Source organism: Chanodichthys erythropterus, chromosome 16, assembly GCF_024489055.1.
Source record: "Chanodichthys erythropterus isolate Z2021 chromosome 16, ASM2448905v1, whole genome shotgun sequence".
Lineage (NCBI taxonomy): Eukaryota > Metazoa > Chordata > Actinopteri > Cypriniformes > Xenocyprididae > Chanodichthys > Chanodichthys erythropterus.
The window spans coordinates 12370169-12434490 of NC_090236.1; the positions used below are offsets into that span (position 1 = coordinate 12370169).

The window sequence follows — 64322 nt, forward strand, 5'->3', positions numbered from 1 at the left end:
AGATAGATAGATAGATAGATAGATAGATAGATAGATAGATAGATAGATAGATAGATAGATAGATAGATAGATAGATAGACTTTTAATCTTTAATAAACATGAAGATATTCAGAGTAAAGAGAGTAGACACGTGACACATTCAAAGAGACTCGCGCACCATTTGGTCTGATGTGGAATAAACACAAAGCCTCTCTCACTCTCTCTCTCTTTCTCTCTCTCTTTCTCTCTACAGGGGGCAGGGGCCCGTTTACGTGCTTTGAGCCCGTTTTGTTTTAAGTGGAGGTGCTAAACACCTTCCCCCTGAGATAAAAGATGATTAATACCTTTGAATGAGGGCCGCTTAGTGGCTCAAAGTCCCTTAAGTACTTAATTAGTGAAAGGATGGGCCTGACAGCACACACGAGCAGTGCGTTCTCACAGTCAGAGACACTCGGGTGAGGAGGTGATGCTCTTTGATCTGCTTTACTCCTAACAGCAGGCATTAGAGTGATGGAAATTTGATTAGTTCTCTCCCGTTCACCTAACACCGCTCACGGGCATTTAACCAGGGACGCTCGTGGATGCCGGTATAAATATCCCAGAGGAACAGGACTGAAGGAACAGACCTGACGTGGTGTGTGTGAAGAACATGACGATGGATTTACTGCCGCTGTCTGTGTTTCTTCTGCTCTGCGCCGTCCATCAGACCTGTGAGTATTGATCAGTGTTATTGTTATTATGCAAGATCATCCTTAGATTACAATCTAATCTGTTTAACCCTGCAGGGATATTATGACATGTGAATGTAATCTGTCATTTGATATGAAATATAAAGTTAAAATGACACTTTTGATCATTTGAGCAGGTACTGTGTTTTACAGTATGCATGGTGTGGAAAGACCAAGTGGTTGCATTTTATTTTACAGTATGTGCACTTACAGTATAATTACATAGGAAAGAACTGGGTAATATAAGGGTTAAGGTTAGGTTAAGTGGTAGGATCAGGGTTAGTACCTAGTTATTAATAAAGTACACAGAATGTATATGCGGAACATGTTATTAGACATTTTTGTATGATTCATACTATCACGATATCATGGTACTACCACAGTAATTCATGACAGATAAGGTACCATGTTTTGTATGGACTTCATTTTATTCATGAGATACTGTGTCTCATTAAGTACCATACTATGTTTTATTAATATTTTAAATTTCATTGTAATTTTACTTATATTTTTAGTAATTTTGTGTTTTTGTCATATTTTTTCAAAATATGTCTATATAGTTTTTATTCAGTTTTATATCAGTTTTAGTACTTAAACTAAATAAAAATATTTTTAATGTTTTTATTTTTAATACAACAATTAATAAAAGTAATAAAAATAATAAAATAAAATGTATTTTTTTTAAGTTTGACCTTCGCTCACTACTCATTTTGAATTATTTTTATATTTTTAATTGTCATTTTACTTAAAGTTTTAATAATTTTGCTGTGCTTTTGTCATTTTTATTAGCGTTTTTAATATATAATTTTTATTTCAGTTATTTTTGTACTTCAAATTAAACTAAATGAAAATGAAAAATAGTGCCATGACAAAAAGCTGATATATATATATAATATATTTATTTATTTATTTATTTATTTATTTATTTATATATATCTATATATATATATATATATATATATATATATATATATATATATATATTTTATTTCTATATTTTTATGTTTTAACTATGGTCACATGCAGTCTTGGCATCGACTTATATTAGGGCAATTTCATTCTTTGCAAATGTTTGCTTTTTCTCATCTATCAGTGTTGGGTGTAATAAATTACTAAATAATTAATTACTTTTCCCTTGCGAGGGATTACTCGTAATTTTTCTGTAATTGAATTAGTTACTTCTGATGTAATTGCATTAAATGCTGTATAGATAATAGAACAATTCTATATGAAATGTAACATCTAATGTTAAAATGTATGTTTTTAATGTAACCTTCTTCCTTTAAATACTTTGTTCATTTCAAGTATAATTTATGCAATTTTATATTTTTTATTTGAAAGAATTAAAATAGCAGTTTCAAGTCTATCTTTGTTTTGTTCAACTCTAAGTTGATATGGGATTTAGAAAGTAATTTGTAATAAATAATACTTTTTAGAGAGAGTAATTAGTACAGCAATCTAATGACACTGTTGAAGATGTAGTAGCTAGTACTGAAATACATTTGGAGTAACATATCACTGGTTACCATGAGGATTAATGTGAACTAATATAACTTATTTGTGTAATTTAGTCACAGCTGCTTTAGGTAAAAGCACAGATTCCAGAAACCTGTTCACAGAGAGAGCCTGCTGCAGACGCCAGAGTCATGTCATCTACATCGGCAAAGGTGAGACAGGAGCCTGCTGGGTGAAATGCAATAGAAATAGTCTGCAGTTTTAATTATGCCAAAAATCTATCTTGCTGTCCTGAGTAGCGTGCATCATTTGAAAAACATTTTGTATGACACAGAAACCTTTATTTTTATGTTACAGATATTTCTGGCAGTCCAGTGAATGTTGATGTGGGCGTGTGCAGAACGCATTGTGGCCAATCAGCGCGGGCTACGTCATTGGAGGCGGGGCTAAGGGCTTCCAAATATTCCTCAATGCTCGATTTCCTGAGACACAAAAAGGTAAAGCGATTCTACTGATGACCACAAGATGGCGACATTTTAAAAATTGAAACAAGTATGCAATATGTGTATTAGATTCAAATAATTAAAACTAAAAGGTACATTTTTTATAACATTGACCTTCCCTCCCTCAGTACACACACACATATATATATAAATGAATGCCAACTAAGTCCCAATTTAGTTTCTCAAATTCTCTTTTGATTTTAATTCAAGTTTCTAAAACAATTAGTTGCTTACATATCTTAGAAGCCCAACTTAATATTTTTCCCATAACCATTATAGATGAGACGTCTGGATCCATCATCATCATCATCCTCAGATCCCATGAGCGGTTCCCCGTCCTGCGGACTGAGCTCCAGCTGTGAGCCAGCCGGGGTCCGTGTGGACCGTGTGATGCTGTATGAAGGTCTGCGGGAGGTGGAGATCATTGAGGACTGTCACTGCGAAGCCAAAATGAGCCAGTGTGTCCGAGCACCATCGCTGAAAACATACTACTCCGGGACCCCCTACGAGACCGTTATAGACGCAGGCAAATGTGTCGGATCCAAAGGGGCACCGGGTAAGAATGAGGGGGAAAAAAAGAGCAAAAGTTCTTCTACAAGCCCTGTGCATTAGAATAAATCCATAATAATTAATACTACTGGTTCAAGGAACAATTATGTAGCAATATCCTCCTGTTTTACCTTACAGAGGGATTTTCATGCGTTCCCACTAAGTTTGATTCCACCCTCATTGAAACTCCGAACAAAGTGGAGCTGATCCAAACAGTGGCTCAATGCAAACTGATGGAGGGATGTTACCGTATCCCGTATGTCGAGTATCATTACGAGATCACGTACAACGATGATGGAGTCCAAGTAGAAAGTCTGAGGGTGAGTAAAACAACAATTAAAGGAGTTGAATAAACTGAGTTTCCACATGTGTGAATGTAAATAAACAGGTTGTGTTTTTTGCAAAGCATTAGGTTTTATGCAGTCGTAGAATTGTTTCTAATTGTGGTTCATTTGTTCATATTTAATCTCTGTCTGATTTGGTTGCTTCCCAGCTAACGTTCTCAGAATGTTTTGGAAAGGTTCTTTCAAAGTTATGAACAAACGTTCTTCCAGTAACATTAATAGAACGTTCTGTGAGAGTTATCTGGGCTTTAATAATGTCCTAAAAATTTTTTCTTTAATGTTTCAGAACCCATAATGTTTGCAAATCAATAAAATATAATGTTCCCCTAATGTTTGCATAACAAAACTGGACATTTTGAACATCCAGAGAACTTTCAGAAACATTTTCATAATGTAATTGTAACACTAGTCAAATGTTCTTAGAACTTCCATTTGTTAGCTGGGTTCAACCATCAAATGATAAATAAACTTGGCTGTATACATCATTTCAACTTAATTATATTAAACTGACTTTAAAAAAATGAGTTGAATCTTGTATAACAAAGATCATTTTGATGAGTTAAAGTAACAACTCAAAGTAAAAAACGCATGTTGTCATGACTTATTGATCATATCATTTTTTACAGTCTTTACTGACCTGAAATTCACTCATCTAATGCTGAAGGATCTCACACCACTAAATGCTTTCAGTCAAAGAGGAAATTAGTCATTTCCAAGTGATCCGTGCTTGTTTTTCCATTTGTTAGACTAAAAGATCAAGATCCTGATCCATTTCCCCCCCTCCGAACATTTCCAATTCACATTTCCCTGATTGGACAACACTGAACTCAAGTGTCGATATGCATGAAGTCGTTACACACTAAATAACTACTTAGTGCTAGAAAATCCCATAGCACACCTTACAAAGTAGCCATGCTAAAATTTCATAAGAAATGCCTTGATTAATGCAAAAGCATGAGTCCAGCATGAGGCAGAGTGCCATGAAAAGTGACAAAATGTCCCAAATATTTAACATGCACATAAAAAAAATGCTTCTGAATTCTTCATATTTTATGTTTTTCAGCATATTCTGTATACACCTATCAAGTTTTTGACATTTGTTATGCTTATGTAAGTTTTAGGTAAATATAGATACGTAAAAACGCTCCAAATATAGTATTAAGTAAAATTTACTTTCTAAAACGCCATTTAATAATGTTAAGTCTTCAGATTCTGAACTTTAATGCGATCTGCATCAAACTCGAGCGTGTGCTTATTGAACACATCTGTGTCAGACGTTCTCTGTCTGTCGCCGCACTCGCAAAAGGTGCGAGGAGGCCCCAAATGGTCCCTGCAGGTGCCAAATCAAAGCACTTAGCATGTTAACAGGCCGTCCCGCATTAACAGCAGGTGGTGAACTGATTGCTTCTTTCTCTTGTGTTGCTAATTTTCTTACAGGAAATAGATGTTGGCAGATGTTTGGGAAGCTGCACCTCAGGGAGCCGCTGTCTTCTCAGGTACACGCCGAAATATCCGACCTTACACACAGCTAAGCAAACACACACACACTTTACAGTGCACACTAAAACACAACACTGTTTGCTTTGACACTTCAGTCAGTCTGTAATCCAAAGCAGAAACAGTTTCTTTTTTAGTTAGTTTATAGGATAGTTTTTGGTGACATGATGAAACTACACTACCAGTCAAAAGTTTGGAAATATTAATATTTTTAATGTTTTTGAACAAAGTCTCTTATGCTCATTAAGGCTGCATTTATTTAATAATGAATACATAAAAAGTGAAATATTATTACAATTTGAAATTATGGTTTTCTATTTTAATATATTTTAAAATGTAATTTATTCCTCTGATAAAAGCTGAATTTTCAGCATCATTACTCCAGTCTTCAGTGTCACATGATCCTTCAAAAATCATTGTAATATGATTTATTATCAATGTTGGAAACAGTTGTGCTGCTTAATATTATTTTATAACCTGTTATACTTTTTCAGGATTCTTTGATGAATAAAAAGTTAAAAATTATCAGCATTTATTTAAAATAGAATTCTTTTGTAAAAGTTAAAAATTAATACTTTTTTTTTCAGCACAGATGTGTTGAATTGATAAAAAGTGATAGTAAAGATTTATATTGTTAGAAAAAAATTATATTTTGAATAAATGCTGCTCTTTTAACCTTTTATTCATCAAAGAATCCTGAAAAAAGTATCACAGGTTCCAAAAAAATATTAAGCAGCACAACTGTTTTCAACTTTGATAATAACTATGTATCAAATCAGCATATTAGAATGATTTCTGAAGGATCATGTGACACTGAAGACTGGAGTAATGATGCTGAAAATTCAGCTTTAATCACAGAAATAAATTATATTTTAAAGTATATTAAAATAGAAAACCATAGTTTTAAATTGTAATATTATTTCACAATATTCTTGTTTTTTTCTGTATTTATTATGCAGCCTTAATGAGCATAAGAGACTTCATTCAAAAACATTAAAAATAGTAATGTTTCCAAATAGAATAGAATAATATAATATTCAAACATAGCTGACAACAAAGATTAGACTATTAATGTACTATTAATATATAATATGATGAAATATAGTATAAAAATAATTAGAAAGAAAGTTGTTATACTGTAAATGAAATAGAATAAATGAAAATATGTAAAGTGTAAATGTATACACTAGTTGAAAGTTTGCAATAATTAATATTTTTTTAATGTTTTAAAACAAATATCTTATGCTCAGTAAGCTACATTTATTTGAGTGAGAATAAAGTAAAAACAGTAATATTGTGAAATATTATTACAATTTAAAACAGTTGTTTTCTATGTGAATATATGTTCAAATGTAATTTATTCCTGTGATCAAAGCTGAATTTTCAGCATCATTACTCCAGTCTTCAGTGTCACATGATCTCAGAGATGCATAATATAATTTGTAGAATCTTTCTGTTGTAGTTTAACTTTAAACAGTTAATGTAAATGTTAATGAACAAATGTAAAAATAGGTTGACTGACAGAGAAATAATGCTTTTGGTCATTATAATGTGTGCTTTTGTTCAAAACTTGGATGGAGAAATGTAGTGGAACATTCTGACAATACAAGAGAAAGTTTCAACAGATAAGTGAAGGTTTCATTAAGAGCACGGTGAGATATCAAAAACTGTCAGAAAAATGATTATCATTTGGCGAGCTATATTACATCTTGATCATGTTGGCCTTTTATGACTAATTGTCTGGGACTTCATACTGACTATATCAGTGTGAAAGCACTGACACACTTTTAGGGGTGAAACACAGTGGAAAGGCTATTTGGTGCACGTTTAACCCTGTGGCGCTGATGATTCGAGTGTTTTGCAGATGTTCACTAACACTCTCTCCTGTCGATTCATGTGTTTCTGCAGGAGTGCGTCAGATCTCGGGGAATGTCTGCTGTGGGCTGAAGGACAGGGCAACGCTTGTGTTCCTCAAGACTACGAGAGCCACACTTTCCTCAGTCAACACGGCCAAATCCGCACCGTTCTGGCCATCACTTCCTGTCTGTGCCAGTCTTAATCACAGCGCCGCCTACTGGAAGACTTCAGCGACTGCAGTGGAAACATGAATTGGATCATTTGCACAGCCCTAATGTCAGGTTTAGGGTTGTGCATTAATGAACGGCAGTTGCAATGAAATATTTCTGTAATATATGTAAATTATGTAAAAAGTATTTTGTAAATAAAATCTATGTGAGAAAGTGGAAAGGTCTGCTATCTTTGGACTACATGACAAGATGCACACAAGAGTGTTACACATGCAAATCACGTCTCAGCTTTAAATCACGTTACAAATCAACCAATAATTAAGGCATTAGCAAGACATGCAAATGACAAAGAGGCGTCGCATATGCAAAACAGCCCACAAAATACTGTAATCCCACATAAATTATTATAGAGAGGCCATTTAAAGTTATTACAGATTTGAATAATTAAAAAACAACCCAATCTGGCAAATGTAGGTAAGACAATTTCTCGTATTCTTGGAAATTTTTATCTATGAACTGTACAATTCACAACACATACATAAAAAGTATACAAGAAACAACCTATAAAATGCTGTAATCCAAACAGATCATTCTTAGATTATAGATTTAGTTAATGCAAACTTTAACAACCTACACTCTAAAAGATGCTGGGTTAAAAACAACCCAAGTTGGGTTAAATGTTTGATCAACATGCTGGACAGTTTTCTTTAACCCAACTATTGTTTAAAATGACTTTATGTCTGGCTTAAAACAAACCCAGAATAGGTTGGAAATTTGGAAATTAAAAATCAGACATAATTACTAGAGGTAACAATAATAATCAAAAGGTGAACATTTATAAGCAATTTAATAAATGTTTGTTGTTTAATTATTATTCATTAAACTTATTAATAAATGTTCATTTATTAAACATATTAATAAATGTTCATTTCCAACATACTTTGGGTTCATTTTAAGCAAGAAATACAGTAATGTTTAAACAATAGTTGGGTTGAATAAAACTACCCAGCAAGGTTGGGCAAACATTTAACCCAACCACTGGGGTTGTCCATTTTCAACCCAATTTGGTAGATAGATAGAATGACATATAGATAGATAGATAGATAGATAGATAGATAGATAGATAGATAGATAGATAGATAGATAGATAGATAGATAGATAGATAGATAGATAGATAGATAGATAGATAGATAGATAGATAGATAGATAGATAGATAGATGGATGGATAGATGTATAAGCTGATAGATAGATAGATAGATAGATAGATAGATAGATAGATAGATAGATAGATAGATAGATAGATAGATAGATAGATAGATAGATAGATAGATAGATTTTGAACTTTTGAAGCTTGAAAGATAATGTGAATCAAATGAGTCACAGCAACTCAGAAACTAAAATAACTGATTGCAAAAGTGAATTAACCTTCAAGCCAGTGTTAATTTTGACAGCAAATTTTGATTTAGTTTTAGTCATAGTCTTTTGACTAAAATGCCATTTAGTTTTAGTCATATTTTAGTCATTGGAAATTGTTTTAGTTTTAGTCTAGTTTTAGTCGACTAAATATCATAAGATTTTAGTCGACTAAATCTACAGTAGAATTAGTCGACTAAAATCTAATTTAGTTAAATTGTAAGCATTAAGCATTTCCAATAAAAATGCTTCCACAGATCCAATACACTGATATAGGTACATCTGATATTCCCCAAACTGTTTATGTTCACCCAACTGTACTTTGCTCACCAAAGCGGACGGTTTTTGACCGTTCAAGTGCAAAAACACGTGAAAGAGCAAAATTCAGTACTTTTCAGGGATTGACACACTTATCATTGAGGTAGGCTACTATTATAGATTTCATTTTAAAAAAAAAATTAGATTTGATTTTTAGTTTTTCCTGCTTTCATTGTAATTTTAGTTAAAAGTTTTAGTAATTTTTTGTTTATGTCTTTTAGATTTTGCTTTTAAATGTCTATAACTTTTTATTTTTTGTTTATTTTAATACCTCAGGTTAAGCTAAAGCTTAGAAACTATTAAGTTTACATTTTTATAAGTTTACATTTTTATATATTTATCTTTTATTTCAGTTAATGTTTATTTAAAGTAATGAAGATTTCTTTGGTTTTAGGTTTAGTTAACTATAATAACTACTTTAATAGCTATAATACTTGTAAAATATATTGAATAATGTGTCAAATAATGTTCTTAGTCTTTCCTTCCTGTGACAGAAGATACAGTAGTTTACTATGAATTAAACAGAAAATAAATTAAATACAGTTTATTGTTTAAACAAAATAACAATAATGACCAGGAAAAAAATAATAATTATAAACCATCCCGAAATACACCGTGACTCTTATTCTGAAATGTCTGCAGTCTGCACTGTAGCAGGCTGCTCATGAGGGAGATAAATATGCATTCTTTCAACCGTCTAAAACATGCTACCATATAAACATCGTGTAGTAAACATTGTCATAATTCATCAACATTAGCTTATAAGCAATCGGATGGCATAAATGTGCGCTATTCATTAATTGCGCAGCAGTCAGATGTGCTGCTGCACGAGCCTGTAGAGCGCGCAACAGCGCCGCGTTTCCCGCGGTTAGATCAGCACATTACAGTTCAAATGTGCGCATCTTCCACACAGGAAAGCAGTCCTGACTGGATATCTTCCCAAATCGTCCCTCTCTTTCATTTTCGTCTCGTTTTTATTCGTTGACGAAAATTAGAGTAGATTTTAGTCATAGTTTTAGTCATTCAAAACGCATTTTTATTTAGTCATCGTCTCGTTTTCGTCCGTGAAAAAATGTCGTTGACGAAAATTATGACGAAAATTATTCGTCAACGAAATTAACACTGCTTCAAGCAACATCAAGCTTCAATAATATAGAATATATAAGAGCTCGTGTCATTCATTAAGCTTATCCAATCCATTAGTATTAAGAAATCTCCACAGTGCCAGACGGATCAGGGGATTCAAACCCACTATAATGAGCCCTAATGAAAACAAACAATTACACCATCACATATACATCAGATGAGAAATTAAACTAGTCTGAACCACCCAGCAAAGTCTCTCACACTTGCATTAACTATCTATTGATTCAAACCTCACGAGCTCATTGAGCTCATTTATGCAAATGTTCATTAATGTTCTCATTAACATATGAGCCATGCGAGATTGTAAATCCAGTCCTGCGTGTTAAAATGAGGCGATTTTTAATTTGTCGCTCAGACTCAAATCTCTGTTTGAGCAGGTGTGTTTGCCATTAACATGAAAACACAGGGCGCATGCTGGAACCTTCTCACTGCATTTGTCGAAATAATTGTTTTCCCGTAACACATTATCCTCGTTTTTGTCTCAATTAATGGATCCATTCTGAAGGAAGTTAACCACCCGCGGCGCGCAAACACCCTACAAAAGACTCTTCAAACCCTCAAAGACGAGCAAAATGTAGTGTAATAAAACATTTTACCTGTAGATTGTTCTTTAATCTAAATATATAGGGCTTATTTACAGCAATGCACATTTGATAAACACTAATTTCCTCTCGGGATCTCCCCAGAGGACCACCAGTCCTGTTCGCACCTCGTTAACACCGCCATTAGATTTGCTTTCATTCACTGATTGTTGATTTACATTTGCGACTAAATAGCAGCTCTTTATGGCTGTTGACCGAAGACTTTGCCAACATCATATAAAACGCTGCCAATCTTGTGCAGCTCCAGTCAGTCCAGCTCCAGCTACCAAAGAACATCTCTGAGGATTTCTCATCATGTTGCCCGCAGTGATCTGGATCTCCCTAATGGGACTCGCCATCAGCAGACCGTCGCTGAATTACCTGGAAAACCACTTCACGGTGCAAAACGAGTCGGAAGAAGTGCGTTCCGAGGCGATCAAGAGGCTTTTGGAGGTGTTTGGGATGGAGGATCCTCCTGCTGCACTGGTTCGGGGACACAAACAGCCTCCTCAGTACATGCTGGACCTGTACAACACCATCGCGGATGTGGACGGAGTCACCAAAGACCCGACGCTCCTGGAGGGGAACACCGTGCGCAGTTTCTTCGATAAATGTAAGATACTGACTTCTTTATTCGTGTGAAGTGGGACAGCGGAAATAAAAAGAGCATTTGGGATGGAAAAGTGTTGTCTTAGATGAGATTTACTCAATGCGCACAAACACAAAAGTACAGTTGTACAAAACAATACAGACGCCATTTAGTCATGTCTGCTTTTTAATCTGTATTGAAGTGGTTCACGTTGTATAATCAAAATAATCAAAATATCTAAATATATGCAGTGCCTGGTAGTAACTGATGTAATCTCGATTATGTAATCCGATTCCAAAAAAAATGGCTACTTGTAATTCGATTACATTTTAAAATACTTGTAATCAGATTACAGTTACTTTTTTATTGATTGCATGTTATTCTCAAAATGGCAGGGAATTATTCATAATTCATTGATTGTCCCTACTACAAGCAGGTAAACAAATAAAATATAGGGCTATCTTTTTAGTAAGTGTTGTTTTATTTTAAAATTATTTTATTATTTTTATGATTTAATTACTTAAATTGCTTTTCATTAAACTCACTGAGCCTGATGTGTCTGGGAAACCATGATGTTATGTAATATTTAATGCACTTAAAGTTGATAACGAGTATTTGAATGTATTTTCTTTCTCTTTGTATTTTTATATGAAGATTTTCCAATTCAAATCAATGCGATAAAAGAATGAAGCAATCGAAAAGTTACACTACAATGTTTGTCATGAAATTTGGGATCAGTAACCGATTACAATTTGTAATTGCACTGAATATTTGTCTACAAAAGTAAACTTTGAAGCAAATACCTGAAGTTATTTAAATCGTGAGTAACATTCAGTCATTTAAACCAGGTAATAAAATACTCAGTGTTTTGATAATACTTTTTTATTTTAATTATGAAATGTGGATGCATTTTTAAAAGTATAAGTTAGTTTAACTTTAGGCAAGCACATGCATCCAAATATTTAAATGTGAAGTTTTGAGAATGGCTCATTAAGGGCCTATATTGATCATCTGCTAATCTGAATATTGAGGTGGGGGGTGGGGTGGTGATGGTTACAGCCCCCCTGAGTTTAGGCATAAAAATGTACAAAGTATGTGTCATTTCACATCATGATTTCTTTTGTCATTTTTCTTTAGTGCATAGTGAGCATGTTGAGTTTCTCTTCAACATGTCCACGGTGGCCAAGAGTGAAAAGATCCTGACGGCTGAGCTGCATCTGTTCAAGCTCAGGCCACAAGCATCACTCACCTTCAACAGACATCACTTCTGTCAGGTACGCTGCCTATTTACCGACCCAAAGAAAAGAATGTGATGCGCTTTAAAAGCAAGTTCTTCTGGTTAATCATTGAAGTGGTGTTTTTATACAGGTCAGTGTCTATCAGGTTCTCGATAGCAGCAAAAAGAACGTCTCACAAGGGAAGAAGCTGCTCTCGTCCCGGCTGGTGCCCATCCATTCCTCCGGCTGGGAGGTTTTTACCATCACTCAAGCTGTAAGTATGAATGAAAGTCACACTTTGAGAGATTTTCTCATAGAGTGTTATTTGAGAAAAAATGCTGCCTTAGAAGGTTGCTGCCTATGCAGACAGTTGCTTGTGCAAATACGTTTGCTAACTATGTTTCTTTTTATCTCAAAGGTGCGCTCTTGGATGTCAGATGAGGGCAGTAATCTGGGTCTCCTGGTCACGGTGAGGACTCTAGCAGGTCTTCAGATGGACCTGAAAAGCGTGCGTTTCGCATCAGGCCGTCACCACCATCACAGCAAACAGCCCATGCTGGTCCTCTTCACCGACGACGGCAGACGGGCCGCTTCTCTGGAGATCACTGCTAAAGGTATGACACATGCATCTCTTTAATATCTTTAATATCTTTTAGACTGAGGAGTCTCTCCTGCTTCACATATAACCTCAAAAGAGCAACTGAATGGATTCAAATAAATGCATTTCAGATATCTTGCTCTAAACCACTTTGAGTTTGACTTCAGGGGTCTGTGGAAAAGTTTGAAGAAAAACTGCAAAAACGTAAATACTAAAATATATAGTGGTATAGTAAATAAAATACAGTATATATTAAATTATAAAATACTTTACTAAATAATAAAAAAATAAACTTTATTAAAATAAAAATAATAATAATAAAGTGACTTAAATACAATAATACAGTACAGAACAATAGAGTATAAAAACATGTAATGTAATAGATTCAGCATTATTATACTTAACTAAAACTAAAAAATATTTTTATTACTTGCAATACAAAAAACATTAGCTGAAATAAAGTATAAAACTTTAAACTTATATTATTTAAACATTTTTTAAAGAAAATATGTCTAAAATTAAAACGAAAAAAAAAATAAAAAAACTTTAAAAATTACAAAAACACCCCAAAAACTGGTAAAATTTTAAATTAAAATGTAAAATATAAAAATAAAAACATTAAAAAAAAAAACTATTACAAAAACACCCAACAAAATTGGTAGAACTTTAACTAAAATTAAAATGTAAAAAATAAAAATAAAAACTTAAAAAAACAAATAAAAATAAAAAAACACCCAACAAAATTGGTAAAATTTAAAATTAAATTATAAAAATAAAAACATTAAAAACTAATAAAAAATGACAAAAACTCCCAACAAAATTGCTAAAACTTTAACTAAAATTAAAATATAAAATATAAAAATAATAATTAATTCAATATATTAATAACAACTATATTAGTATTTCAATGAAATACACTGAATAAAAATCTTTTACAGTGTGAAATGGGTACATTTAATATAGAAAATAAAAAAAAAATATTAAAAATATAATTATATATAATTACATAAATATAATTATAACTATTATACATAAAATATAATTATAACTAATTAACTAAAAAAATAAATACATGAAAAATTTTAAGTATGATCATATTTGGGGTCCGTGGCACCCAAAGGCTTGTTCTAACCTCCTCTTTCTCTTCAGGTTCAGATGATTTTCCCGTTGGACCCAGTCTCCCGTTTCCCAGCCTCCCTCTCCCCCCAGCAGCCCGTCGCAGCGCTCGCTCAGCAGACTACGATGACAGTGGAGAGAAGATGCCATGTCAGCGTCTGCCTCTCTACGTCGACTTTGAGGAGATCGGCTGGTCGGGGTGGATCGTTTCTCCACGCGGCTACAACGCCTACCACTGTAAAGGCTCCTGTCCATTTCCCCTGGGCCAGAACATGAGGCCTACCAACCACGCCACGGTTCAGTCCATCATCAACGCCCTCAAACTGACCAAGGGCATCGAGACCCCCTGCTGCGTACCTGACAAACTCTTCAGCATTAACCTGTTGTACTTTGACGACGATGAGAACGTTGTGTTGAAGCAGTACGATGATATGGTGGCAGGAAGCTGTGGTTGTCATTGAGAAACATGATTCTTCTGCAAAGTCACTGAGGTTTTGAGGATTGTCAGTAGCGTTTATGCTGCGAGGCGTGATGCAGAATCTGCACTGGACTTTTGTGGCAGGATGAAATTGTAAAATATGTAAATAGACATAAAATTTTAATATATGCAGGAGCTTAAGTTGGTCACTTGTAAAAGATGTAAATTTGTATATTGCATGTTGTGAACTATTATAAAGTCTAAATAAATTCTTACACAAAAATGATGGACGGAGTTGGTTTTTATTTCTGTGGTTCTTGCCAGATCATTTATATATTGCAACAACAAACACCTTTTAAAGGAAGATTAACTAAGATTTAACACAATCACTCTGTATTTCAAAGCATAGCATTTTTCTTTTTCACCAAATATGGCAGAGAAAGCGATGAAACTGAAGAAAACGCATGCAAATAGAAAAAACACGAGCAAATTAAGAAAAAAAATCTTCATCAGTTGACAACACATGCTGCAAATACTCACAATGCAACCAAATACAGAAATGTTCTGCAATACTCACAATGAACATACGATCAAGATGTTAAAATAAACAAAAAAGTCTTTCAGGTCATCAACAACACCACTGATGAGTAGACATTGAACAATTAGCACGTCTCAGTCAGGTTCGTCACTTGGGGTCCTCTTGAAACATTTCCGTTGTGGTCTGTGCATATTTGCTGCAAGTTTCTGTATTTGGTTGCGTTTTGAGTATTTGCTGTGCGTTTCTGTATTTGTGTTGTGATTATTTACTGCGCATTTCTGTATTTGGTTGCATTGTGAGAATTTGCTGCGTGTTTCTGTATTTGGTTGTGTTGTGAGATTTTACAACTCGTTTCTGTATTTGGTTGCATTGTGAGTATTTGCTGTGTGTTTCTGTATTCTGTTGTGTTGTGAGTATTTGCTGTGTGTTTCTGTATTTGGTTGTGTTGTGAGAATTTGCTGCGTGTTTCTGTATTTTGTTGTGTTGTGAGTATTTGCTGCGTGTTTCTGTATTTTGTTGTGTTGTGAGTATTTGCTGCGTGTTTCTGTATTTTGTTGCGCTATGAGTATTTTCTGCGCATTTCTGTATTTGGTTGTGTTGTGAGTATTTGCTGCAAGTTTCTGTATTTGGTTGCATTGTGAGTATTTGCTGCGTGTTTCTGTATTTTGTTGCGTTGTGAGTATTTCCAGTGTATTTGTTTGCGTTGCAAGTATTTGCAAAACGTTTCTGTATTTGGTTGCGTTGTGAACTTTCACAGCACATGTTTTGTCAAAATGTTTTCTTAATTTGCTGGTGTTTTTTCTATTTGCACGTGTTTTCTTCTGTTGCAGCGCATTGAGCTCTCTCAGCCAAAGTACAAATCATGTTTTAACAGCAATAAACCCTATAACCAGTGGAGGCTCATCAGCTCGTCATTACATTATATTAGTTTGAACTGCTCCCGCTGATAATCTAGCAACTATCTTAATCATGGAGAGTAGAGATATTGAATATTTGATCGCCAACAAACCAACTACCATTCAAAGCAGCTACAAATTAAAAATGAAGGAAGATTATACCCCTAAAATTGGATATAGGTTACAGCAATCCACTTCACTAACACTAACTGTTTAACAGTTTTTCACAATTGCTAAGACACATTTCTTGAAACTTTGCTCTGTTACATACAGCATCTGATCCTCTGAATCTCTCCAGACGGTTCATGTGTCTTCCCATGGGATTATATAGAAAAAGTGCCAACAAAAGCAACAGGTGACAGGTAGAGTATGAGCTGATCTTCTCCTATAGAGGGAGAAAGTAAAAGAGACAGCACAAGGAGCAACAGGTAAAACAGCTGCAGGGCTTCCACAGGATCAACTGATACCGTTCAGCCTCTGTGCCAACCAATTAAACTCACAATGGTGAACTAGTCCACCAATGCTTGCATATTTAATGCCATAATTGAGATGCATTTGCCGATATTAACACAATACACCAGACTGCTTCTCACAAGATCTCTAGTCAAAACACTTCATCAGGAAAATGACTCAAACTGGGATGAAAGAGGTGAATCTCATGTCTGGGTCACATTTCACTCCACAAAAAAAACAGTCAACATTGAGAATAATAAGGGAAAAAGTCAATCACAAAATGTTCAGACACATTACAATGATGAGTATTTGGACAGAAAACAATCTTGTTCTAGAATTTTTTGTTGTTGTTGTTGTTGTTATATATTATACTTAAAGTGCTCTATTTTCGTGCACTAATTTCGTACTTAATATACTAAAAATGATTCTTTAGTACTTCTTAAGATCATCTTAAGAACATCTATGTACTCAACTGTGTACTCAACACCATGAAATATGAACTAAAATGTGCTTTTAATATACTATCTCTGTATTTAAAAAATATATTTAGATACTACTTATATTACATAGTGGACCCACAGTGTACTACAAGTGGTAGATAAAGTGGTAAATATATATTTTTAAATACAGAGATAGTATATTAAAAGCACATTTTAGTTCATATTTCATGGTGTCTCAAAATAGCACAGTTGAGTACACTCACTGACTTAGATGTTCTTAAGATTATATTAAGAAGTACTAAATTTTTAGTATATTAAGTACAAAATTAGTGCATGAAATTAGAGCACTTTAAGTAAATAGAAATGTAATATTAAACATCAAAATCATGATTTTGAGCTCAGTTTGTTCCTCAAATGGCTTTTAAATATCTTATTATCCACTCATTGTTTTGTTTGTGTCCAAATGTGCCCTTGAACTACCACACAATAATTCAGTAAATATGAAGATTGAATATTGTTGTCCATCACTTCTGCACATTTCCAGTGTTCCCAGCATGTGAATCGGTCAGTAATCTGACGCTCAGTTGAGATGTCAGCCCTGCTCTCCACTTGCACTCCCCTTGACCGACAGGACACATTCACGTCCAAGAAAGACCGCCATTCATGGCAGCTAAATGATGAAATACTGCCATTATAAAAGAACTAAAGGCCTCACAGCGGCGACACCTGATCTGCCGTGTCTCACAGCGGCCTTTTGTGCCAGTATTTCATATCTGAAATATCTGCTGGCATACGGCTGCAGACGACAGGGAGTTTGCCATGGCACTGCAAGGATGGGGAACAAACAGACCATCTTTACATCCCAGCAACTGGATGCATATCAGGTCAGTCACATGAGCCATTTGAGATCATTATTTTGGATATTACACTACCGTTCAAAACTCGGTAAGAATCTCTAAAGTTTTTGAAAAAAGTCTCTTCTGCTCACCAAGGCTGGATTTATTTGATAAAAACTGTAAAATATATTTACAATTTAAAATAAATGTTTTGTATGTGAATATTTATTAAAATATAATTTATTTCTGTGATCAAAGATGGATTTTCAGCATCATTACTCCAGTCTTCAGTGTCACATGATCCTTCAGAAATCATTCTAATATGATGATTTGCTGCTCAAGAAACATTTATGATTATTATCAATGTTGAAAACAGTTGTGCTGCATACTATTTTTGTGGAATCTGTGATAAAAAAAAAAAAAAAAAAAAAAATCAGGATTCTTTGATTAATAGAAAGTTCTAAAGAACAGCATTTATTTGAAATAGACATCTTTTGTAACATTATGCATGTCTTTACTGATGTTTAAGCATCCTTGCCAAACAAAAGCTTTAATTTATTAAAAATTATCCGCATCTTAAAAATGCAATTACATTTTAAAACTGTAAAAATGAATGCACTTTTGTGATATAGTCTGTAGCAAGTTTTAAAATTAAAATGGTCATGATAACAGGCCTACTTAAGATTGATATACAAATTGTTATGGTTAACAGCTATTTTCATGAATATGCATGAACGCTTTGCACCTCATTACCATTTTCCTCACACAATTATAAAAAGTTAGCATGAAAGTATATATATATATATATATATATATAGAGAGAGAGAGAGAGAGAGAGAGAGAGAGAGAGAATAATATTGATTAAAAATGTTGCTTTGTAAATCATAGAATATTTTTGCTTCATTTTGAAGGACTGCACTTATTTCACCAGAAAAGAAATTCTGAGGTGAGATACTCAGTTTTCTTATACTTGTTTATTTAATGTGACTGAAAAAGCCTCTATCTGCTCTAGTCACTAAATATGCTGCTAAACAGTATGAAGATGTCATATAGGCCTAGTTTCATATAACGTGTTGTTATAGACTTAAATAATAGAAGAAGAGTTCAAAAGAGTTATCAATGATGTTGCCTTTCCTCAGACTGTTTCATCGATACCGTGATTTAGCTCCACAGCTCGTGCCGCTGGACTACACCAACCAGCCGGAGGTGCGTCTGCCATACGAGCTGATTGGCAGCATGCCGGAGCTGAAGGTACAGCGCATCTGTGTTCCTCATCAATTATGAAACTCCTACTAATTGATCGCAGTCTTGGTGGGGTTAAGTGTTATCAGATCCTCTTAACTCAAGAGAACCGACAGCTTAACTCCGTTTAATCAAGTGTTTGTGAAATATTAGTTAGTGATGAGAAAAAAAATCCTGCAGCATTTGGTTGATCTTATGCAATATTTGCTAGACCGCTTTTACTGGGGCATGAAAAGTAAGCACTGTCACAGGGATGTAAGCAAAACATGAATAGGCCCTAGTTACTGCTCTGCATACTTTTAAGGATAAAATGTCATCTTTTATTTAGGATAACCCATTCAGGCAGAGGATCGCCGAGGTCTTCTCAGAGGATGGAGAAGGAAACATGACTTTGGACGACTTTCTGGACATGTTTTCAGTGCTCAGTGAAATGGCCCCACGGGACCTGAAGGCGTATTACGCTTTTAAGATCTACGGTCAGTCTTAAGGTGTGGTCACAAAATTTCACGGGCAAAAATGGTCCATAATCTATTGTCAATAGAGTGGTGCAGGTATGATGCCATTTTTGCATCACACTGGTTCTCTCGACACAAACCCAATAGGATTTTTCCATAGGCTTGTGAAAAACAAGCTCTGTGATCAACAAAAGTTTACTTAAACAAGATAATTTTCACAGATGAACACAATGTTTATAAATTTTGAAGCCTAAATGCAGTTTCCAGAAGTAAAAAGCTAAAGGGAGGCTATAAACGAACTACACCACGGTCCCATGAGTTCAACGGCACCATCACTAATCTTCCAACAACTCTTTCAGATTTTATATAAAAACATTTTCCCAGAGTATCTGAGTTAGACTATAGTTTCTAAGTGCACAAGAGAATTTATATGTTTGGCGTGATGACGTTTAACGACAGCCTCTGTAGTCCCATTTAGCCACTTTTTGAAGACATGTAACAGCTTAAAAAAATCATGAGTGAGGTAATACTGATGTATTTTATGTCATAGAATAAAACATGAAAGTGTCTTGAGCTTGTGTTCACCACAGACCTTATTTCAGCCATTTAACCAAAATCCCATTCAAAAAACCCTTTGGCACGATGTGCGAACTTGTTTCTGCATTTTGGCCTACAAAGTGATGTAATACCTGCACTAATCTATAGCGTAGCATATTAATCGCAGCTCACAAGTTTTTCTTCCTCAGGCGAAACTTCAGAACGTGTGGATTCTTATCGAGATTACTAAATTTTACCATGCAACAAATAATAATTTTTTCATTTATATGCAGAACTAGCAACCCTTTATAGGGTTAGTTAAAACTATTTTTAATTATGCTAAACCACTCGTTCAACCATTAATTAAAACTATTAGAAGGATGCTTAGGATTTAATTGAATAATGGTGTTCTGACTGATGTTCTGTTTGAAAGAACCAGTATTAAGTATTATTTATATGCTATTATAGTTTTTATTAATTTATGTTTGTTTCATATTTTCAGTTTTCATTTTAAATTTAGTTTTATTTTAGTCATTTTGTTACGGAAGAGGATTAGGGCCAAGCAATAATAAAAAAATAAAATAAAACCAATAAAACCAATAAAACCAAGATTAAAGTTGTTAAATTTCGAGAAAAAAGTCGAAATAAAATGTTGAGAATAAACTCGTTAAATTACAAGAAAAAAGTCTAGATAAAATGTTGAGAATAAAGTCATTAAATTACAAGAAAAAAGTCGTTAGATTATGAGAACAAATTAGTTAAATTATGAGGAAAAAGTCATTAAATTTCGAGAAAAAAGCTGTTATATTATGAGAACATTTTTTCTCGCAATTTAACACGTTTTTTCTCGTAATTTAACGAGTTTATTCTCAACATTTTATCTCGACTTTTTTCTTGAAATTTAACGAGTTTTTTCTCAACATTTTAACGACTTTTTTCTCGTAATTTAACAAGTTTATTCTCAACATTTTATTTCGACTTTTTTCTCCAAATTTAATGATTTTTTTCTCAAAATTGAACAACTTTAATCTTGAGATTGTTTTATTTTTTTATTATTGCTTGGCCCTAATCCTCTTCCGTATTTTGTTATGTGCTTTTTTACTATTTTTGTAAACATTACTATTTAGGTTTAGTTTATTTTTATTTCAGTTTTAGTATTTAGTTTTGTTTTTTTTTTTTAATTTTAGCTTTTATTTATTTCCAGTTAGTCATTTCCATGCTTCAACTTTAACAAAAAACACATTAGAAATGTTGCCTTTGCAACTAAATGAAATAAGTTTAAGTTTTTAAAAGGGCTTTATGTAGAATTCAGAAAACCTTGTTATTAGCGACACCAGTGGCCGTTAAGTGAACTGCAACCAGCGACTTGCTATCTGCTCACACTCATGCCCACATAATGCACAAGAGACTGAACGTGATTCATCAAGGGCCCAATATACTCAAAGTTTTTTTTCATTCTTTGCTTAGAAGTAAAAATAAGTTGGAAATACCTTTGCAGTGATATACGAACATCCAGACGCCATCCACACTGCTGAGAGTGACGTTTAGATGAATATTTAGCTAAATATATGCTGTGAGCTTTCCTCTCAATAACAAAGTAAACACACAACAAAAATGACAGCGGTGAGAAAACAGCAGTTAAGAAAGCATCTGATCATAACGACCTGGATATGTTTGCACCAGCTCTGCAATTCACCAGCATCATGTTGAAAGATGAGGTAAATAAAATTACAATAGTTTGGAAATAAAGTATGCTATACTTGAGACTGTAGACTGTATAGATCCAACTATGTGAGACTAAAGTTTGAATTCATCCCTTCTCTTTGCATGACACATTAACATTACAGTACAAAATGGCTCTTTCAGCATTTTCCCGAACATTGTAAGCATTTGTTTCATGTGTCATAGAACAGAATAGAGGTAGCGCTCGCGTAAACGTCACATCCTTTTGATTTTCCTGGTAAAAAAGTCCTTAACATAAAAATCAGTTTATCATAGACAAAATAGGAAGTTGGGGAAGGCTTTTGTTTTTTAATTTTCACACACTGGCAATAAATACATGAAGCAAAGCAAATAATAGATGAACATTTGTACAAATTTTTTTTTAATAGTCTGAGTTAACAATAATAACCCGTGTGTTCTGGCATTGTATATGAAACCATTTGATACGATGACTTGACCTCAATCTTCTGTTCCTATTCATGTAGAGATGAACCCGCACAACCTTAACTGACACATGAATATCAATAATTCAGACGTTCATTAAAGAAGAAACTACCTCTGTTCATATCTGTTCATGCTACTGTCTAATTAAAAGATCTCAGAGAACCTGATCTGCTGCTGTCATCAGAAAAGACTCTGTTCTCATGCAACATTAACACGGGGTAAATGATAACGCTCTCAAACGATAGAGATCAATGATTTACACACGAGAGTATATGTTGTATATATGTGTTCCAAGTGACATATCAGTAGGTTTTCAATACAATAAACAAACAATTCAGATTTTAGTTTTTCTAAGAAAGTGTTTAATTAATCCATGTCTTTTTAGATAACTGGTATCAATCTCAGACAAAATAATTTGCCAGGTCTACTTAAGTAAATGGAAACCCTTGCTTAATAATGTGTTGTACCACATTATTAAGCAAGTCACAGTTCTCATGCAATATGGGGAGGAAGATCTTTCTGAAGATGAAAAGCATGAAATGTTGTGCAATGTTGTGCAAAAGGCATGAAAACAACTAATATTGTGTGAAAACTGAATGGAGATTATCGAATTATCATAAGATTTCTGAGTGATTTAGAGCACAGCAGAACTCGGTCAGATAAAGGCTTATTAAGGAAAGTTCCTGTCAAACAAGTTAATTGCATTAAAAGGGCAGCTATAAAAAAAAAACAAATATTGAGCAGCAAACAGGTATTTGAAGCTGCTGGTGTCTCTGGAGTCTCAAGAAGCTCTTCATGCAGGCTGGCAGTTGTGTGTAAAGATGCATTTTAGACATCTAAAGGTGTAGAAATACATTTTCAAACAGTTTTATTGCTGTGGTGTTTTTTTGCAGCATGGGATAGTGCATAGTGCATTATTCTCATTTTTATACCATAGCTGAAAATGGCCAGTTATGAACTCCACATATCTTGGAAAAGTCATTTAAATACCCTCCATCTCACTTCCCAATAATCCAGCACAAATCACCAGCTCCTTGCTGACGTCACAGTCTTGTTGGAACGTGGTGGCCATTCACCAACCATCCAGAAATCCATCCATTTAGATCATCCATTAAACTACAGTAAATAAAACTATTTAAAAATGAGTCTTCATATTTCTACACCCACTGTAAATGTTTCTCGGCTGCATGGAGAGCTTCTTGAGACTCCAGAGACACCAGCAGCTTCAGATACCTGATTGCTGCTCAACACTGGCTTTTTATAGCTGCCCTTTTAATACATACAGGAACTTTCCTTAATAAGCCTTTATCTGATCGAGTTCTGCTGTGCTCTAAATCACTCAGAAATCTTATGATAATTCGATAATCTCCATTCAGTTTTCACACAATATTAGTTGTTTTCATGCCTTTTGCACAACATTGCACCATTTCATGCTTTTCATCTTCAGAAAGATCTTTCTTCCTCTACATATTTCATGAGAACTGTGACTTGCTTAATGATGTGGAACAACCTCTAAGTAGGGTTTCCATAGATCTGGCAAATTATTTTGTCTGAGATTGATACCAGTTATCTAAAAACACATGGAGAAATAAACACTTTATTAGAAAAACTAAAATCTGAATGTTTATTGTATTGAAAACCTACTGATATGTCACTTGCATAATAATTTGGAATACATTATATATACATCTTTGTGTCTGTGAAAGGTGCTTACTATTAGTATTAAGTATTTCATTACGTATTTTAAGCTATTGACTAAATTTAAAAGCAATTTGAAAAGTTGCATTAAAATGTTTTATTTTATTTGTAACTTGAACATAAAAAAAAAGTAGTATTCATATCAAATTCATATCAAGTTCATATTTATTTGCTGATTTTAATAGTGATATATTTAAATCTCAACCTTGTTTTGTTTTTCCCTCTAGATTTCAACAACGATGATTTCATCTGTAAATCAGATCTGGAGAAAACCTTAAATAAACTGACCCGAAACGAGCTGACGGAGGATGAGGTGAGGATGGTGTGTGAGAAAGTGATTGATGAAGCTGATCTGGACAATGATGGTCGATTATCTCTAGAGGATTTCCAGCACATGATTGTGAGAGCGCCAGATTTCCTCAGGTAACAGCTACAAGCTTTTCTTTTCACAAACAGTTTTAGATATGTTTTAGTGGTTTTCACAAACTTTTAAATTTTAAATTGAAATACGACTTAAGCTCTGTTAACAGCATCTGTGGTATGAATATGTTGACAGTCTATGGGTCAGTGACTCACCGTTTCTAAGGATAATAATCATAATAATTAAACTTGACGTGTGTTATCATGAAACTGGTGTGACACTATTCCTTAACCAGATCTGTCTGTGCAAAGTTATGTCTTTAATGACCAGGTAAACTCAGGCAACTTTCACATGACCTGCACTTTTTCATTAATATTTTAATTTTCAGGGATTTTTTTTTCCTTTTACACTTTTATGATATATACAGTAGTGGCCAAAAGTGATGAAAACTGACATCGTCGCACTTTATTTAAATACTATTGATGAAATATTTTATAAGCATAATGCGTAGTTGTGCATAATATATCTATATACTGACCACATCCAACAAGAACTAATTTTGAATTCGACATTTTTGCCCCAAGCTGCTGTTAAAGGGGTGGTTGATTATGATTTCACTTTTTTAACTTTATTTTATTTTTTTATGCTGTTTGAGCATAAACAACATCTGCAAAGTTACGACGCTCAAAGTTCAATGCAAAGAAAGATATTTTCTTTTACAGAAATCACTACAACAAACGGCTGGTAGGGACTACGAGCTTATTTCTGGGTTGGTGACATCACTAACTGTAAAATTTACATAAACCCCGCCCCCGAGAACACGAAACAAAGGGGGCGGGGCCATGTTAGGCTGCTTTAGAGGAGAGGAAGAGTTGTTGTAGTCGAGTGTTGTTGTTGCCATCATTTTACGCCGGACTGATTCACAAACGAGGGTCAATTCAACACAAAAGATGAACATGACGGCACATATTAGTGGATGAGTTGAATCAACTCAACAGCAACTACATAAATTTATCCACCAACATTCAGACACGTGCAGTTTCATTATAAAAGTTGTAACTTCTTCCTGAGTCTCTCCATCAGTGTCGACTCCGGTTTGAACAATGTAAGGATGAACACTTTCCTCATTTTGGCTGCGTGAGATTCTCCAGCTTTGTTGTTGTTGAGCTGTTAAAGCTCCGCCCTCTTCTGGAAAGGGGGCGGGGAGCAGCAGCTCATTTGCATTTAAAGGGACACACACAAAAACGGTGTGTTTTTGCTCACACCCAAATAGGGGCAAATTTGACAAGCTATAATAAATGATCTGTGGGGGATTTTGAGCTGAAACTTCACAGACACATTCTGGAGACACCAGAGACTTAGAGGAATAATAGGTCACCTTTAACAGATTGTATACAGAGGCTTTTGATAGAGCTTGCTGCTAATAAGAAAATGTCTTATTTTTCTTGCTTCCAGCACCTTTCACATCAGGATCTGAAGATCATCTGGACACTGACCAACAGGACATTTACTTCCAAAAGACAATGCAAAAACTTTCTCTGCAGATTCAGAAGTCAGGGACAGATGGTGTCACGCAGAAATAAAGAAGACACCTGTACTAATACAAGAAGAACATTAATGTTCAAAATATACACTTCAATAAAATATACAAATTCTTATCTTGAACATAAAAAAACAAGCCAATAATGTGCCTGAAAACGTATTATACAGCTTCAGATACTACAACAAATCAACACCTGAAAATAATTCATCTATCAGCATTAAACACACAGAAACCAGACTCTTAAAAGAATCTTGTTTTAATAAATCAAAAGTACAGATATCTACAAAAACTGTAGATCCATTTTTCAATGTTTTAGAAAGTACAGTACAATTTAAGTAGATCTCTTTTTAGAGTTATTTACAATTGTTTCTTTTCTTTTTTTTTACCAAAATGTAATTTACCAATCTCCCCAGTTACCTCACAATTGACAAATGAAAACATGGTCATATAAAAGAATCTGTAAATGATATGGATGACAGTCATTTCAAACCAAGAAGTACAAGAAAGACAAACTAAACAGCGAAAACGGAGATCGACAGATGTACGCGTCACTGCTCAATAAACTGCAAAGCGTTTAAGACAGAAAGCGGTACCTGTTTGCTAATGTTCTTTTCCACTTGGTTTGTTTGCAAATCAAATAAACATGTTTTGCCAGCTGTTTGTTATAGTTATTTTTGCACTTAATTCTATAATTTTTAAACACCCAAAGGCCAGATTAAATTGCGTCTAAGGTTCATTATTACAGCCAAACATGTTTTAAACACTCAACTGTCCTCTAAAGCTCAGAGTAGACAGATACGCGGCCAACCGCTGGTAGACGCTTCAATGTACAGAACATCTATAGAAAAAAATATACATACACAGACAAAACATACAGGAGGTCACCTTCATGATGCATAGATCCAAAATGAAAGATCAAGTATTAGTTATTAAGACAAACGGCAAGTATTATTGGACAGGAAGAGAAGGGAGTTGCTATGGGTACAGATGAAGATGAGCTGACCCCTGTTACACAACTCCTAACATGAAAGAATATCACAAATATGAGCCCCAAACATCGTCTCCTCAAGGTGGAAAGAGAACAAGGTGCAAACAGGAAGTCATTTCAAGTTGGTCAACATTTAAGCTTGGAAAAAGAAAAGTGAATGTGCCTTATTGCAGCAAGAAGAGAATTTCATACACCTCTGCCTCGCAGGAAAAACAGACAAACAGTGTGCTTCCCTAATCTCTTTAAAACACTTCCAGGTCACATTACACCCCAAATCCAATGGAAAATATATATATATATTGCATAAAAAACATTTGAGACATTTTCATGACAATTAACTTCGCAAATTCTCATTATTTCAATGCATCCATATTTTACTCCATGACAAAGATGGTACCATGATATGTAAATAGTATATATTTGCATTGCATTAATGAGAACTGAATTAAAATGTGCTAACAAAATGCTAAATAAACTGGTTTTGGGGTGAAATTTGATCTGAACCTGTTCTTGTCAGGTTTTGAGAGATTGACTCCTGGATTCTCATCGATGGAGAGTTTGTTCTTTCACTCGAAGCGAACGGGCGTTAAAGATTGCTGGTGTACATTAACCAACCGTCATGTTTCATTTCACAATACGACTACAAAACATACATTTGAGTATACTGCAGTACAAAGGCAAAACTGCACAATTTGTCCAAACAAAACGGGTCTCGTGACAGACAGGTTTGACTAAACTACACTCTAAAAATGTTGGGTTAAATTCAAACTCAGCAACCCAGTGGTTGGGTTAAATGTTTACCCAACCTGTGGGGTAGTTTTATTTAACACAACTATTGTTTAAAAATTACTGTATTGCTTGCTTTAAATTAACCCAAAATGTGTCGGAAATTAACATTAATTAATGTTTAATAAGTTTAAGTAAGTTTAATGAATAATAATTAAACAAACATTTATTGAATTGCTTATTAATAAATGTTCACCTTTTGATTATTATTGTTGCCTCTAGTAATTATGTGTCTGATTTATAATTTCCAACCTATTTTGGGTTCATTTTAAGCCAGACAGTCAGTCATTTTTAAACAAAAGTAGGGTTAAATAAAACTGCCCGACATGTTCAAATTGGGTCAAAACAACCCAATCACTGAGTTTATCAATTTTCAACCCGGCATTTTTTAGAGTACAAGATCAAATTGAGAGAAATCAGTGTGAAAACTCATATCAAACCACTACAGAAACAAGTGCAACTACTGAAATTTGTCTTTGAAGGGCTGTACAACTCGAGCATTGCATTTCTTGCATTAATTATAAGCATGTGCTTATGACAACACACTATTCTGAAATCAGGAATGGTGGATTACGGTATTCTGGGTAGTTAAGCCTAGTCATGTGAACTAAATCCATTTTGTTTTTGCACTGTGCCACCCAAACTATTCATAACACTCCAGACATATGAACAAATGAACAACTGATTCAAACTGCATCAATAGAAGCCAATGCATAAAACTAGCTTTGGCTTACTATCAGGGAAAGACTGGTGTAGAAATAGTCCTTGCAAAGAACGTTTGGGTTGAAACTGAAAACGCCTTACTCTTAAAACTAACATGAATTCGGCAGGTCATACTCCATGTAACCATGTTAAAACGCCTGCCTTTATGATGCAAAACTATCACTTGGCACAAACTACACACAACACAAACGATACTGATAAAGTGCATGGACGTCTGTACGGGAGGTGCTTTCTCAAGTATAGCTCTGCTTTTCAGGTCACACAGTCACCCTTTCTCATTGCTTTTGGTTACGCATAATTAATACTACAAACTCAGGAATTCCTCATCCTTTCAAGGGCTATGAGTCAGTTTCATTCGAGTATACTGTAGTAGATTCAATTCAAGTGTTGCACTTTCATGATGGGATGTTTTCAGGTCAAAATAAATCCAGACCTGAGTTTTGGATTTATGCAAAGGATTATTAAAAAGAAAGCTAGCGCTACTGCATAAAAGGCTGAACTATTTGGAAATAGCTTCATGTGCATGTTAAAAAAAAGGGAGGTTAGATTTAACGAGGAAGTAAACACGTCTTGATGAATAAAAAGCAGGATCTTCATTTGTTTAATATGAAAATATCATTAGCCATGTCTGTGAAACCTTGAATGCACCAATTGTGTGAATGATCAGTGTGAAAAAAAAAAAACTGGGAACAAAAAAAAAAAAATTTAAGCATCTAAGAGGTGGGTTATAATATTCCTCTACTTACAATAAGGTCATGTGATTGTCGAAGAATGCGCCGGAAATAAAATGGAATGATAAAGATCGCCCCACGGAACTCTCAAATTGGCTCAATGTAAGATCACGCTCTGCGGCCGGACCCAGAATCACAATCACAAGTACTTCCAGGTCGCCATGAAGGAATGGATCGATTTTGGCAGTTGTGCGCTCAAAACGAGCAATGGAAACAAAGATGGAGGTACGGGATCTTCTTTAGGTGCGCGTTTACGGCGACGCATCAGTAACCGGCTCTTCGCCTTGACTTGTAGAACCAATGCTTTCTTTCGCCAGGGAAGGGTCATAAGCGGCATCGCTAATCTGTCAATGGAAGAAGATGAGAGGAGCCAGGAACTCCGACTGTCCTAGGGCTGGAAGTAGAGCGTGACAGAGAAGGAGAGAAGAGAGGAAGGAGGAGGAGTGCTAAGAAGGAGAGCATAGTCCAGTCGTGTCCAGCCCATTGGCGGCGGACAGTAAGGCCTTGGTCTTCACAGTAGCACACAACGAAAGAAGCTGCTCTTTTTCTGCTGTTCAGGGGTAATTTTCACTCCGTGGTTGCTGCCCTGAGGATTGTTACCCTCCTGTGTGAGCAAAGACAAAATAAACCTCATTTCAGTACTACAACTCAAGCTAGCCAGAGATACTGAAGGATTCATTCATCCAAAAAGGAAAATCGTCTTTATTATGTACCTATTATTTATCAATTATAATGTATTATGTAGTTTTTTTTAAAACTGTAAGAAGTATCTTAGGCTCACCTTTCACTTCAGCATTAAAGGAATAGTTCACTTTTAAATAAACTTTTCCTGAATTTACTCACCCTCATGTCATCCAAGATGTCCATGTCTTTCTTTCTTCAGTCGAAAAGAAATTTAAGTTTTTGATGAAAACATTCCAGGATTTTTCTCCTTATAGTGGACTTCAATGGGCACCAAATGATTGAAGGTCAAAATTAGTTTCAGTGCAGCTTCAAATTGTTCTACATGATCCCAGATGAGAAATAAGGGTATTATCTAGAAAAACCATCGCTCATTTTCTGGAAAAAATGTAAAGTTTTAACCTTAAATGCTCATCTTGAACTAGCTCTCTTCTTCTTCTCTATTAGAATTCCAACAGTGTAGACGCTGCTAAGCGTATTACTGCCCTCCTCAGGTCAAAGTTTGAACCAATTTTTATATGCAATATGCTAGTTCAATAGTATATAACAATTAGTTCAAACTTTGACCTGTGGAGGGCAGTAATACGCTTAGCAGTGTCTACACTGCTGGAATTCAAATAGAGAAGAAGAAGAAGAAGAGAGCTAGTTCAAGATGAGCATTTAAGGTTAAAACTTATAGAATTTTCAATTTTTTTCAGAAAATGAGCGATGGTTTCACTAGATAAGACCCTTATTTCTCATCTGGGATCATGTAGAACAATTTGAAGCTGCAGTGAAACTAATTTTGACCTTCAATCGTTTGGTGCCCATTCAAGTCCACTATAAGGAGAAAAATCCTGGAATGTTTTCATCAAAAACCTTAATTTCTTTTTGACTGAAGAAAGAAAGACATGGACATCTTGGATGACATGGGGGTGAGTAAATTATCAGGAAAAGTTTATTTAAAAGTGAACTAATCCTTTAATAAAGAGACATCCACTCGTGCATTGTGTGTTTGTGCATTTTGGGGGCGGAGCAATAAAGGGAGGGGCGTGTTTGTTTGGGTTGATTTCAGTTATCAACAGTGTGATTCTCAGAAATCACTTATTTACTTTACTTTAATAAACGCTATAGAACTATTGTTCATTCTAACTAATGAAACCTTCTTGTAAAGTGTAACCCATTTATGAATCTAAATTCATTTTTAAACATAAACCTAAATCACAGAAAGGGAGAATCTTACCAATTTCGTGTCCATCTTTGATTTTATGTCTCTGGCGAGCGTTAAGAATGCCTGTGAGTAGAGCGGAAAACATTACGTCTGGATTAGACCTTTAAACGCTTAGATATGATCAGATATGATAAGGAAATGAAATGAGGATTCATCATAAAAGCCATTTGCACTTACGTTCTCAACATTGATATTAGCCTTCGCACTCGTCTCCATGAACTTGATGCTGTACTCTAACGCCAGCTAAACAGGTACAAGCAGACTTGATTCAAAATACTAGTATGATTCAGCTGGATGATGCAGGATGATCATTAACTAAATGATTATTGTTGAAGAAGGTGTTTATACACTGAAAGTTAAATAATATTATACAATGGCTAAAGATAAGAAGTGTTATGCTCTGCTCACCTTCTCGCCTCGGTCTTTGGACACCTGCCTCTTCTCATTAATGTCACATTTGTTCCCCAAAATCATTTTTTCTACATCTGCTGATGCATGCTGGGTTGAACACATACAAGAAAATGGACTTGCTGTTAAATATTCAAACAGTACTGTTAAGGATGTGCAATGCTACATATTTTCAAAAATTGAATGACTAGTAATTAGGCTACCGGTAGTTTAGTGTCAGACAACAATAAGCATTAACATGACGTGCCTTTGTTTTCAAAAACTATTTTAACTGGAAATGTCATATTAAAAGCACAACGTTCACAGCGCAAGATGGTAGAGAGAAAAAAAAAATCCAATTAAGTTCAAGGACCAAAGATGCCTACTTTAATATGTATTTTATATTTAACAAATAAATAGGTGAAATATTGACATTTTCATTAATGAAACTGGCAGACACATTTGATCCAAAGCAAAAGCATTTAAACTATATATTTTATCAGTTCATGCATTCTCATGGGAATTGACCCTTCGCTGGGAGTTTGATTGACAAGCGATCTAACCAATCATAACACCGAATCCTCCATTTTACCTGACAAAGTAGTCAGGAGTTAGAAGATTAACCTTGGTGGACTTGAAAGCGCCATGTCTTGCTGGACCAAGCAACAGTAACTAAGGGGGGCGGGTCTTTGCGAAGGGTCAATTGAACCAATGGCTTTACTGTTTGAGCCATTTATGTAAATATAAAGACCTGCAGATTATGAATATTGGTATATTGTTAAAGGCAGATAAATCAGGCACAGAGACACTCACCTCTTCTATGTTTCGGATCCAGTTTTTGATGTTGTCAAATGATTTCTCATTGGTAATATCATAAACCAGCATGATACCCTGAGATCAGAGCACAAGGCAAATTACAACTGCGCAAAACATTGCAATTATAAAGATGACTGCAAATGAGCAGTAGTATTATTATAGCTGAAACTCCTGAAGCTTATCATACAGCCATATCATCTTACCATTGCTCCTCTGTAATATGCTGTCGTGATAGTTCGGAATCGTTCTTGTCCTGCCGTGTCCCTGTAAATATCAAACAATAAGTGTTGTAACTGTGGCCCTGCTGAAATGCGGTTTGCAGGTCTGGTAAAGTGGAAGATGACCTCCTGCATCCTTACCAGGACAATGACAAAAGACAAACCACTAACATGTGCTGCAATGTAAAGGAGAAATGAACCTGGTCTTGGTTTCACTAGACAAACAGAAGCTCCTTTAGAGACTCTCTTATATACTTCCAAATATGAAGTCAATCATGGCAGCAATCTGCTAATGTTCAACTAGTGTTGACTAGAAGGAAAGACGACTAGAAACTCACCATATCTGTAACTTTATCTTCTTGCCATCTAGTTCTATTGTCCTGATCTTGAAATCGATACCTGGAAGAGAAAATACGTAACAGCACAACTGTCATCATCAGCTGAAAAACAAACCAACACAGCTTCCCTTTCTTTATTTTTAGGTGTTAAAAGCAATGCACATAACTGATGTCCATAGGATGCATATGTTCATATAAACATTTGTTGAATGACAAAGCCAAGCAAGCAATCAGCATTTCATACTACAAAAACAAATAAATAAATAAAAACATATGCATGACTGCTGAAGATCCGTTAAAAATTATTGATTATTGATCTGAAATACTCTTGAAAAGGGTAGAAAACCTCCTGGAGGTTTTCAAACTGGGTTCTGGGGAGAGTGCTAAAAAAGGTCAGTTTAAAGAAATGTTTAAAATAAATAAATTAAAGGGTTAGTTCACCCAAAAATTAAATTCTGTCATGTATTACTTACCCTCATGCCGTTCCAGACCCGTAAGACCCTTGTTAATCTTAGGAATGCAAATTAAGATATTTTTGTTGAAATCTGATGGCTCAGTGAGGCCTGCATAGGGAGCAATGACATTTCCTCTCTCAAGATCCATTAATTTACTAAAAACATATTTAAATCGGTTCATGTGAGTACAATGGATCAATATTAATATTATAAAGCCACAAGAATATTTTTGGTGCGCCAAAAAAACCCAAAATAACGACTTATTTAGTGATGGCCGATTTTCAAAACACTGCTTCAGGAAGATTCGGAGCGTTATGAATCAGCGTATCGAATCAGCTGTTTGGAGCGCCAAAGTCACGTGATTTCAGCAGTTTGGCGGTTTGACGCGTGATCCAAATCATGATTCGACACGCTCCGAAGCTTCCTGAAGCAGTGTTTTGAAATCGGCCATCACTATACAAGTTGTTATTTAGTTTTTTTGCCGCACCAAAAATATTCTCGTGGCTTTATAATATTAATATCGAACCACTGTACTCACATGAACTGATTTAAATATGTTTTTAGTACATTAAAGGATCTTGAGAGAGGAAATGTCATTGCTGGTTATGCAGGCCTCACTGAGCCATCGGATTTCAACTAAAATATCTTAATTTGTGTTCCGAAGATCAACGAAGGTCTTACGGGTGTGGAGCAGCATGAGGGTGAGTAATTAATGACAGAATTTCCATTTTTGGGTGAACTAACCCTTTAATGTTTTTGATTTTAAATCAATAAATTAAATAAAAATGATTTATATAAATAATTAATTAAAAAAAAAAAACAGAACGGTACAAAGAAATGATAAAGAAACGTAATATATTTTTTTTACACGTTTATGATATTTTTTGTAGTATAAGGTCTTTCTTTATACCTAAACTATTTAACTAATCTTAACAGAGTAAAAAATTAAGAAAATGTCCCATTTACATCATTACACTCAAACAAGGTGTAATATAGAAGCCTTGGTTTTTCTGACATATTATAATAATAACGTCACATTGTTGAACAAGTAGATGTCAATAGCACTGTTTTGATAATATCACACTATAAAGTAGCTTTATTACCATGGTAAAAGTATGGTAATCATTCAGCATCATGGTTTCTATATACATCACAGTCTGATATTAGTATAGTTGTACCATGGTACTGCCAAAGTTACAGTAAAGTTTTCTGAATCACTATTTAACTGAATGTAGACAAGAATATTATAATTAACTTATATATGTGAAATCTTAAACGTCTTTATAGTTGGTGTGAATGAAACAGATGACAACTGGCTAAAGTGTTTCAAACCATATATTTTTTTTTTTAAATTGGACATTATACATTTTATATAAAGCTTTCACCTATTTTATATTTAAAAGTTTCCAAAATAAGAGTGAAAGTCTATAATTTCACGTCTGAGTCATTCTGTCAGAGCAGCTAACGTTAGATGCTAACCAAAAAAGCAGCAGAAAGATTCAGTAAATACACACTACATCACCACCACACAAAATAATTAATCACAAAACACCAGCAAACCTGTCAAAGTTTAGAAAAGAAACAAAACACAAACTCCAGAAGAGCTAACACACAGTTTCTAGTCCATTAGCTTAGCCGCTAGCACAGCCTGACGTTTCATAAACAATCCGATATAAATATAAGACATAAATACCTATCGTCGAAATAAACGTCGAGTTAAAGGCATCCTCCGAGAACCTGAACAGCACACAGGTCTTCCCGACACCGGAATCCCCGATTAACAGCAGTTTAAACAAATAATCGTAGGTCTTCGCCATACTGAATGTATTGCGGAAATCCCGCCCGGTACTTTAGCAGACAGCGCAGAATCCGCAATCCAGCGAGGAACTGACCAATCACACTACAGCGAAGGCCTCTCATATAAATATTAATGAGGTCAACCTGACGTACTTCAGAACGTTCCTTGAGCGTGCTGGCACGTATCTTCATTAATATTCATAAGATATGCCTTCGTCATAGTAGTATTCGTTCATTCGCCCAGTCCAAGCGGCCACGTCAAACGTCAGAGTACACAGTTAATATTTATAAGATAAGGCTTGTTGTACTTCCTGAACTAATTCAAGCCCTCATACCTTTACAGCAATTACTTGCATAAAGTCTGTGCCTCAAGGCCATTACTAATTAGTGTGTGTGGCCGGTCAAATTCCTTTATAAGACTTGGCTTCAGGCCTGGGTATTAATTTTCATTATAATCTCTCTCCCCCCATTATATATTACTGCAAAAAATAATAGAGACTTCATATTAAATATGTTTTACATTGCAATAAAGAGAATTTGAGGGTAAATTTGTTTAATTGTCATGAAAATAATGTAAAAGTGCTATTGATCCTAAACAGGCTTCATTTTCCTTTGCAAAATATTTATTGAAATAATTAAATGTACTGTGCAAAGTAGTGTGCAAATAAGTAAACATTTATTTAGTTTAACATAGGTATAAAAAAAACATCAAATCACAGTGAAAATAAAGGGTACAAAATGATCCCAGCTATTAAAGACTTCTTTTTGCCAAATATCTGTATGTTCCAATACATAATGCCTAAATTACAAATGTATTCATGTCTTTTGTTACATTTGCATACACTCCCTCAACACGTGATTTAATAATTGGTTTATTTTGTATTGTTTTTTTGTTTTTTTTACTGTTTTAAATATAACTTCCCTCTTTATGTTCACTCAAAAGAAATAAATAAAACAGCACTGACTTTACACTGAAAAACCTTCTTGCATGCAACAACAGGTCATTCATTAACTTTAAGACCAAAAACAAAGTACTGTTAACCATTAAAGGCGTATTTTGGGTATATGTAATTGCATTTAACCTGGCACAAATGGCAGCAACAAGAGATCATTTATTATTATTTAATGGACTAAGGTAGGTGCATTATGAAATAATCAAAAAATTATGAACTAAAATGCAGAAAATAATGGATGGAAATAACATAACTTACAACATAAAAAAAATAAAATAAAAAAAAACACATGACAAGCTAAAAATAAAACACTGCTGGAATGGTTGACAATTGAAATTCTGGGATGTTGATTCTTCAATGATTTCTTCTTCTCATTTGCTCACAAGCTGTTGAGCTCTTGGAGCGTTTGATCCAGGACTTGATGCATCTCCAGGTTCTGCTGTTTAGCCTCAGCCAGACTCTCTGAAATAAACCAGCATTAAAAGGCATGATGATTTTTCTGATTCCATAACATATATAATAAACATCACTGATTGCAAATATCTGTGCAATTTTTGTAAACACAACTCTCAGAAGTGTTGATTTCATAACAAACCTGTTCCTCCCAAGCTTTAAACCAGTAAACTATAAACCACAATAGGGTTACGGAAGTAAAATCCCATTCATTTTGTCTCTGCAGAGAAATTGATTTTTTACCAATGATGCAAAACCTTTTTAAAAACAGTAATACAATGTGTTCTGAGATTCCCAAGTGATAATATGCTTCTGTAGGAGCCACAAGTGTGACTTCAACTACTTTTAATAGAAATTGTTATCATGGAAATGGGAACCAAAGCAAAAATTATGTAACTAAGTTTCCCTGTCAACCTTAAACTACTAATATATGAATATTTTGCAGTAAAACATATTTAGAAAGTTCTTAATTAATATTAGATAGCAGTACTACAGTATACAATATATCTCAGCAAAAAAAGTCTGCTTCCTAATCTAGGTGTCTCATAAACCTTGTATATTATGAATGACATTACGAATATACAGAAGTTTGGAAACATTACTATTTTTAATGTTTTTGAACGAAGTCTCTTATGCTCATTAAGGCTGCATTTATTTCATAAATAAATGCAGAAAAAAACAATAATATTTTGAAATATTATTACAATTTAAAATGATGGTTTTCAATTTTAATATACTTTAAAATATAATTTATTTCTGTGAATTTTCAGCATCATTACTCCAGTGTCACATGATCCTTCAGAAATCATTCTAATATGATGATTTGATACATAGTTATTATCAAAGTTGAAAACAGTTGTGCTGCTTAATATTTTTTTGGAAACTGTGATACTTTTTTTCAGGATTCATTGATGAATAAAAGGTTAAAAAGAACAGCATTTATTCAAAATATAAATCTTTTCTAACAATATAAATCTTTACTATCACTTTTATCAATTTAACACATCCGTGCTGAATAAAAGTATTAATTTCTTTCCAAAAAAATATAAATGAAATAAAAAAATTACTGAACAAACATTTGAACGGTAGTGTATATTGTTACAAAAATTTTCTAATTTAAATAAATGCTGATATTTTTATTTATTTTTTTTACTTTTTATTCATCAGTGAATCCTGAAAAAAGTATCACAGGTTATAAAATAATATTAAGCAGCACAACTGTTTCCAACATTGATAATAAATCATCATATTAGAATGATTTCTGAAGGATCATGTGACACTGAAGACTGGAGTAATGATGCTGAAAATTCAGCTTTGATCACAGAAATAAATTATAATAAATTAAAACCATAATTTTAAGTTGTAATAATATTTCACAGTATTATTGTTTTTTCTGTATTTATTATTAAATAAATAAATGCAGCCTTAATGAGCATAAGAGACTTCATTCAAAAACATTTAAAAGTAGTAATGTTGCCAAACTTTTGAATAGTAGTGTATATTATGAAAATTGTGGGCTCTATGAATTGCTTTTGCTCCATTATTGTAAGTAAATTTGGATAAAAGCATCTACTAAATGCATTAATATACATGTAAGTATATTTAGTATTTTGCTATCATTAACACCTTAAATATGAAGTAATTATCACGTCTCATATAAAAAGTTGATATGTGCTTCTTTAGTACTTTCTGTCTCTATGAAAAGAGCAACAAAGATGACTGAAAGGTGAAAGATTTAGACTAGACTTAAGATCAGAGAGGCAGGAAATATATTATTAAAAGCAAGAAAATGAAACAAGTGGGAGTGTTCAAAGAGCAGAAAAATATTTTATTAAGTTTTAGAGAAAGTTAGCGCAAAATACATAAGGCACCAGGGTGAGCAAAGAAAGAGAGACACAGCCAATCAGGAAGCTTACTGAACGAGAAGGCTGTCAATCACAGTTCTGATTCTGTAATAATGATGCATCTGTCTTACATCCAGCATGTCCTGCCGACATATTACAGAACAACATCTAGGCACTCATAATATTCAGCTCAAGCACTGCCGACACATGAAACCATCTATAAGGAGGTCATATCAGTGAGGGCAAGATCCAGCTCTTCACTAATGGCCTTGAATTTCTGCTTCTGACCATAGAGTTCATCTGGAGGTCAAAGGTCAAGATCAGAAAGGAGAGGCGTTTCGGCCCAGGATGGAGGAAGCAGGAAACAGGAACAGGAAATTATAGAAAGAAAAAGAAAGGAAACAATAAGTTCAACAGGTCCGAGTGGATAAGACACAGCACATCACTAATGCCTTAAAGAGGATCTATTGCGCCCTTTTACAAAGTCTTGATTTTGGGCTCTACTAGAATAGGTTTTCATGTTTAAATGTTAAAAAAAAAAACATTATTCTCCATTCTCCAATGCTATGTTTAGTTCCTGTCTCTATGAAGCCCCTCCTCCTGAAAAGCACAATGTGCTTTGATTGGTCGGCTGGAGCAGTGTGTTGTAATTGGTCAAGCGTTTTTTGGGAAATGTCCCGCCCCTTAACATAACCACCAATTTCAACACACTACTAACTTACTCAACCAGGCCCCGCCCCTTTATTCTGAGTATGAATTATTTAAATGAGGAATATTGTGACATGTTCGTTCCTGGAAGAAAACTACAATAGAGTCGTTTCAGGGAGTTCAGAAACACTGACACTGATATAGAGAATAACTACCGCTGAAGGGACTTTGGAACTTTGTAGAGCTTTTTTGTTCTTAAACAGCAACATTACACACTAAAGACAGATTAACATGTAAAAAAGCTTAATAGGTCCTCTTTAAATGCTTTCTAGGTAGATTTTGGAACAGAAGAAGAGAAAAGAGTTGGAAAGAAAAAAAGCTGAAGGGGGAAGTAACCTGAAAAAAATGCAAACATTGAAGTTTACAGCTATACGGAGCCCCACACATGACATGCAGGGAAAAAGTTAATTGTAAACACAATTTACTAATTCGTTCCCTCGATTTACTTAATTGTGCACACGACTTACTATTTTGTTCCTTCGATTTACTAAATCATGTGCGTGATTTACTATTTCGTTCCCTCTATTTGCTAAATTGTGCGATTTACTATTTCGTTCCCTCGATTTACTAAATTGTGCGATTTACTATTTTGTTCCCTCGGTTTACTAAATTGTGCGATTTACTATTTTGTTCTCTCGATTTACTAAATTGTGCACACGACTTACTATTTCATTCCCTCGATTTACTAAATTGTGCGATTTACTATTTTTCGTTCCCTCGATTTACTAAATTGTGCGATTTACTATTTTGTTCTCTCGATTTACTAAATTGTGCACATGACTTACTATTTCGTTCCCTCTATTTGCTAAATCGTGCGCATAATTTACTATTTAATTCCCTTGATTTACTAAATCATGCGCATGACTTACTATTTCGTTCCCTCTATTTGCTAAATCGTGAGCATAATTTACTATTTGGTTCCCTCGATTTACTAAATTGTGCACATGACTTATTATTTAATTCCCTTGATTTACTAAATCATGCGCATGACTTACTATTTCGTTCCCTCGATTTACTAAATTGTGCGATTTACTATTTTGTTCCCTCGATTTACTAAATTGTGCACATGACTTACTATTTCGTTCCCTCTATTTGCTAAATCGTGAGCATAATTTACTATTTGGTTCCCTCGATTTACTAAATTGTGCACATGACTTATTATTTCGTTCCCTCTATTTGCTAAATCCTGCGCATAATTTACTATTTAATTCCCTTGATTTACTAAATCATGCGCATGACTTACTATTTCGTTCCCTCGATTTACTAAATTGTGCGATTTACTATTTTGTTCCCTCGATTTACTAAATTGTGCACATGACTTACTATTTCGTTCCCTCTATTTGCTAAATCGTGCACATAATTTACTATTTAATTCCCTTGATTTACTAAATCATGCGCATGACTTACTATTTCGTTCCCTCTATTTGCTAAATCGTGAGCATAATTTACTATTTAATTCCCTTGATTTACTAAATCATGCGCATGACTTACTATTTCGTTCCCTCTATTTGCTAAATCATGCGCATAATTTACTATTTGGTTCCCTCGATTTACTAAATTGTGCACATGACTTACTATTTAATTCCCTTGATTTACTAAATCATGCGCGTGGCTTACTTTTTCGTTCCCTCTATTTGCTAAATCGTGTGCATAATTTACTATTTTGGGCATGCATTTTAATATTTTGTTCCCTCGATTTGCTAAATTGTGCTCGCGATTTACTAATTAGTTCCCTCAATTTACTAAATCATGCGCATGATTTACTATTTCGTTCCCTCGGTTTGCTAAATCGTGAGCACGATTTACTGTTTCGTTCACTTTGATTTACTAAATTGTGTGCACGATTTGCTATTTCTTTCCCTCGATTTGCTAAATTGGTGTTCGATTTACTGTTTCTTTCTGTCGGTTTGCTCAATCTTGCGCACGATTCACTATTTTGTTCCCTCGATTTGCTAAATTGTGCTCGCAATTTACTAATTCGTTCCCTCAATTTACTAAATCATGTGCATGATTTACTATTTCGTTCCCTCGGTTTGCTAAATCGTGAGCACGATTTACTAATTTGTTCCCTCTGTTTGCTAAATCATGAGCAGATTGAGGGAACGAAATAGTAAATTGTTTGCACGATTTAGCGTACTATTTTTTTTTTTTCATGTCATGTGCAGGGTTCCGTACTGCTAAACACTGCAATTTGTGCATTTGTTCTGAGTATGTATATCCATTATTATGTCAAGTGATGTTTTTTCTATAGCACTTTATACAAAACAGATTGCTTCAAAGCAACTTCAATTTTAGCTGTAAAGCAGCTCTACAGAAGACAATAGTGTCATTATCCAGCTCATTATGTGAGGTTAATATCCCGTTGTTAGCAAAAACTATTTAAAAAGATCAGTTGAACAGGTCAAACATGCTAACACTATTACCGCTCTTCTTTCTTTCACTACAATGAAAGGACAAGTAAAGCTCGACTAGCTGCCGCACGCAGTCAAAAGTGGCAAAGGTTAAATTCCAGCTGACGGTATTAGTGACTCATTAGCTGGAAATCCTCTGTACTGAGGGAGGAACAGTAAATCACAGCTGGAGAACCGGGGAGAGGCAACTTACCCTCGAGGTCATCAATGGTCTTTTCCAGTTTGGCCATCGTCCTTTCAGCAAACTCAGCACGAGTCTCGACCTGTGGGGGGAAACACAGAGGGAAAGAAATGTCAGAGAATGGCCTGAAATATACTCTACACAAAATGCAAATGCATGTAAATCCATTATGCATTTAATTTATTTTAAATATTTTATATTAAAGGAATCTTCCTGAGCAAGTTAGTTAAAGTCACCATAAAATCAAAAATGACAAAACCAAGCCCCGCCCCACATTTGTTCTTGTTCCAGAAGATGTTTCCCTTGTATATATATGTCACAATAGAGAAGAAAAGACTATTGCAACTTCCATTTCATGCCGACTTTATCTCTTTCCCCACCTGCCACAGCAAGCAATTTTAATCCAGATGCATAATAGCGCCCCCTACCGAATAACATTGAAAACATGTATTGCGGGAAAATTCCGTCAATAACGGGGAAAGAGTTCAAGTTGAACCTGAATAATGACACGTCTGGTTTAATGCAACTTTCATTTGAAGGAAACTCTATCACCCCCTTGATTATGAAAGTTTGCTACTGTCACAGAAACACAAAAACATGGTCAAATTGCACGCTTGCAGTGGGTTGGCCATGGATTTGCGTCTGCATTGTGTACTTGTGTAAAGCATGCTTCTGGCATAAGAAATAAAGACTTGCATGCAAAACTATTAGAGTAAACATTTGTTTAAGGTTAAACTTTCCCACCTCTTTCAGTTTATCAGTGAGAACTTTGATCTCGTCTTCATACTTGTCCTCTTTCTCTGAATACTACAGACAGAAAACGAGCAAAAGGTTATTTAGACCACTGGTTCTCAACTGGTTTTGCTTTAGAGCTCAGATTTCACACTGGACATCAATTAGAGACATTTATTGTGCACCAGAGTTTATTGTGCAAATGTAAATTAAAATGTAAAGTAGTTAAATTTATTGACATTATATTGCAATGCATAGGCCCAACAATATATAAAATTACTACTATGACATAGACTGAACAAGAAAACTGACAGCGAACATTTATTTCACAACTAAAGAAGAAGATGTAAAATGATGAACAGGGGTAATACTGTTGGGAAATGACTCAAATTATTATTATTATTATTAAATCTCAAAACTGTTCACTGAAATTAACCATTTGAAAGTACCAAATCACTAAGATGAATTGGATTTCCCATATGTCCCACATTCTATGAGAGGATTTGATTATTGCTCAATACTATGGGCCTCATTCATTAAAACAAGCATCTTCTGTGTAAATCATTTGTAAAAGCCCTCCTACAATCGTCACATTCAGTTCAATGCAACAGCTTAGATCAGAATGCATTTATGAAGAATTTACACAGAAGTTTGTTCTGCCCCATGGAATTATGGGTCAGCTGACTTACCTTATCTGATTGGGCTTCCAAAGACTTGAGGTTGTTGGTTACATTTTTCAGTTCTTCCTCCAGATCTCCACCTTTACTGTGAAAATAAAACAATAAAATGTTAGCATTCTTCACCTTGTTACAGCTCGAATGGGAGTTCCTGAGCAAGCATTTTAATAATATCAAGAGTTTACTGCATATCAATATTGATCATTATGTGATAATCCATTAACTTTCAAATACAATACAGGCATCTAGTTGTTCAACTGTCTTAGGTCTACTTTGTCACATCTTTGTCACTCTTTATGATGCGCCAAATGTTTTCTATGGGTGAAAGATCTGGACTGCAGGCTGGCCATTTCAGTACCCGGATCCTTCTTCAATGCAGCCATGATGTTGTAATTGATGCAGTATGTGGTCTGGCATTGTCATGTTGGAAAATGCAAGGTCTTCCCTGAAAAAGACGACGTCTGGATGGGAGCATATGTTGTTCTAGAACTTGGATATACCTTTCAGCATTGATGGTGCCTTTCCAGATGTGTAAGCTGCCCATGCCACACGCACTCATGCAACCCCATACCATCAGAGATGCAGGCTTCTGAACTAATAACAACTTGGGTTGTCCTTATCCTCTTTAGTCCGGATGACATGGCGTCCCAGTTTTCCAAAAAAGAACTTCAAATTTTGATTCGTCTGACCACAGAACAGTTTTCCACTTTGCCACAGTCCATTTTAAATGAGCCTTGGCCCAGAGAAAACGCCTGCGCTTCTGGATCATGTTTAGATATGGCTTCTTTTTTGACCTATAGAGTTTTATCCGGCAACGGCGAATTGCACGGTGGATTGTGTTCACCGACTATGTTTTCTGGAAGTATTCCTGAGCCCATGTTGTGATTTCCATTACAGTAGCATTCCTGTGTGTGATGCAGTGCCGTCTAAGGGCCCGAAGATCACGGGCATCCAGTATGGTTTTCCGGCCTTGACCCTTACGCACAGAGATTGTTCCAGATTCTCTGAATCTTTGGATGATATTATGCACTGTAGACGATGATAACTTCAAACTCTTTGCAATTTGTCTCTGAGAAACTCCTTTCTGATATTGCTCCACTATTTTTGGCCGCAGCATTGGGGGAATTGGTGATCCTCTGCCCATCTTGACTTCTGAGAGACACTGCCACTCTGAGAGGCTCTTTTTATACCCAATCATGTTGCCAATTGACCTAATAAGTCGTAAATTGGTCCTCCAGCTGTTCCTTATATGTATATATTATATATACATATGTATATATATGCATATGTATATATTTAACTTTTCCGGCCTCTTATTGCTACCTGTCCCAACTTTTTTGGAATGTGGAGCTCTCATGAAATCCAAAATGAGCCAATATTTGGCATGACATTTCAAAATGTCTCACTTTCAACCTTGATATGGTATCTATATTCTATTGTGAATCAAATATAAGTTTATGAGATTTGTAAATTATTACATTCCTTTTTATTCACAATTTGTACAGTGTCCCAACATTTTTGGAATCGGGTTTGTAGTTTTCCAGCTTGGATCAGCAAGACACTATGGAAGCTCCATTGTTGCAGCTCCTCTCTTCCCAGTCTTTCAGTAACGCTCTGTTTAGTTTCTCTATGAAGCCCCTCCTTCTGAAAAGCACAATGTGCTCTGATTGGTCGGCTGGACCAGTGTGATGTGATTGGTCAAGTTCTTCTAACGTGTTTGGGAAATGTCCCAATGTCCCTTACCATAACTGCCAATTTCAACACACTACTAACTAACTAACTAACTAAACCAGGCCCCGCCCCTTTAGTCTGTGTATGAATTATTTAAATGAGGAATATTGTGACGTGTTCGTTACTGGAAGAAAACTCAAGACTACAATGGAGGCGTTTCAGGGAGTTCAGAAACAGTGAAACTGATGTAGAGAATAACTCCTGCTGGAGAGACGTTTTCAAGAACAACAGCAACATTACGTGCTAAAGAAAGCTGAACATGTGAAAAAGCATTATATGACTTTGTGGGTCAGTTAAGGATGTGGACTAACAGTTCTGCAATCTCTGCTCTCTCTTCTGCCCTTTCCAATTCACTCTCCAAAATCACCAGCTTACGAGCGACCTGCAAACACACACACACACACAGGTCTCTCTTTAACACAGAGGCTATTTACATTGATTCAAATGATAAAGTCCTATATCTGTAAACTGTATTATAAGTGTGTGTGTGTCTGACCTCATCATATTTGCGGTCGGCCTCCTCAGCGATGTGTTTGGCTTCTTTGAGCTCTATTTCCTGAATTTCCATTTTCTCTTCATCTTTCATCGCACGGTTTTCAATCACCTTTATGCCTCTGAATGCAAAATACACAAAAAGACACAGATAAACAGATCATACACATGTTTGTTATGCATTTTAGTGTGCAACAATATTTTTTGTTAATATTTTGAATTTCATTTTTTGTCATTTTTATTAGTTTTTTTTTGTTTGTTTGTTTTAAATATGGCTTTACAGCAGAATTGAATTGTTTGCATCACTGAATCATTATTCCCTTGTTTATCCCTGTAAAGCCGCTTTGAAACCATCTGTATTGTATTAAGCGCTACAGAAATAAAGGTGACTTGAGTTGACTTGACTGTGTGTGTTTGTATACTGACCTCTCGCTCTCATCCGCTGCCTTCTCTGCCTCCTCTAGTTTCTGGAGCGCAGTGGACAGTCTTTCCTGAGCCCGATCCAGTTCCTCTTCCACCAGCTGGATCCTGCGGTTCAGGGCAGCTACGTCACCTTCAGCCTGTGCACATATAGAGAAGCAGTGGTTCAAGATCCCGGTTAGTAATCGGAAAGAATGAGGCAGGACCAAATATCCTAATGGAATAAGTGGTGCCCACAGCAGAGCCAAATGTTGTCCAGAACCCACTCTCTGGACGCCATCTGTGGAGTTTGACCTAGTCCAGCTCCACCTTTTTTGACCTAATAGATGGAGCTTCACCTAATTTAGGTTTAGGGATAGGGTTAGGGTGTGGCTGGACCTTCAAGCTACACCCACTACATCCAGAGAGGGAGAGTTGGACTTCAAGCTCCACCCACTACATAATTTAAGCTCCACCCATTGACTCTGCAGTGAGAAGCCTCTCTAAAGGAATGCTATTTTTATGTGGTCTGGATTATAATCCTAAAAGAATTTGCTATGATCCTACCGGATAAACTGCATAAATTCATTAGAAATTTAACAAAGAATTGCAGTTTATCCACTAGGATCATGGAATAGAAATTCCATACTTTTTTACTTGAATTTTAATGCCCATTATTTACCAAATTATACTGATGCCCTTTGTCTTTCTAACTTTTAAATATTTAGATTTTTTAATGCCCTGAGTTGCTGTTTCTATATTGTTGAACTAACCGTTTAAACCCTGAGAAAGTAGTTTTTAACCCACAGCTCATTCTTTCAGTTTCACTCATTTGAATGAGAGTTTGTCCTCTGGCCACGCCCCCTTCCTCCTCTACTGATGAGTGGGCCTCACGCCTTATAAGGTTCTCAAACATGCATGACATTATCATACCATTATAACATCTTAAAAGTCACAAAGCAAAACGGCTGCAAGGAAAATATCAAATGCTTTTGGTCTTTAATGCACAAATGCATTTGCCATATGCATTTATAATTATGCATACAATTTATTTATAAATATTTATCATTTATAAATATGCATTTATCATTTATAAATCAACATGATCAAAACCTTGCTTAAAACCTGTTGTACACAATCTAATACAGTCCTTCTGTCATCTGAGTGATACTTTTATAGCAAATAAAATGCCTTTTAGTATAATTGTAAAAACGTCCACCTTCAGCTCATGGTTCATGTGTCTTTTTGCTGTGAAATCTCACTGATTTTTAGAAAGTAACTGAAAGAATAATTTGTATATTGTTAGTAATATTTCAAGATGAGCCATTCCTGGACTGAAGCAGCTTAGGTTTACATGATTTTCCATACACCGTTATTTAGAAAAATCATGTTCAAATGTGAGTATCAAATATTTGAGGAAGGTTTATTTGTTCATCTCTCAATCATCATTGCATTGCATTATGTGTTTTAAAACTACATTTGAGACTGAGACAGACTGAGGCTGGTCCATGAAACCATTCAAAAGTAAATCAACTAGTGCTGGAGCTCCACTGGAGAGCATAAATCTGCTCCATATCAGCTGAAGGTGAGGAACCAGATCATTGAGCACATGCAGTATAAATCATTTCAGACCATCTGCTGCATGTATTTAGTAAGTGACAAGCTGCATGGCTGAAAAGACATCTGGGTCAAGAAATTCAAAGCAAACCGCAACAAATAAGACAGGAAGTGAAGATGTAAAAAAAAAAAAACACACAGTAGTTGTGCTGCTTTTTACACTCTCAGAAGAAAAGGTTCTATATAGAATTTTAAAGGGTTCCATATTTAGAACCTTTTAGGGGTTCCCATGGGATCATGTTATGGATTTAGTTTAATGTTTCCACTATAAAACAGGTCTAAGCGAGCAGAAATGCAGATGAACAGGTTGAGAGTTTGATGTGGAAAACGGTTTTGGAGTTTTTTCCAGATTCATGCATGTCTACTTCAAAAATGAAAGTTTTCTCACCTCCAAGTGGACAAAAATTCCAGGTTAAAGTAGTTTTCCAAACCCACCCCGAGAGACAGTATTTTGCATGCACATTCAACACATGCTGATTTAAACCCATTAAGTCTTTTAAATCACACCAGAATGCAATGATACTGCTGATGTTTCTCAAGAAAGTCCATTTTTATAGACACAAACCTTAAAGTCTTGACTACAAAAAAAAGAGAAAAAAGCTATTGAACCTTTCCACCATTATTGCCCAAGTTCATTTAACACAGGCTGACTATAGAGGGGCATCTTGTCACATTATGGAACCTGCTGTTTATTTGCATTGATTTCTAGACACACTCTAAAAAATGCTGGGTTAAAAACAACTCAAGCTCGGTTGTAAATGAAGAAACTCAGCGGTTGGGTTAAATGTTTGACCCAATGTGCTGGGCAGTTTTACTTAATTAACCATTGTTTAAAAATAACTATATGACTGGCTTAAAATGAACCCAAAATAGGTTGGAAATTAAAAATCAGACACATGATTACTAGAGGCAACAATAATAATCAAAAGGTCAACATTAATAAGCAATTTAATAAATGTTTATAGTTTAGTTATTATTCATTAAATATATTAATAAATGTTCATTTCCAACCTATTTTGGGTTCATTTTAAGCAAGCAATACAGTCATTTTTAAACAATAGTTTATAAATAAAACTACCCAGCAGGATGGGTAAACATTTATCCCAACCACTGGGTTAAAACAACCCGGTTTGTCCATATTCAACCCAACTTTGTTGTTTTTAACCCAGCATTTTTTTTAGAGTGTATATTCAACAACATATCTAACAACATATCTTTTTAACAGTAAAAAAATGTATACCCTTGTTGTGAACAAAAGAAACTAATGAAGAAAAGGATAAAATTACAAAATTTAAAACACACCTGACATTTAGCTCTGATTATACACTTGTTTTCCCTAAATCTTAATGAAGGTAGATTTTAATTTAAACCTTGTGTTGTTAAAACAAGAGTATTTTTTTATTATTATTATTAAAGTCGTCACTATATTTATTGTCCAAAACAATGGTTTAATAATTTTGTATTTCTTATTTAGTTTTGTGTTTATCTTTTTTTATTATTATTTAAGTTTAGGATATAGCTAAATAATAAACTATTAAAAGACAGATGTTCACTAAATAATTTACACCACATAGTGTGACAACATGCCCCGCTATAGATCCAAGCTAAGCTGACTGGAGTAAACAAGCCCCAGTCTCACCTATTGGAATTTTTGAGGATAAAATCCACAAAACGACTGTAAAAAGAAAACAAGCACTTGTGCAACTTCACTTTTGAGCGATGCAAAGACCTGACAACTTCAACAACATGCTCAAATACAGCGTGACAACATGCCCCGCTGGGCTACCCTGAGAAACGTTCACTGAAGTGTGACAACTAGCCCCGCTCTCCACTATGTCTGTTCAGCGAGCACTGAAACGAGCGAAAAGCATCAGAAAGAAGCAGCAGAGAAAGAAAGAGGAGGTAAGATGGATTCCTCACTTTCTCGCGCAAGTCTCGCTCATTGTCCAGCTGTGTCTGCAGAAACTGCGCTCTGTCATGCGCCTCATCCGCCTGCTGCTGCAGACACTGGATCTTCCTCTTCACGGCGTCTAAAGACTTCACAGACATCTCCAAACCTTCATACAAACCACCTGAGCGACACAGAAACGTCCCAAAGAGACAAAATCCAGCTGGAAATGCAGATTTCTAAAGAAATAACGTCATAAATAAAGAGCGCAGATATGGATCCGCTTATAGGCTTCTTCTTAAAAATGTCGCAAACTTTCCATTGGCGCTGCGCTGCAGAATGAGGAATCCTGGAAAAAAAAAAAAAGGGCAGGAATGCGCCAAAAAAAAAAAAAAAAAGTCCAATCCCAGGAAGAAGATGCGGGTTTCAGATGACATTGTGGGTGGTGTTCCTGTTTGACTTCTGCTACTATCATGTGTTGACTTCTATTGCATTAATCTTCAATGTGCATAAAAATAAACACTCTTTTCACAAATCATTTATTCATTAACAATGTTAACAGGGGACATACAGTACATGTTTCACAAGGGAATTCAGTAATTTTTCTAAAATATCATGCACATTTACAACACTGTCATCTCAGATGAGGTTGGCTATACTGAGTTTAATAGAATTATTAAACTTAAAGGGGACCTATTATGCCCTTTTTCACAAGATGTAGCCTAATATAAGTCTCTGGAGTCTCCAGAATGTGTCTGTGAAGTTTCAGCTCAAAATCCCCCACAGATCATTTATTATAGCTTGTCAAATTTGCCCCTATTTGGGTGTGAGCAAAAACACGCCGTTTTTGTGTGTGTCCCTTTAAATGCAAATGAGCTGCTGCTCCCCGCACCCTTTCCAGAAGAGGGCGGAGCTTTAACAGCTCAACAACAACAAAGCTGGAGAATCTCACGCAGTGAAAATAAGGAAAGTGTTCAGCCTTACATTGTTCAAACACTGATGGAGAGACTCAGGAAGAAGTTACAACTTTTAGACGTTTCTGAATGGTTAGTGGATAAATTGATGTAGTTGCTGTGGAGTTGATTCAACTCATCCACTAGCATGTGCCGTCATGTTCATCTTTTGTGTTGATTTGATCCTCGTTTGTGAATCAGTCCGGCGTAAAATGACGGCATGACAACAACACTCGACTACAACAACTCTTCCTCTTCTCTAAAGCAGCCCAACATGGCCCCGCCCCCTTTGTTGTGTGTTCTTGGGGGCGGGGTTTATGTAAATTTTAGGGTTAGTGATGTCATTTGTTGTAGTCCTTAAAAAGTGATTTCTGTAAAAGAAAATATCTCTCTTTGCATTGAACTCTGAGTGTTGTAACTTTGCAGATGTTTGTTATGCTCAAACAGCAACATTACACACTAACTAAAGTTAAAAAAGTAAAATCATACCTCTTTAAAATTAAAATATCTGGAAATATATACATACATTGGATACTTTTGAAAATTAAATGATGCCCAATTTTTTCACTTATTTTCCTACAATGTAAATGACTAACAATTTTTAAGTGATTTTTAAGTTTATTTTGTTTTTTCGAAAACAAACAAAAAATGATTTTAATCCTTATATACCAACTTGATAACACCTAACAGCAAAAATAAAGTGACGCCCATGAGACGGCGACCTATTTTATATCATATTTAAATCACACACATCTGTTATTTACAAGAATACACACAAATACACAATATTTTCAATCTTGAGAATACACACACGTACATATCGCTCACGTTTGGTCGCTCATACACACTGAAAGGGGCTCCATATGTTATTCAGCACACATACTGTATTCGTCAGCAGAGAAAAAAGCTATTGAACCTTTCCACCATTATTGCCCAAGTTCATTTAACACAGGCTGACTATAGAGGGGCATCTTGTCACATTATGGAACCTGCTGTTTATTTGCATTGATTTCTAGACACACTCTAAAAAATGCTGGGTTAAAAACAACTCAAGCTCGGTTGTAAATGAAGAAACTCAGCGGTTGGGTTAAATGTTTGACCCAATGTGCTGGGCAGTTTTACTTAATTAACCATTGTTTAAAAATAACTATATGACTGGCTTAAAATGAACCCAAAATAGGTTGGAAATTAAAAATCAGACACATGATTACTAGAGGCAACAATAATAATCAAAAGGTCAACATTAATAAGCAATTTAATAAATGTTTATAGTTTAGTTATTATTCATTAAATATATTAATAAATGTTCATTTCCAACCTATTTTGGGTTCATTTTAAGCAAGCAATACAGTCATTTTTAAACAATAGTTTATAAATAAAACTACCCAGCAGGATGGGTAAACATTTATCCCAACCACTGGGTTAAAACAACCCGGTTTGTCCATATTCAACCCAACTTTGTTGTTTTTAACCCAGCATTTTTTTAGAGTGTATATTCAACAACATATCTAACAACATATCTTTTTAACAGTAAAAAAATGTATACCCTTGTTGTGAACAAAAGAAACTAATGAAGAAAAGGATAAAATTACAAAATTTAAAACACACCTGACATTTAGCTCTGATTATACACTTGTTTTCCCTAAATCTTAATGAAGGTAGATTTTAATTTAACCCTTTGTTGTGTGTTCTTGGGGGCGGGGTTTATGTAAATTTTAGGGTTAGTGATGTCATTTGTTGTAGTCCTTAAAAAGTGATTTCTGTAAAAGAAAATATCTCTCTTTGCATTGAACTCTGAGTGTTGTAACTTTGCAGATGTTTGTTATGCTCAAACAGCAACATTACACACTAACTAAAGTTAAAAAAGTAAAGTCATACCTCTTTAAAATTAAAATATCTGGAAATATATACATACATTGGATACTTTTGAAAATTAAATGATGCCCAATTTTTTCACTTATTTTCCTACAATGTAAATGACTAACAATTTTTAAGTGATTTTTAAGTTTATTTTGTTTTTTCGAAAACAAACAAAAAATGATTTTAATCCTTATATACCAACTTGATAACACCTAACAGCAAAAATAAAGTGACGCCCATGAGACGGCGACCTATTTTATATCATATTTAAATCACACACATCTGTTATTTACAAGAATACACACAAATACACAATATTTTCAATCTTGAGAATACACACACGTACATATCGCTCACGTTTGGTCGCTCATACACACTGAAAGGGGCTCCATATGTTATTCAGCACACATACTGTATTCGTCAGCAGGAAGTGCTGTTGTGATTATTGGCCATCTTACAGCAGTTATGGGACGGATCAGACAACTTGCTCCCAATCTGACTGCATGCTGATGAATTTCACACGCTGTGCTCGGAAACACATTCTCCAGACAGAAATAGATCTATTGTCTGACTCAGTGAAATATATAACATTCTAATCACATGAGATCATTTTTATATGAATGCTTCACAGTCAGACTCATGAATTGCATTACTTGCCAGAAGAATATTTACTCATTATTATTTATTAAAATATGATGTGTTATATATCACAATGCTTTACCCACTGTTTTATAAAAGCAATAAGCCAAGGTGATTTTACCACGGTTAAGGGTAAAATCAGTTTAACGCAAAGTCTTTAATGGCTTATGGCTTAAATCAAACCTCACTGAGGAGACAACAAAAGGGAGTGAGAAACAGTCATTGTAAATGAGAATTGACTGTCTAATAAACTTCGTGACTCTATTGCAACAGCATATGAATTCCATTCAGTGAATTCCAGCATGTGTGGGAGTATTTCTGCAAATGATTTAGTGAACTACAGACGGCTGGAGTGTGTGTGTGTGTGTGTTTCCACCCCAGAAGAGTTGGATTCATTAGATTCAAGGGCTAAAGTTTCATTGTTTGCTTTAGTTGAATTCCTCACATTCCTGCGCTGTGTGTGTGTGTGTGTGTGTGTGTGTGTGTGTGAGTGAAAAGAAAGAAATGAAGTGAATTTCATGCTCTTTACAGACACACACTGTTGCCTTGTATAGAAATATTACACAAGTTAAGATATGGTGCCATAGTGATCTAATTTAGAAATATCTGGATTGTTAAATCTAATTTGTTAGTGAAAACAGAAACAAACTATCAGTATTTTTATAGTGTAGGCTATAATTTAAAAGAATCAGTTAAACAAAAAATAAAAATATTATCTGTTTTAAACATAGTAAGCTGCCTTGCTGTCTACTGCCTACATAGGGAGCTACCTTCTAAGGCAGCATCCTAACTTTCTATTTCAATTAATGTGAATAAAAGTTGCAACACTAAGTGTGTCATATTTTAATAAGCATAAAAATACATAAGACACACAAATATTAGGTATTAGGTAAATAATTTTGGCATTGAATATATATTTGAAAGAATATGTGTACTCTGTAAAAATGTTTTTTGGGAGTTGTAAATAATGCAAAGATTATTGGAGTACGTTTTACAGTAAAAATACTATTTCAGTCTTTCTACCTCAATATTTCACATTTAAAGGGTTATTTCACCCAGAAATTAAATTTCTATCATTAATTACTCACACTCATGTTGTTCCACACCCGTAAGACCTTTATTCATCTTCAGAGCACAAATTAAGATATTTTTGATGAAATCCAAGTGTTTTTTTTTTTTTTTTTTTTTATCCGTCATTGAACGCAATTACATTACCGTCATTCAATGTCCAGAAAAGTATAAAAACATTCAACCGTAATATTATCCATGTTTATGTCCGAACGCCGGCTGAATATTGGCCGACACTGAGCCGGCTTTCAGACATGGAAGCTCTGCAATGTAAATAGCATAGCACAATGACAGGGGTGAGGCGAATTTGTTGAATAAAGTTATTTTTGTTTTGTTTTCACGCACAAAAAGTATTCTCGTTGCTTCATAACATTAAGGTTAAACCACTGCAGTCACGTCCACTATTTTAATGATGTTTTTACTACTTTTCTGGACCTTAACCAATGTTATTGTCATTGCTTTCAATGGAGGATAAAAAAAACTTCTCGGATTTCATAAAAAATATCTTAAAGGTACAATATGTAAATTTTTTGCAGTAAAATATCCAAAAACCATTAGGCTATTGTTATATATTTTGTCCAGCTGATTACTAACAATATCTCTAATGTTTTCAACTACTTGTAAATCATGAGAAAATTCCCATTCTAAACAGTGACACGGGGCAGTGCAGTCGCCTGTCAATGACGTCAGTTCCCTTTGTTACCACCTTTACTGACGTAGAAACCACATGACAACAGCGCCGTGGACAAATGCGGAAGTAGTGTCTAGCGTCCAGCAAACCACTAGCCTGCTTCAAGCAGTTCCTTATTTACTTCTTGCACGTTTTATGGTGGATTGTGTTACTTTTTTATGGAACATAATTACTGTTTACCATCTGCCGCTGGTTCTGTCGACAAGGACAGCTCCCGTAAACTCATGACCGGAAAAGCGGAAGCGGCGCCGGCGACTGTGTCATAATAAAAGTCCCGCTGCTCGTGAGGCGTATGTTGATCAATCGCTCCAGCTCCTCGTTCAGCTCCACAACACTCGGTCCTGCTCTGCTTCATACTACAGTAAGGTTAATAATCACATCCACGAACATGAGTTCTTCCAGACTCCAATCCCTATTCTTCTGCACCGTCCGTTGAGATGGAGACCACATGTCCCAAGTTTCCGCTCTAAAACTTGGCGTCATCAAACTACGCCTTTGTTTTGAATAGGCTTCTATCGACCTCTAGCGGAAAAAAATATCACAAATTGTACCTTTAATTAGTGTTCCGAAGATGAACGAAGGTCTTACAGGTTTGGAACGAGCAAATTAATGACAGAATTTAAATTTTTGGTTGAACTAACCATTTAATTCAATGTGTTACTTTGTAATTATTTGTGAAATTTAGCAGTGAAATGTTTCAGTGTAAATCCTACAACAAATGTTTTTCAGTGTATTTAAAGCAATGCATTCTGTGAAGAAGGCATCTTAGAAAGCAGCACAATTTTGCTGCATTTACATCATAAACTATTCTTTGATGACGCGAACAGAGCTTATTTCTTTATTTTCCACTCAATGAAAACATACAGTGATCCATTCAAGCTATCAAATGGCTTTAGAAGACCGCATTAACTCTTTTTTTTACAATACAGATTGTTTCAAAGCAGAAAATCACGACATTAATGTTTATAATATCTTAATGCTTTATAGTCACATTTAGCAGATTAGAGCTGGATGATAATATAATTTACATTTTTCAGCGATACAAGCAATCAGGAGTTGCTATATCACTTTTAGTGAGTGTACTGTATATGTATGCGGATAAAGTTGTACATGCAAACTTTATATAAAGAGCTGGCCAATAATTTAGTTGCATTACATTTACAAGGTTTGCTGACTAAAAAAAAATGCATGCCTTGAATGTAATAAGTCAGTTTAGATGAAAGTGTCTGCCATAATGTAAATGTCAAAAAATATAGCACAGGAGTCATAAAGATTCATATTTTTATGATACTTTTATGGTCTTTTTGAAGCTTGACGTGGTTTCATTGTATGGATCAGTTTCACAGAAGAAAATGAATGGGCTAATTATTTATACTCTCCCTTTAAGAATTCTGCAGCACATTCTCTCCCAGTGCTTTAGAAGAATGCAGCTCTGGGACGGTGGACGTCATGTCCAGACAGTTTTTTTTTTATAATGCTTCTTGGTTGTGCAGCTCTGGCTCTCATACTTTGCGGTCTGGATTTTCTCCCTGTGGGATTCAGAGGTGGCTCTCTCCCTAAATATCCATTTCCTCTGCATGTGAGCCCGGATTCCACAGCATTCCGAGGTTGTTATGTTAAAAAAAAGGTTGATGAGTTCAAGTAAGCCTTGCTAGAAAATTGCACACTGAAGACGCTTGACGTCTCTGGGGCGTCCAGTAACAGAATGAGTGGGAAAGACATTTATTCGAGGCTGTCAGCGGTAGCCGAAAAGGAATGTGGGGAAACTTTTTCTTCCCATTTTTTTCCACATGGAGCTGCTGACATGCTCCCACTGTGATTAAAGAACCTTTGTCGCTGGAATGAGAACGATCTGTCTGAACCTTCCCCATCTTGACCAGGTGCAAAGATTTGCCACATGCATATAAAAGCTATGAGAGAGCCTTTATTGTGATCACATGTGTTTTTGATTTTGATGATGCTGTTTAACCAAAAACCCACGTCTCATTGAAGAGAAATAGTTCTTGGATACTCACGTCTGATGCCTTTTTCTCAGACAGCTCCAGCTTCTCCTGAGCCTCTTTGAGAGCTTCTGAATATTTATCCAGTTCATCTTCAGTTCCTTTCAGTTTCTTCTGTTGACCAAGCAACTCATCCTCGAGCTAATGTAGAAACAAAACCAACAGAACATAAGATTAACATGGATAGATAGATAGATAGATAGATAGATAGATAGATAGATAGATAGATAGATAGATAGATAGATAGATAGATAGATAGATAGATAGATAGATAGATAGATAGATTCACCATCTTCAGCAAATGAAAGTAATATCATATATCATTGTTTAATCTTTGTTGCCCTTTCAAGAAAGTTCAGTGAGAAAGTTCACGTTCATGTGTTGATGGCTGTGTGTATTTTCAGATCATGCTAACAGTCCATCTACATGAACTGCAGGCCATAAATATGAAACACACAGCTCAGCATTATTAACCTGTGATCAATGCATGTCCTCAGAGACACTGATATTCCCGTCTGCACAGCTGCAGTCAAACATCAGTGAGATCTGCCGCTGTTAAATGAGATTATGTCAGACGAGAGGGGATTTATTCTATCCGACACATGAATGAATGAATGAATGAATGATTCTAATTCTAGAATCTGGAATGTTCTGAACATCAACACTTAAATTCTATCAATACCTCAAGTAAACAGCTATAGGCCTATATATATAATTATACATAGCTGAATGAAAACATTTGCTGTTGTTAACATTAATACAAAATATTTTTATTATTTTTATCAATACATAATTTTTTTTTTTTTATCATTTTATTTATTTGCATTATAAAGTCTAGGGATATATATTCAAAGTTTGACCATTTTCCATTCTGTATACAACGATCAGAGTTAAAGGGTTAGTCAACTAAAAAACTAAAATTCTGTCATTTATTACTCACCCTCATGCCGTTCCACACCCGTAAGACCTTCGTTTATCTTCAGAACACAAATTAAGATATTTTTGTTGAAATCCGATGGCTCAGTGAGGCCTGCATAGCCAGCAATGACATTTCCTCTCTCAAGATCCATTAATGTACTAAAAACATATTTAAATCAGGTCATGTGAGTACAGTGGTTCGATATTAATATTATAAAGCCATGAGAATATTTTTGGTGCACCAAAAAAAAAATAATAAATAACGACTTATATAGTGATGGACGATTTCAAAACACTGCTTCATGAAGCTTCACAGCACAAATTAATCAGTGTATTGAATCAGCGGTTCGGAGCGCCAAAGTCACGTGATTTCAGCAGTTTGGCGGTTTGACACACGATCCGAATCATGATTCGACACACTGATTCATTTGTGCTCCGAAGCTTCATGAAGCAGTGTTTTGAAATCGGCCATGACTATATAAGTCGTTATTTTGTTTTTTTGGCGCACCAAAAATATTCTCATCACGTTATAATATTAATATTGAACCACTGTACTCACATGAACTGATTTAAATATGTTTTTAGTACATTAATGGATCTTGAGAGAGGAAATGACATTGCTGTTATGAAGGCCTCACTGAGCCATCGGATTTCAACAAAAATATCTTAATTTGTGTTCTGAAGATTAACGAAGGTCTTATAGGTGTGGAACGACATGAGGGTGAGTAATAAATGACAGAATTTTCATTTTTGGGTGAACTAACCCTTTAAAGTAAATAACATACACATAAATAGTTAAAAAAGGATTACACTAACATAGCATGTTTCTCTATAGTAAAGAAAAGCAATAGAGACAAAATGGCGGCACACAAAACAGAAATTAAGTACAGAAAGAGAAGTTTTTGATGTGATGTAGGCAAACATATTTTATACATTTAAATACATTTTCAGACACGAGTTCTCATTAAAGGGGCTCTATGTAGAATTCAGAAACTCTTGTTATTAGCGACTCCGGTGGCCGTTTAGTGAACTGCAGCCAGCAACTTGTTGCTCGTGCTTGTGCAAGAGACTGAGGTCCTGATATCCTCACAGCGAAGTTATTTTTGTTCATCTTCGCTTAGAAGTTGGAAAAACCTTTGCAGTGATATACGAACATCCGCTGCTGAGAGCGACGTTTAGATGAATATGTAAATATGTGCTGCACGCCGCTTTCCTCTTAATAACAAAATAACCAAAAATGACAGCGGTGAGAAAACAACAGTTAAGAAATGTAAGCATCTGATCATAGCGATGAGGATATGTTTGCACCAGCTCTGCAATCCACCAGCATCATGTCGACTGATGAGGTCATTAAAATGTGTTGTGATAGTTTGATTATAAAATATATTTAAGACTATAGACTGTTTATCAGACTGTGAGACTATATTTTAACTTAATCCCATTTGTTTGCATGACATATTGACATTACAGTATTTAATGTCTCTTCTGCATTATCCATAACATTCTTTATATGTAATTTAAGAGAGGCTCTCGTGAGCGCGCGTAACCGTCACATCCTTTTGATTTTCCCGGCAAAAACGTCCCGAGTCCTTTACATAAAAATCAGTCTACAGGCTTTCATAGACAATTTAGGAAGTTGGGGAAGGTCTCATTTTTTATGTTTCGTTTCAAGCTGTTCACACATTGACAATAATAATACTAATAATACTAATAATAAAAACGATGAATACAAAATGGTCTTGAGTGAACTGAAAATGTTTAGAATAGCCGCATGTAGTTCTGGAATGTTTGGGAATGTTGACAGGTTTGTGGGATGCTGCACTCCAGAGACATGTAAACAACTCCAAACACATCCAGGCCCACAGAAACAGCTGGCACGCTTCTGGATTATTCCTGCTGCTCCTATAGCCCTGTACCATCCCTCCTTAGGTTCTGCTAATGCCTGGAATGTCTGGGAATGAAGCCAGACTTCCCAAACTATACCACCTTAAACTATTCAAATGGCATATTGTGAAAAATTATTTAGAATTAGAGATTATTTTGGCTGATATATCTCATTAAACCATGTAACATAGGCTGAATTCATAGGATGCTTTTAGATAGATAGATAGATAGATAGATAGATAGATAGATAGATAGATAGATAGATAGATAGATAGATAGATAGATAGATAGATAGATAGATAGATAGATAGATAGATAGATAGATAGATAGATAGATAGATAAACATCAATTCTTGTCAACAGTCTGATATCGCAGTCCTCGTCCTCCTCTCACCTGTTTGCATTTGTCTTCCGCTGCTTTCTTATCAGACTCGGCCTGCTCCGCCCGGTCGATGGCATTCTCCTTATCCAGCTTCAGCATCTGCATCTTCTTCTTAATGGCCTCCATTGTGCTCTGTTTGCTCTTGGAGTGTCTTACCAGAGAGAGAAAGAAGAGGAAACTGAGAGCTTCTGGACAAAGAGAGAAATCACAGTGCTTTCCCTTGTCAGATGAGGAGGTCGAGTGACGCCGGAGAGCGGGGAGAGTCGAGTCCACACTGAAGTGTAATGTTGCTCAAACCTGAGTTTGAGGAGACGAGTCTCATTCCCTGGTGGCCTCCACCTCCCTTCCTCAACACACACACACACACTCACTCACTCAAGTGCCAAAATGTGCCGTACCCCCTCCTCAACCAAAATTTTTACCCACGGAACGTCGCAAAGTCAGCCGATTCCCATATTTGGAGTGAGTACATGATCTAGAAGCAAGATGTACATGAGAGGGTTTACTGGCTCCTCATGCTTCATTAAACAACTCAAACTCACCCTACTGTTTAAAACAAACTCTTATCAGTGTACATTTCAAAAGAGTTTCTCAGTCTTATCAAAAAACAGTCACTCGCTTTGCTTCTCAAATGACTTTCTTTTTTAGCTGACATCATCAGTCCAAAAATCTAATTTCATTATTTAGTCAATAATAGTTAGTCTTGAATATCCCGTTTCATTCAGAAATGTAATTTTGCACAGAAATCTCATCAAAAATCTAATATATATATACACACACAATTACATAAATAAATATACAAATAATATATATAATTTATTATTTATTTAATAATAAATTACATATATTATAAATATATATTAATTTATGTTATATATGTAATAAACTAAATAAATATATAAACAAAATTTTTCATATAAAATCTGTGGTGATTTTAATATGAATGTATATATTAAAAAAAAAAAAATATATATATATATATATATATATATATATACACAATTACATAAATACATATATAAATATTTTATAATTTATTATTTTTAATAGTAAATTATATGTATAATTACATATATATTTATATTATGTATGTGATTATAAACTAAATAATAAACAAAATTTAGCACAAAAGTTTCATTTAAAATCTGTGGCTTAATAAGAATGATGTATGTGTGTGTGTGTGTGTGTGTGTGTGTGTGTGTGTGTGTGTGTGTGTGTGTGTGTGTGTGTGTGTGTGTGTGTGTGATATATATATATATATATATATATATGTAAATAAATATATGTAAATTTACATATAAAAATTATATATATATACATATATATATGTAAATATATAATTTAAACATTTAAATACATAAATAGATGGGAAATAAAATGGAATTCTGAGCCACGAAAAAGTCTGCGATGGGAATGTTTGTGCAAATGGGAATGTGTTCAGTTCATGGCTTGATATTAGACTTATGTTTTCTATTTATTCTGGATAATAGAATTATAATAAATCGATCATTTGTCCCAGGTAATTGGTGTTCTACATAGTTATGTTAGTTTTATGACCTTAATATCACACTCTCTTTAATTCTCACATAATCAAATAATTTAAACTCAAATCAATATTCCATGTCTATTCTATATAATTACCATCACAAAATAATAATACAACACATTTATCCCATTCATGAAATAACGACTGGCTGTGCATTATCTCTTAAAATTCATAATTACATACATTTATTTCTTTATATATTGCATTTTTGCATGACTATTCAGTTTTCGAATGGCATCTATGGATTTAAACACACACAAGGGGATCATGATGTTAGCAGCTGATGATGTGGTCTGGAGATGCTCGGCTCAGACAGGTGAAGGGTCATGATGGTCTTTCTCCAGCCTGAGGAAGCCTAACAGCTGCTGAGTCTTAAAATACAGTCAATAATGAAATAACATTTTTAAAAGCCTAGTGGAACACAAAACACAGCAACTGTGGTAATCCTGCAGGAATGAGTGACAGAACTGACTGAGCTTCTGCTCAAGTGATTCAAGAGTCTCGTGAGGAACTCAGAGCTTGACTGAGACGGACAATGAAATATTTTATTGCTTAGAGGATCAGGAGCTCTGCAGACATAAATAGATGACATATATTTATATTTAATGTGACAATGAAGACTGCAATGATGCTGGAAATTCAGCTTTGATCATAGGAATAAATTACATTTTAACATATATTCACATAGAAAACAGTTCTTTGAAATTGTAAATAATATTTTACAATATTATTGTTTGCATTTTTGATCAAGTGAACATAAGAGACTTTCAAAAACATTTAAAAACCGCAAACTTGGTATTGTAAATGTAAGGAGAGGTGTGTTTCTGTCTTGCAGCTTGAAGAAACTATATTTCATTGCCTTCTATTATTGTTAACTGGCCACTTGGTCAAGAGGTTTCCTTGATTTCAGAAATTGCATGAAGTGCAGAAATGCATTGGAAAGAGAGACAGAGAGAGAGAAAGAAAGTGTAGTTGTGTCACTGAAAAGGAAAATGATCCTCCCACAGGAAGCAGATCCACTCTCCTCATCCCCTTTTATGGTAAAAACACCCAAAAAAGCATGTAGGCACCTTGGGAATAGACCGATTTGATACTATGAGTCAAGAGCATAGCTGAGGTCCTGAGAATGAAGCCTGAGACGGACAGCAAACACTCACAGCCGTAAACAGCTTTTACACTTCAAATGCATTTCAGCTGACACACACTCAGGGTTATTACAGTTAACAAAAACGAAATAAAATATACATTGACTGGAATACTATAGTTATATACAGTCAAACCAACATTTATTCAGACACCTTGAACATTTCATTCATTAATTCAGTTTATTCACTATAGTTAAAAAAATGGTAATAAAATATGACAAGATCTCAGAGTTAAACTGTGTCAGAAAATATTAATCTTAATTATATAAGATAACATGGTCAGGTCAAAGTGTCTGAATAATTTTTGGTTTCAAATTTTTATCAGTTTTACTGGTAGTCCACTGTATGTAGAATTTTTGCGTATAATATGTCACACTTTATTTTGCTATCCTCACTTACATAAATGAACTATAGTGTCCTGAACACAGTAGTAAAAATATATATCAAAAATGTCTGAATAATTTTAAATATATATATATACCTTGATGTACCAAAATATCTAAATATTTGCTTTACTTGAAATAATATATAATAAAATATAGTTATGATAATTTAAAATATAATCAAATGAATTAAAATACATTTTTAATATATATATAAAATTTAATTAAATTGATTCTATTTTAAACATTTCTATTATTAATTTATTTTTATATGTTTTTATATATTTTATATTATTATTTTATAGCTTTATATTATTTTTTGTATTTTATTTTAGTTGCCAAAGAAACATTTCTCATTTTTATTTAGTTTAAAGTGATGTACAAAAATAGCTAAAAAATATATAAAATAAAATAAAAGAAATAATAATAATATAAAATATATAAAAACATATACAAATAAATTAATAAGAGAAATGATTAAAATAGAATCAATTTAATTAAATTTTATATATATATATATATATATATATTAAAAATGTATTTTAATTAATTTGATTAATAAAATAGAACTAAAACCATAAAAAATGTTATTTGAAATTAAATAAAATATATAAAAATAAAATTAATATATTTGTCAAGGAAATATTTCTCATTTTCATGAAAATTGAAAATATAAAAACAAAAATATTAATAAAAACTAGTATCTCAGTCATACTTAAATTTTCAACCTTTTTTATGTTATTCAAGAATCAACTCATTTTAGTTAGTTTAGAGTTCAAATGACTTGTACATCCAAGTTGATTATACTTAAAAATATAATGCAACAACTACAGTGCACATACAGTAGCTGTTGCAATCCTTCATTTTCCTTAACATAATTTGTCACTTAAAACACATCACCGAATCATCAGCTCCATAAATTGACCTCGATGACAGCAAGTTCATTCATCTGACACTTGAATCCAAATTAACTTACAGTACAATCCATTTAAGCTTTAAACTTTACCATCACTATGTTAGTTGAGCTACAAGAGCTCAAATATAAGTAGTAGTAATATGTGCTTAAAGCTGTACAGCAGCACCTTATTATATCTCTGAGCTCATGAGCTTCCAGCGTTCCCAGAGGAGCCTCGGATCCGTCAGTCACCGGCTGCTCCTCACATCCTTCGTTCACAACACGTTTAAAGTTCAAGGGTGATTGTGCTTCTCTGTCACTGCTTCAAGGCTGTGGAACAACTTATGACTGTCCATTAAACATGTTCAGAATGCAAGTCTCATTTATTCTGGAGACTCATACATGCTGTTATGCTCATTAAGAAGCTCATTTATAAGCTCTAGGTTTGAAAAATAACTAAAATAGACAGAATATGTGGAACTGGACTACTGTTCAAAGGTTGGGAGTCAGTAAAATTAAAAAAAAAAAAAGAAATGAATAGTTTTATTGAGCAAGAATGCATTAAATTGATCAAAAGTGACAATAAAGACTTTTATAATATTACAAAAAATATATATATTTACGATAAATGCTGTTCTTTTGAACTCTATTCATCAAATAATACTGTGGTTTCCACAAAAATATGAAGCAGCACACCTGTTTTTAACATTGATAATAATTTAGAAATGTTTCTTGAGCAGCAAATCAGCACACTGAAGACTGGAGTAATGATGCTGAAAATTCAGCATTGAATTATAGGAATAAATTACATTTTAACATATATTCACATAGAAAACAGTTATTTTAAATTGTATTTTTTTTTTACAATATTAGTGAATTTATTGTATTTTTTGATTAAATAAATGCAGCTTTGATGAGCAGAAGAGGATTTTTTTTTTATTTTTTTTTTTAATGACTGAAAAGATCTTTTCATCATTTCCTCACTGAAAAAATACAAAATGCATGATGCAATTTCCACTAAAACAGTATTGGTAATTTGGTACTGGTAAGTTCTGTCATAAAAAAAAAAAAAAAAAAAATTTACGATGATTTTACAA

The 64322-nt window shown here is 34.5% G+C and overlaps 6 protein-coding genes across 10 annotated transcripts in view; 3 read left to right on the top strand and 3 right to left on the bottom strand.

The window, feature by feature from the left end:
- The window catches only part of LOC137003747 (serine/threonine-protein kinase NIM1), a 10033-nt gene extending 9551 nt beyond the window's left edge, over nucleotides 1-482 (bottom strand). Inside the window, exon 1 of the mRNA XM_067364031.1 lies at nucleotides 419-482. Coding sequence (XP_067220132.1) covers nucleotides 419-482 — 64 coding nt within the window. The remainder of the gene's footprint in view (nucleotides 1-418) is intronic.
- A 71-nt stretch (nucleotides 483-553) lies between these two features.
- On the top strand, nucleotides 554-7287 carry pnhd (pinhead). The gene is made up of 7 exons (XM_067362764.1): nucleotides 554-689; nucleotides 2279-2374; nucleotides 2520-2659; nucleotides 2945-3221; nucleotides 3353-3534; nucleotides 4996-5054; nucleotides 6964-7287. Exons 1-7 carry the CDS (start codon nucleotides 629-631, stop codon nucleotides 7112-7114), a joined length of 966 nt encoding a protein of 321 aa, XP_067218865.1. The 5' UTR covers nucleotides 554-628; the 3' UTR covers nucleotides 7115-7287.
- A 3570-nt stretch (nucleotides 7288-10857) lies between these two features.
- Nucleotides 10858-14523, top strand: admp (anti-dorsalizing morphogenic protein). Its single transcript, XM_067363885.1, has 5 exons — nucleotides 10858-11155; nucleotides 12269-12405; nucleotides 12500-12622; nucleotides 12767-12962; nucleotides 14096-14523. Exons 1-5 carry the CDS (start codon nucleotides 10858-10860, stop codon nucleotides 14521-14523), a joined length of 1182 nt encoding a protein of 393 aa, XP_067219986.1.
- A 3102-nt stretch (nucleotides 14524-17625) lies between these two features.
- Nucleotides 17626-25579, top strand: cib3 (calcium and integrin binding family member 3). Of its 2 annotated transcripts, XM_067363628.1 has the most exons (6): nucleotides 17626-17691; nucleotides 18555-18589; nucleotides 18783-18894; nucleotides 19214-19361; nucleotides 23969-24164; nucleotides 25558-25579. In XM_067363628.1, exons 1-6 carry the CDS (start codon nucleotides 17641-17643, stop codon nucleotides 25577-25579), a joined length of 564 nt encoding a protein of 187 aa, XP_067219729.1. In that variant the 5' UTR covers nucleotides 17626-17640. The 2 variants fall into 2 exon arrangements, with proteins under 2 accessions (XP_067219729.1, XP_067219728.1); XM_067363627.1 differs by lacking the exons at nucleotides 18555-18589; nucleotides 18783-18894 and having other exon boundaries at nucleotides 17641-17691.
- A 785-nt stretch (nucleotides 25580-26364) lies between these two features.
- On the bottom strand, nucleotides 26365-34870 carry rab8a (RAB8A, member RAS oncogene family). The gene is made up of 8 exons (XM_067362763.1): nucleotides 34672-34870; nucleotides 32524-32584; nucleotides 32171-32231; nucleotides 31965-32042; nucleotides 31173-31262; nucleotides 30942-31007; nucleotides 30777-30827; nucleotides 26365-29477 (listed from the first exon to the last, which is right to left on the bottom strand). The coding sequence occupies exons 1-8, from the start codon at nucleotides 34793-34795 to the stop codon at nucleotides 29385-29387; spliced, it is 624 nt and encodes a 207-aa protein (XP_067218864.1). The 5' UTR covers nucleotides 34796-34870; the 3' UTR covers nucleotides 26365-29384.
- A 776-nt stretch (nucleotides 34871-35646) lies between these two features.
- tpm4b (tropomyosin 4b) lies at nucleotides 35647-59612 on the bottom strand. Of its 4 annotated transcripts, none has more exons than XM_067362760.1 (9): nucleotides 59269-59612; nucleotides 56088-56213; nucleotides 45384-45517; nucleotides 44962-45079; nucleotides 44777-44847; nucleotides 42747-42822; nucleotides 42070-42132; nucleotides 41338-41407; nucleotides 35647-36190 (listed from the first exon to the last, which is right to left on the bottom strand). In XM_067362760.1, the coding sequence occupies exons 1-9, from the start codon at nucleotides 59380-59382 to the stop codon at nucleotides 36108-36110; spliced, it is 855 nt and encodes a 284-aa protein (XP_067218861.1). In that variant the 5' UTR covers nucleotides 59383-59612; the 3' UTR covers nucleotides 35647-36107. The 4 variants fall into 4 exon arrangements, with proteins under 4 accessions (XP_067218861.1, XP_067218863.1, XP_067218862.1 ...); XM_067362759.1 differs by lacking the exon at nucleotides 35647-36190 and adding an exon at nucleotides 37968-38325 and having other exon boundaries at nucleotides 59269-59611; XM_067362762.1 differs by lacking the exons at nucleotides 56088-56213; nucleotides 59269-59612 and adding an exon at nucleotides 48894-49182.
- Between the last annotated feature and the right edge of the window lie 4710 nt (nucleotides 59613-64322).

What these genes read in the sequence shown, in the direction of transcription:
- pnhd (XM_067362764.1), top strand. Translation starts at nt 629, where the DNA reads ATGACGATGGATTTACTGCCGCTGTCTGTGTTTCTTCTGCTCTGCGCC. An exon ending in TCCAAGTAGAAAGTCTGAGG is followed by an intron (nt 3,535 to 4,995) that starts GTGAGTAAAACA and finishes ATTTTCTTACAG; the next exon opens with GAAATAGATGTTGGCAGATG. An exon ending in GGGAGCCGCTGTCTTCTCAG is followed by an intron (nt 5,055 to 6,963) that starts GTACACGCCGAA and finishes GTGTTTCTGCAG; the next exon opens with GAGTGCGTCAGATCTCGGGG.
- admp (XM_067363885.1), top strand. Translation starts at nt 10,858, where the DNA reads ATGTTGCCCGCAGTGATCTGGATCTCCCTAATGGGACTCGCCATCAGC. An exon ending in GCGCAGTTTCTTCGATAAAT is followed by an intron (nt 11,156 to 12,268) that starts GTAAGATACTGA and finishes ATTTTTCTTTAG; the next exon opens with TGCATAGTGAGCATGTTGAG. An exon ending in TCTGGAGATCACTGCTAAAG is followed by an intron (nt 12,963 to 14,095) that starts GTATGACACATG and finishes CTTTCTCTTCAG; the next exon opens with GTTCAGATGATTTTCCCGTT.
- cib3 (XM_067363628.1), top strand. Translation starts at nt 17,641, where the DNA reads ATGGGGAACAAACAGACCATCTTTACATCCCAGCAACTGGATGCATAT. An exon ending in AGCAACTGGATGCATATCAG is followed by an intron (nt 17,692 to 18,554) that starts GTCAGTCACATG and finishes TTCATTTTGAAG; the next exon opens with GACTGCACTTATTTCACCAG. An exon ending in GCAGCATGCCGGAGCTGAAG is followed by an intron (nt 18,895 to 19,213) that starts GTACAGCGCATC and finishes TCTTTTATTTAG; the next exon opens with GATAACCCATTCAGGCAGAG.
- rab8a (XM_067362763.1), bottom strand. Translation starts at nt 34,795, where the DNA reads ATGGCGAAGACCTACGATTATTTGTTTAAACTGCTGTTAATCGGGGAT. An exon ending in CCAAAGACCGAGGCGAGAAG is followed by an intron (nt 31,008 to 31,172) that starts GTGAGCAGAGCA and finishes GTACCTGTTTAG; the next exon opens with CTGGCGTTAGAGTACAGCAT. An exon ending in CAAAGATGGACACGAAATTG is followed by an intron (nt 29,478 to 30,776) that starts GTAAGATTCTCC and finishes TTGCTCACACAG; the next exon opens with GAGGGTAACAATCCTCAGGG.
- tpm4b (XM_067362760.1), bottom strand. Translation starts at nt 59,382, where the DNA reads ATGGAGGCCATTAAGAAGAAGATGCAGATGCTGAAGCTGGATAAGGAG. An exon ending in TCACTGATAAACTGAAAGAG is followed by an intron (nt 41,408 to 42,069) that starts GTGGGAAAGTTT and finishes TTCCCCCCACAG; the next exon opens with GTCGAGACTCGTGCTGAGTT. An exon ending in GACCATTGATGACCTCGAGG is followed by an intron (nt 36,191 to 41,337) that starts GTAAGTTGCCTC and finishes GGTTTATTTCAG; the next exon opens with AGAGTCTGGCTGAGGCTAAA.